The 72,089-nt window shown below is 44.2% G+C and overlaps 1 long non-coding RNA gene across 2 annotated transcripts; it reads right to left on the reverse strand.

The window, feature by feature from the left end:
- Positions 1-15,013: 15,013 nt before the first annotated feature.
- Positions 15,014-36,451, reverse strand: LOC309628189. Of its 2 annotated transcripts, none has more exons than XR_014244226.1 (3): positions 35,805-36,451; positions 33,102-34,360; positions 15,014-32,987 (listed from the first exon to the last, which is right to left on the reverse strand). It is a non-coding gene; the product is annotated as an uncharacterized lncRNA (long non-coding RNA). The 2 variants fall into 2 exon arrangements; XR_014244227.1 differs by lacking the exon at positions 15,014-32,987 and adding an exon at positions 35,457-35,587 and having other exon boundaries at positions 33,255-34,360.
- Between the last annotated feature and the right edge of the window lie 35,638 nt (positions 36,452-72,089).

Below are 72,089 nucleotides of genomic sequence, written 5' to 3' on the forward strand. Positions count from 1 at the left end.
TGCTATGCAGTAGGTCCTTGTTGTCTATTTTATTTTATTTTTTTATTGAAGCATAGTTGATTTACAATGTTGTGTTAGTTTCAGGTGTACAGCAAAGTGATTCAGTTATATATATATATATATATATATATATATATACATATATACGTATATATATATATATTCTTTTTCAGATTCTTTTCCCTTATAGATTATTACAAAATATTGAGTATAGTTCTCTGTGCTATGCAGTAGGTCCTTGTTGTCTATTTTATTTTATTTTTTTATTGAAGTATAGTTGATTTACAATGTTGTGTTGCCTCTACCTTTTTATTGCCATCCCAAACACTGTATTTTGTAATCATTTCCCCCAGCCTTATCTTACAAAGCATTTCTTATAAAAATAGCTACCACATAAACTAATCCCTCTTTCTATGATCACGAACATTATCCCAAGTCTGAGAAAAACCGAGTCATGAGCTGAAACAGCCATCTGCACCTCGGTTATGAATTTCCAGCTACAGGTTGTTTCAATCACGAGACTCTTAGCTCATGGTTAGCTTATAAAGTTCCTCATTAAAGTGGAATGGGAAAATACATTTCTTATTTATTTATAAGCAAACAGCCTTTGATAATGAAGTGAGGCATCTTTACGACGTGCGCTGACACGATCTTTTCTAAATCTGGGCTCACAAGATCAGGCTACGAAGAAATGAGATTGACTGTTTTTACAAACACACCAGAACTTATGTATTCCAAGGGTGTTTCCCTCTTCAAAGCAGTAGGATTAGTCAAATGATCACACCCTTTGAAAGGACGTCATTGAAACTCCTTTTAGGGATGAGAGGCTCTCCTGATTATCTACCGCAGGGGTTCCTACAACTCTTTAATTAATTAATTAATTAATTAATTAATTTTGGCCGCATTGGGTCTTCGTTGCTGCGTGCGGGCTTTTCTCTAGTTGTGGCAAGTGGGGGCTACTCTTCGTTGCGGGCTTATTGCGGTGGCTTCTCTTGTTGCGGAGCACAGGCTCCAGGTGCGCGGGCTTCAGTAATTATGGCATGCAGGCTCAGTAGTTGTGGTGCATGGGCTTAGTTGCTCCATGGCATGTGGGATGTTCCCGGACCAGGGCTCAAACCCGTGTCTCCTGAATTGGCAGGTGGATTCTTAACCACTGCACCACCAGGGAAGCCCCTTACAAATCTTTTGAGGAGGACGAGGGGGCTTGAATTTTGGAATTGGCCAAGTCATTTGAAGCCAAGTTTGATGAGTAAGAGGAAAGACTGAGGCAAGTCACCAGCTCAGCAAGCTTGCTGTGTCTCCACTGCACCCAAACCTTTTCCTCCCCAGTGTTCACTTTCTCATGAAGAGCATCACCACCCCCCAGCCCAAACCTAACTTCGTTAAAGCATTTCTCTAGAATGTGAACATATTTGTGTTTCCTCTCCTTTCAGCACACCCACACCTGACGCACTCCCAGTCTACTCGGCTTTTTCTCTGACATTTACTGCAGAACCTTGCATTGCCATCCTCTCACTGCCCCATCCCAGGGCAGGGGCCACCGCCTCCCGACGAGGTCCCAGGCTCCCGCTCCCTCCACCCCTTTTTACCAGGAGGTTCTGCCATTCTGCAGCTGAGCACCCCCACCAGTTCCCATCACCATCACAAACACGCAGACAAGTTCCCCGGCAGAACTTGTTCCTGGTGGGGCTGGACCTCGTGAGCTTTGTCTCGGTTCCTTGCGTTTGCCAAGGTTTTTTCCTCGTTAGAGCCGTTGCAGATGCTGTTTCCTCAGCCCTGGGACCCTCTGCCCACATTCTCTGTGTGCCTGGCTCCTTTGCATTGGCATTTGTTTCCTAGGACTGCTGTAACAAATGCCTGAAAACTGAGTGACTTCAAACAGCAATTTCTTCTCTTGGAGTTCTGGAAGCAAGAAGTCCAAAATCAAGATGTTGATAGAGTTGCATTCCTTTAGAAACCTGAAGAGGAGGTTCCTTCCTTGTCTGTTGCAGCTTGTGGTGTTGCCAGCATTCCTTGGCTGTTAGCTGCATCACTCCGGCCTCTGCCTCCCTCCGGCCTCTGCCTCCGTCTCTGCATGGCATTTTTCTTTGCGTTTGTCTCTTTTTCTAAGGACACCGGTCATACCATGTGAGGGCTCACCCTACTCCAGTATGACCTCATCTTAACTAACTGTTTCTGCCACAACCCTATTCCAAATAAGGTCACATTCACAGGTACCAGGGGTTAGGCCTTTGATATATCTTGCGGGGGAGTTACGATTCTACCTCTAGTAGCAGCTTTCAGATCTCAGACTAGACAGCCCTTCTTCCAAAGGATCAAGCTCTCCAGGGTGAGTTTTTCATCTTCGGCTCAGCCTTTAGCTGGCTTCCTTGGCAGTGCTTCTCTCATCTTAGATGAACGTGTGTATTCCGTTGTCTCGTCTTTGTGTCCACCTCTCACTTGAATGTAAGTTAAGCTCCTTGAGCGCTGGATCCATGTGCCTGCTCCTTTTCCAGAGCCTAGAACAGTGTAGGCCCAGCATTGATGCTCCGTACATTTTTATTCATTGAACTTCAAAGTGAGTTGCAGGCCAGAGAAAGTAGCTGTGGCCTGAAAATTGGAGGACATATAGTCACAAGACTGTAACCTACATCCAGTTCGTGCTTTATCATTTTCAATGACTTCACAGCTTTTATCTCACATCATCTGCCCAACAACCCAGCAAGATAGGCCAAGGAAGTCTACATCTCCCCATTTTACAGAGAAGAGCACAGAAGTCAAGCTCATAACAAAAGGAGATGCTGTGGTTGAGATAGGACCACAGACTGTTAGAGCTGGAAGGTCTGATCTCCTCGTTTTACTAATGAGAAAACAGGGACTGGAGAATTGAAGTGATTCAATTATAATATCTTAGCTGCTTACTGTTAGAGCTGGAATTAGATTCTGAGTCCCTCAATTTCTTTCTTTCTTTCTTTCTTTCTTTCTTTCTTTCTTTCTTTCTTTCTTTCTTTCTTTCTTTCTTTCTTTCTTTGCTTTCCTCACTGCACAGCATGCAGGATCTTCGTCCCCCAACCAGGGATTGAACCCGAGCCCCCTTCACTGGAAGCACGGAGTCTTAACCACTGGACCTCCAGGGAAGTCCCCCGAGTCCTTCAATTTCTCATCAGATTCCAAGAGGTTAATTCCAAACATGTTTGGGAATGACAGGATCGTTACAGTAAATGTGTATCCTCCCCAAATGATGACGTGGTTGGGTGACACTTCTGGAATACATGGAGCCAGACTGCCTGGGTGGGAATCTCAACTCCACCCCTTCCGGGCTCGGTGAACTTGAGGGATCTCATAAATCAATTCACACCAAGGCATCCATGCTTAACGTGATGTCTATCCCAGTCAAACCTACTTTTTAAAAGAGAATGACCAGAAATCGTTAGCCCCAGGCACAAATCTCTGCTGCCGGTGCCTCACATAATATCTGACATAGAGTCAGTGCCCAATAAATAGGAAATGGATGAACATGGGTGGAACTCAGAGGTGGTTGAACCTGGATGTGGGAGAGGTTCTGGAGCAAGAGGAACCCTCCCGGAATTCCTCAGTTCATTCCACAGTTGTGATGCATCACCTATGACTTAGGGTTTGCGTAGCCCTGAAAACTCACTTCAGGGAGGACAAGTACAAGTTAATGAATCAGGGAAACTTGGCATCATAACACAAATGATAATTATAGGATAATAAGCTCCATTATATCAGTTTTCAGGGAGTTACAGTGGACTATTCCATTGAAGACATTGGCCAATAGATTGCTGTGGCCAAAAGCCCATAAAATACATTAGACAGGATTTTAGAAGCAAAGCTGAAAATATGTCCATACTTTTGTGTACTACCTAGGATGCCATATGCATTTTAACTATTGTATGTCAAGAAAATATCTTGAAGAAGAACCATTAAAATAATCACAAGAAGGAGAGGCTGATGTTGAGGGTAGAATAAAAAGGTTAGTTTTTTGGTTTTTTGTTTTGCTTCATTTTGTTTTGCCTAGTAAGAGGATGGTTCGGGGAAAACTAATTTCTCCATGGATTTTCTATCCGTTAGGCAAATATTTATCAAATGCCTACTTGGTCCAGGCACATCTAGGTGGTAGAATTCAAAATGCACAAGATAGATCAATCCCTGTCCTCATGCAGTCATTAAATATTAACAGAGTTTATTTACCAAACTTGGGGAAATTAGTTGGAAGGATTAGCTCATGAAGCTTGGAAGGAATACATTTAGAACAAATAGAAGAATCCATGCACGGCGCCCAGGACCAGAGAAGTGCCCAATGGATAGTTAGTAATTTTATATAACAAAGAAGTGCTGATATGCTTAATATCCTTTATGTAGGTAATATTAAAACTCCAACAGAAAAAGGTGAAGGACCACAGGCAATTCAGAAAGGAGAGATACAGTGGCCAGTTGAATTAAATGCAAATTAATATATATGCAAAATTAAATGCAAATTAAAATATAACAATGCAGATTTGCTAATAAACCTTCAGAATTAGTAGCTCAGCAGGTAGAAGAGACTAATAGACTTGAAATAGATTCTGATAAATCCACACCAGGTGTCCAACGATTGATTAGTGAGAACCAGGGTATTGGAGGCTGTGAAAATCAACACTTGAAAAATAGCTTGTTGTCAGAGGTCCCCTGCATGTGAGTTTTTTTAGTCTAAGTCCGAAGTTTCACAAATCCATTCCTTGGGACCACCGAGGGGATGTGGAAAAATGCTGAGTTGACTTGTTGGCACCCGGCCCAGCTGGGCTTTCTTATGTAACAATGGCCTGGGCTAGTTAGTATGAGAACTTGTGAAATGAAAGCTCAGAGTGGCCAAAACAAATATGTGGCCAGATTCAAGCCAACTTGGCCAATGTTTCTCTAACATTCTCATCTTATAAACATAGAAAACAGTAATAAAATAGAAGGCTGTGCTTTTGCCACAGATCATGTCCGTGACTGTTGTTTGCCCGTATTTCTGTTACATCACCCTCACTATCAAAAGCTTGAACATTTCATAAAGTCCATGGAAAGCATTCGAAACACTAACCAAAACAAGCAAGTCAGGGATGGGGAAATGCATGCTTTCTGTCCTCTGCTGGGTGTAACCACGGTTTTCTCTTTCATAACTGTTGTTGGATCTTTCTAGCAAACACCTAGAACCCTCTCTTCTCTGGAAGTCAGGTATTGGTGGACCAGGAGATGTATTTGTTTAACATCCTGTGCCTTTATTCCCAGAAGAAAGGGAATGGGAGAGAACACTCTGTCAAATAAACAATTGCCCAAGGTCTTGGGCGAAAGAAAGTGGAACAGGAAGAAGACAGACGACTCGTTGCCCCAGGTAACTGCCTGATAAGGTAAACACGCGTGTACAACGAGTTCCTATCCTCCTGTGATAAATATTTATGTGCTGAGCCCTGTGTTTGAAAGCACTAAACCATTTCTCAGTCTGAACAGTGACCTTTGGATGCAAAACACAGGACTAATTTCGCAGGTGATGTAATTAATTTTTGTGGCTCCAAGCTGTACTGGGAACGAGAAAAACTGTTGTTTTTGTGAGCGTTTAAAAAGTGATTCAGCAGGTGTGTGCAGCTTTCAGGTAACAGCGTCAATTTACAATCTGAGACTTTTCTTAATCGCTCCTGGAATTCAATGATTTTCGGGAGACGTTGGTCTGGGAGTTTATCATAAGCAAACTCACGTTCTCCTGATGTAAGAAGAACTAACTTAGGTTAATGCGTGGATTTGTATTATTTCTCGGAGGTACTGAGGACTTTATTTTTAGGATATCAGTTTATCGTGGCCCCAAATTTCTGTGACCTACATGCATTTCACTTTAACATTCATAAAATGTACAGGCAAACCACTCTCCTATGGTGAGCTAAATTAACCCCACCCCAAACAAAAGTAAAAAGCCAAAGGTAAACAAGGAAAGATATTTGCCACAAATGCCACCACCATCTTTCCAGGTGGTAAAGCTGGAGACCCCGGTCCATCCTTGTCACTTCTGCCTCTCTGACTCCCAGTGTTCAATGGATCTAAAGACCTTATTGTTTCCCCTGCTGGAAATATCTCAAATCCACATACTGCCCCTTCTCCACCTTCTCCAACTTGCTATTTGCACAGGAGCCTCCAAGCACTAACTTACCAAGACCAAACTCAAGGTCCTCCCTGCCAGCGGGGACATTCTGGGGTTCCATTTCTCATTAAGTAGCATCCTCTCCAGATCTACCCTCCAGGACCTGGGACTACATCCTGGGCTCCCCTCCACCCCCAACCCCATCCCCTGACCCACCCTTCACCAGGTCCTGTGGATCGACCTTCCTGAACACCTTGGAGCCATCCATCCACGTCACTCCGTGTTCACTGCCTCCGCTCTTTCTCAGGACATGCTCAGCTACCCTCTGGACCACAGAAATGGCCTCTCAGCACCTCTGGGGTCCACTCTGCTACCCTGGTTCCATCGTCTCCAGCCAAGCCAGGGAACTTTCCCAACCATAAACCTGATGGAACCACTTCCTGGCTGAAAATCATCTGTGACTTCCTTTTGCCCTGGAAAATGAAGAAAAAGTTCCCATCTCCACCTTGGGGGCTCTGCAGCACCTCCCCTCTTTCCAGCCCCATGGTGCCTGCCCAGAGCTCCAGCCACACCGGCTGCACCACAGGGGTTGCCCAGTTGACTCTCCACTTTCTTCCCTCTTAATTCACCTCTAAGAATTTATCAGTATCTGAGATTGGCTTATTTATTAGTCTGCACATCACAGGTCCTCAGTGAATATTTGTGGAATAAATGAATGGATGAACGGATGAACAAATCAAGGAAACCACCAGGGTGATGGAAGGTGAATTCATCCAAGAAAGTGGCAGAACTTAGGAGAAGAAAACCATAAGCTGAGAGCCTATGTCTCAGGTGGCTGTCATTCATAGCTATAAACCCAGAGTCTAGAAAGGGGAAATTGTTTCTGACCAACTGTCACGATGCCTCGCCTTAACCTGGATCTGTCTAGTCTTCAGGCCAGACTCCCACTTCCCTTGATGTCTCATCCTTCACATTTCAGCTCAAACCACCTTCTCTCATGTCCTTGTACACACCAGCTCCTTTGGCTTCAGGGCCTTTGCACATGCTAATATCTTTGCCAGGAACGCTCTCCAACTCCACACACCATCTTTAGCTATTTCCTATTCATCTTTTGAATTGCAGTTACAATGTCACTTCCTGAGAAAAGACTTCCCTGAACCCTAGATTAGATCAGATCCCCTTCGTAGCACTCTGGTCCTTATCCCAATTTGTAACTATGTATTTGGGTAGTTCTTTCACTACTGTCTGTTTACCTTCCTGCCCCACGGGTGCAGGGATTGTGGCCTTTTTTCCCACCTCACCACATAGGCCAACATCCAACACAGGGCCTCATCTAAAGGGGTGCCCAGTGAGTATTCAATGATTTTATGTAACAAAAGAAGTGTTGATATTCTTAATACCCTCTATATACATGATAGTAAAACTCTAATAGAAAAAGTGGGCAAAGGATAGCTGGCAATTCAGTAAGGAGAGATACAAATGGCCAGTTTTATTTGCAATAAAAGAAATGCATATTAAAATATAGCAAAATACCATTTCAATATGCCCATTTGGGAAACTTAAAAAAGTAACAGTAACATCTACAGATTCAATGCAATCTCTATCAAAATCCTAACAATGTTTTTGCAGTAATAGAAAATTCATCTTAAAATTGATATGGTACCTCAATGGACTCAGAATAGCCAAAACAATCTCAAAAAAGAAGAACAAAGTTGGAGGCCTCACACTTCCTCATTTCAAAACTTCCTACAAAGCTACAGGAATCAAAATAGTATGGTACCATCATAAAGACAAGACATATAGACCAATGGAATAGAACAGATGGTTCAGAAATAAACCCTCACATATACAGTCCAGTGATTTTCAATGGGGTGCCAAGGCCAGTCCATGAACGAAAAGACAGTCTTTCCAACGAATGGTACTAGGAAAACTGGGTGTCCACATGGTGATGATGGCTGCACGACAACGTGAATGTACTTCAGGCTACTAAACTGCACACTTAAAAATGGTTAAAGTGGTAACTTTTGTTATGTCTATTTTACCGCAATTTTCTAAAATAAATAACATATTTGTAAAGGTAATAGTAGTTCACAGGACCTAATGCTTACTGGTCAGGTGTTGTATTTGCTTCAGTGACTAGTCCTCAGAACAGCCTGTAAGATCAGTGATATTCTTCCCACTTTTTCTGTGAGGGAAACCAAAGCAACTAGTTCAGGATTGATAACTATGGCTTGCAGGCCAAAGCCAGCCTGCAGACTGCATTTGTAGATACAGTTTTATTGGAGCATAGCTGCTCCCTGTCATTATGTATTGTCTACAGCTGCAGACCTGAGTAGTTGCAGCAGAGAACATATGGTCCCAGAAGCCTCAGGCGGTGTGGGGTGGAGCCCAAGGCGGGCTGCACAGAGAGCCGGGCCAGGGCCAGAGGCTCCAGTTGTATTTCCTGGCCCCACAAAAGCCCAGGGTAGGTCTACGTGCTTTACTTCCTTGACTGTAGTTCATTGATTTATAGCATTTAAATATTTAGACATGAGTGGCAAGGGCCTCCGTTGATCTGGGGCCCCACAGGTCCTCTGCAGCCTGATGGGCAGGGAGGGAGGCTTGGGGGCTTCGAATGGATTTGCCGAGGGCAGTATTCTTCTAGCTGTCAGTTGTGTCCCAATAGTGGGCCATTATACCAATTTAGTGGGCTGCTACCTGCATTTTAAAAACCAAGAGGAGAATTCCCTGGTGGTCCAATGGTTAGGACTCCCTCGCTTTCACTACTGAGGGCGTGGGTCCAATCCCTAGTTGGGGAACTAAGATCCCACATGTCATGGAGCAAGGCCCCCCCAAAATAAATAAATAAATAAAAATAAAAAACAAGATGGAACAGAATAGAAAATACTGGAATCTAACACTTCTTTTTTTTTTTGAAACTTTTTTTAAAAATTTATTTTATTTATTTATGGCTGTGTTGGGTCTTCGTTTCTGTGCGAGGGCTTCCTCTAGTTGTGGCAAGCGGGGGCCACTCTTCATCGTGGTGCGCGGGCCTCTCATTATCGCGGCCTCTCTTGTTGCGGAGCACAGGCTCCAGACGCGCAGGCTCAGTAATTGTGGCTCACGGGCCTAGTTGCTCCGCGGCATGTGGGATCTTCCCAGACCAGGGCTCGAACCCGTGTCCCCTGCATTGGCAGGCAGACTCTCAACCACTGCGCCACCAGGGAAGCCCTAACACTTCTATAAGACTATTTTAGTAAAATACTTGTTTCTGTTCTGTAGTCCAGTCCTGATATCAAATATACCTCCTCCTTTGGTTGCTGGTCAGAGAAGCCTGACAGAGCACGAGGAGGCCTGAATCCGGGCTATGCCCTCCATCCACACCATGACCACCCTCACCTGGACCGCTCTTGACTCACCTGGATGCCCGCAGAAACCTCCTGATCTCCCGGTCTGCTCCCCTCCTCCCACTCCCCTCTGCTTTCCATTCTGCTCCTTTGTCCCTCTCTCCCTTTCTTAGAACCCGCATGGCATCTTCTTTATTCCATGGTCTTGCTTGCCCATTGCCCATCTGCCTTACTCTTCCCACAAGAGGTCAGCTCTAGGAGGGCAGCTATTGTTAGAGCTGGGATCATGTTACAGGCCCCTGTCTGGCACATAGCAGGTGCTCAGTAAGTGCTTGTTGGATGAATACACATGTATCAGAGTGATCTTCTAACTACGAGAGTGCACAATCTGAAATGCATAAAGTCATCCATCAGCCTTGATGTATTAAACTCTCCAGGGTCCTGAAGCCGATGACTTGGCCAAGTCATTTGACCTTTCTGCACTTTTGTTTCCTCCTCTATGAAATAAAAGTTAAACTAGAGAATTCCTGAGTGCCTTCCTAATTCTAAAATTCTACAATTATATCAGAATATAACTACTTACCACCAACTTTCTGTTTCATTCCCCTCCCACTGGGGAAGGAATAAAAAAGGATGCATTTATAGTGTTTAGAGAAAGAGATGAAAGCTTCCAACCCTGCAAAGGAAAAAAAAGTTCTTTTCTCAGTTTAAGGTGTTTTGCCTTTGGCGTTTATGTTTTAATACTATAGCTTTTTAACGTTTTGAAACACAGTTTACAGCCTAGACCTATTCTGAGAGTCCTAACAGAGCTTTCCTAAGCGGGGCTGTTTGGATGACAAAAGAAAATATATATATACTAGAGTAGCCTTAGGCTGTTACTGAAGCTAATTCAAAATCCTACTCCCGTGGAATTTGCAAGAGTGAACGTACAAAGATTTCTTTTAGTGTTTTTAGTCTAGACTCTTTGGAAACATCGGAAAGTATGTGCATAATCATTAACTTTTATTATGGATGTATCAGGCTTTATTGCAGAAATAATGTAATTATTTGCTAGCTCTCCACCAGCTCTCATCCCTGGAGGCAGGAAGGTGTGTGGGGAGTGCTTCTATTTCAGACAGAGATTTTCCTCAGGCATTTTCCAGTTTTTACACCCAGGGAAAGGCCATAAAATTGATATACGGCACCAAATCATTTTTACAGTTGGAAACAAACTCACTCACTTTGGTTATGAAACAACCAAAGCTACTGTATCCTCGTGCGAGGACTAGATTGAAACCACGAGAAATCTCAACACCCCATTTGCTCCCAGGGTTTTCATTTTATTTATTTTTGGGGTGGCGATGTCAGCCAGCAGAGTCAGAGTTTTATTTCCTCTACCTTCGGTGGTCAAGGGCTGCTGACGTGCACTTGAACTCAACTCGTAAGACCCTCCACTTCCTCGCTCCCCTAATCACATTGCCCCAGGGACATTGGAATCCCACTTCTCTCCCCAATATCCAAATCTGTGCAACTGAAAAGGTTGTCTCAGCTGTAGCAGAAGTTTATCAGCAACACCCAAGTTTATTAATAGGCTGTCCCTAACTTTTCTAAAAAGCTAACTCAGCTTGGAAATTAGTGTCGGCTATTACATTGGTTAGAGGTTCACTGCAGCTGCAAAGTGGATATTCAGAGGATGGATATTTGGAAAATGGAACCTTTTATTTTTTTATTTTTACAGACTTATTGAGATGTAACTCACATACCATACACTTCACCTATTTAAAGTGTACAATTCTATGGCTTTTAGTGTATTCACAGAGTTGTGCAACCATCACCACAATCATTTTTAGAAGGTTTTCATCACCCTGAAGAGAAACCTGAATGTTTTAGCCATCTCCTTCCAATCCTCCCCCTCCCCCCGCCCTTGGCAAACGTTCATCTACTTTCTGTCTTTATGGATTTGCCTATTCTGGACATTTCATATAAATTGAATCATACAGTATGTGGTCCTTTGTTTCTGGCCTCTTTCACTTAGCAAACTGTTTTCAAGGTTCATCCACATTGTAACATGTGTCAGTACTTCATTCCTTTTGTTGCCAAATAATATTCCATGGTGTGGGTATACCACATTTGGTTTATCTGTTCATCAGTTGATGAGTCATTGAATTTTAGAACTGGCAGGCACATGGAAGACCCTCTAAGGTACCCCTCAATTTTAAAAAGGAGAAAAGAGACCTAGAAAGAGGAGGTGACTTGTTCAAGGTGGCATAGCCAGATGGGAGACCTGGCATTAGAGCTTTGGTGTTTTCCATCATGAAATAGTTCCAGCCTACTGAAAAGCATAGGAAAAATTATACGAACATGCATGCATTTACCACCCAGCTTTGGAACCATCTTACCATCTTTGCATGTTGTATCATTTAAAGAATAAAATATTATAGACACTATTGAAGCTCATTGTGTACCTTGTCCCTGATCCCTGGTCCTGGTCCCTCTCTCCCCAGTGAGAACTACTTTACTGAATTTAGGGTTTCCACGAGCATTTAAATTCTATTACTACAAGCACATACCCACAAACATGCATATTTTGTACATGTATGCAAATTTTATACACATAGCATCATACTGTATGTACCATTTTGTAGTTTGCTTTTTACAATTTTTTTTGAGATTTAGTCGTGTTGACACATCTAGCTATGGTTTACTATTTTCACTGCTTTATAGTATCTATTTTTAAAATATACCCACATTTATTAATCTATCTTCCCTTGATGTGTGTTTAGATCAGGGGTCAGCAAACTTTTTCTGTAGAGAGTTGGATTATAAATATTTTAGGTTTTAGGGGCCAAATTCCCTGTCATAACTACTTGCCTCTGCTATTGTAGCCAGAAAGCAGCCTTGGACAATATGAAAGCAAATGACCATGGCTGTGTTCTAATAAATCTTTATTTACAAAAACAGGCAACAGACCAGATTTGGTCCATGGTCTGATTTGCTGCAGATTTAGATTATTTCAAGCTTGGTAATACAAATGCAGCTGGATTGAATATTGTTGTGAAATCTTCCTTATGCACATGCAAGAGAGGCTCTCCAGAACATAGAACTGCTCTTTTAAAAGGAATGCACATCTTCCACTTGACTGTGTATTGCCAACTGTTTCTCCAAAGTAGTTGTATATGGAGTTCACGCTTATGAAGTCCAGATTGTTTGTGTCCTTTCCATATCAATTATTGTCGAACCTTTTCATTTCTCCCATCTGATGGGTATAAAATGATACCTCAGTATGGCTTTAATCTGCATTTCTCTATTATTTTGAAGTTGAGCACTTTTTCTTATTTATTGGTCATTTAGGTTTCCACTTTGTGAATGCCCTGTTCATAGCCTTTACCCATGTCTCTTCTGGGTTCTATTTTATCTCGTTACTTGTAGGAGTTCTTTGTAAATCCCAAAGGGTAATCATCTGTTGATTACAGACTACATTTATCTTTTCCCAGTCTGGGGTTTGTATTGCCCATTTCTTTCTGTTGTTGTTTGATGGAAAGGAGTTTCTAATATTAATGAACTATCAATCTTTTAATTTATAGTTTGTACTTTCTGAGTCTTGGTTAAGAAATCCTTTTTTTTTTTTTTAATTTATTTATTTATTTTTGGCTATGCTGGGTCTTAGGTGCTGTGCACGGGCTTTCTCTAGTTGCGGTGAGCGGGGGCTACTCTTCGTTGTGGTGCACCTGCTTCTTATCGCAGTGGCTTCTCTTGTTGCAGAGCACAAGCTCTAGGTGCACGGGCTTCAGTAGTTGTGGCTCACGGGCTTAGTTGCTCTGCGGCATGTGGGATCTTCCCAGACCAGGGCTCAAACCTGTGTCCCCTGCATTGGCAGGCGGATTCTTAACCACTGCGCCACTAGGGAAGCCCAAGAAATCCTTTCTTAATGTAATTATTTTCCTAATCTTCTGTTTCAAATTTTGCTTTTTAAAAATTATTTATTTATTTGGTCATGCCAGGTCTTAGTTGTGGCAGGCGGGCTCCTTAGTTGCAGCTCCCCGGCTCCTTTGTTGTGGCATGTGTGCTCCTTAGTTGCAGCCAGTGGGCTCCTTAGTTGTGGCATGCAAACTCTTAGTTGCAGCATGCATGTTCCCTGACTAAGGATAGAACCTGGGCCCCCTGCATTGGGAGATTGGAGTCTTAACCACTGCACCACCAGGGAAGTCCCAAATTTTGCTTTTTATATTTAAGTCATATGGAATTTACTTTTGTGTTTGGTATGAATTGGGGGTCTAATTTACTTTTTCCATATGCACAATCAGTTGTTCAGCTCCAATAACTGACAATTGATGCAATCAAATATATTTTTTAAATTTTTTTATGCAGCAGGTTCTTATTAGTTATCTATTTTATACATATTAGTATATATATGTCAATCCCAAACTCTTAATTCATCCCACCCCCCACTCCCACCACTTTCCCCCCTGGATGTCCAGACATTTGTTCTCTACATCTGTGTCTCTATTTCTGCCTTGCAAACCGGTTCATCTATACCATTTTTCTAGGTTCCACATATATGCGTTAATACACAATATTTGTTTTTCTCTTTCTGACTTACTTCACTCTGTATGACAGTCTCTAGGTCCATCCACGTCTCTACAAATGTCCCAGTTTCGTTCCCTTTTATGGCTGAGTAATATTCCATTGTATGTATGTACCACATCTTCTTTACCCATTCATCTGTCGATGGGCATTTAGGTTGCTTCCATGACCTGGCTATTGTAAATAGTGCTGCAATGAACATTGGGGTGTATGTGTCATTTTTTTTTTTTTTGACTGCATTGGGTCTTCACTGATGCACACGGACTTTCTCTAGTTGCGGCGAGTGGGGGCTACTCTTCGTTGTGGTGCACGGGCTTCTCACCAAAGTGGCTTCTCTTGTTGCGGAGCATGGGCTCTAGGCATGCGGGCTTCAGTAGTTGTGGCACATGGGCTCAGTAGTTGTGGCTCACGGGGTCTAGAGCATAGGCTCAGTAGTTGTGGTGCACGGACTTAGTTGCTCCAGGGCATGTGGGATCTTCCTGGACCAGGGCTCAAACCCATGTCCCCTGCATTGGCAGGCAGATTCTTAACCACTGAGCCAACAGGGAAGCCCACATGTGTCTTTTTTTTTTTTATTTTTTTTTATTTTATTTTATTTTTTTAAGATTTTTAGAAATTTCATGTAATGTCTGAAACATTTATATTAATATATTTCCATACATATTTCCACCACATGTGTCTTTTTGAATTATGTTTTTCTCTGGGTATATGCCCAGTAGTGGGATTGCTGGGTCATATGGTAATTCTATTTTTAGTTTTTTAAGGAACCTCCATACTGTTCTCCATAGTGGCTGTATCAATTTACATTCCCACCAACAGTGCAAGAGGGTTCCCTTTTCTCCACACCCTCTCCAGCATTTGTCATTTGTAGATTTTCTGATGATGCCCATTCTAACGGGGTGAAGTGATACCTCATTGTAGTTTTGATTTGCATTTCTCTAATAATTAGTGATGTTGAGCATCTTTTCATGTGTCTCTTGGCCATCTGTATGTCTTCTTTGGAGAAATGTCTATTTAGGTCTTCTGCCAATTTTCTGATTGGGTTGTTTGTTTTTTTAATATTGAGCTGCATAAGCTGTTTATATATTTTGGAGATTAATACTTTGTCCATTGATTTGTTTGCAAATATTTTCTCCCATTCTGAGGGTTGTCTTTTTGTCTTGTTTATAGTTTCCTTTGCTGTTCAAAAGCTTTTAAGTTTCATGAGGTCCCATTTGTTTATTTTTGTTTTTATTTCCATTACTCTAGGAGGTGGGCCAAAAAAGATCTTGCTGTGATTTATGTCAAAGAGGGTTCTTCCTATGTTTTCCTCTAAGAGTTTTATAGTGTCTGGTCTTACATTTAGGTCTCTAATCCATTTTGAGTTTATTTTTGTGTATGGTGTTAGCGAGTGTTCTAATTTCATTCTTTTACATGTAGCTGTCCAGTTTTCCCAACACCACTTATTGAAGAGACTGTCTTTTCTCCATTGTATATCCTTGCCTCCTTTGTCATAGATTAGTTGACCATAGGTGCATGGGTTTATCTCTGGGCTTTCACTCCTGTTCCATTGATCTATATTTCTGTTTTTGTACCAGTACCATATTGTCTTGATTACTTTAGCTTTGTAGCATAGTCTGAAGTCAGGGAGTCTGATTCCTCCAGCTCTGTTTTTTTCCCTCAAGATTGCTTTGGCTATTCAGGGTCTTTTGTGTCTCTATACAAATTTTAAGATTTTTTTGTTCTAGTTCTGTAAAAAATGCCATTGGTAATTTGATAGGGATTGAATTGAATCTGTAGATTGCTGTGGATACTATAGTCATTTTCACAATATTGATTCTTCCAATCCAAGAACATGGTATATCTCTCCATCTGTCTGTGTCATCTTTGATTTCTTTCATCAGTGTCTTATAGTTTTCTGAGTACAGGTCTTTTACCTCCTTAGGTAGGTTTATTCCTAGGTATTTTATTCTTTTTTTGCAATGGTGAATGGGATTGTTTCCTTAATTTCTCTTTCTGATCTTTCATTGTTAGTGTATAGGAATGCAAGAGATTTCTGTGCATTAATTTTGTATCCTGCAACTTTACCAAATTCATTGATTAGCTCTAGTAGTTTTCTGGTGGCATCTTTAGGATTATCTATGTATAGTATCATGTCATCTGCAAACCGTGACAGTTTTACTTCTTCTTTTCCACTTTTTATTCCTTTTATTTCTTTTTCTTCTCTGATTGCTGTGGCTAGGACTTCCAAAACTATGTTGAATAATAGTAATGAGTGGACATCCTTGTCCTGTTCCTGATCGTAGTGGAAACGTTTTCAGTTTTTCACCATTGAGAACTATGTTGGCTGTGGGTTTGTCATATATGGCCTTTATTATGTTGAGGTAGATTCCCTCTATGCCCACTTTCTGGAGAGTTTTTATCATAAATGCATGTTGAATTTTGTCAAAAGCTTCTTCTGCATCTATTGAGATGATCATATGGTTTTTATTCTTCCATTTGTTAATATGGTGTATCACATTGATTGATTTGCATATATTGAAGAATCCTTGCATCTCTGGGATAAATCCCACTTGATCATGGTGTATGATCCTTTTAATGTGTTGTTGGATTCTGTTTGCCAGTATTTTGTTGAGGATTTTTGCATCTATATTCATCAGTGATATTGGTCTGTAATTTTCTTTTTTTGTAGTATCTTTGTCTGGTTTTGGTATCAGGGTGATGGTGGCCTCATAGAACGAGTTTAGGAATGTTCCTTCCTCTGCAATTTTTTGGAAGAGTTTGAGAAGGATGGGTGTTAGCTCTTCTCTAAATGTTTGATAGAATTCTCCTGTGAAGCCATCTGGTCCTGGACTTTTGTTTGTTGGAAGATTTTTTTAAAAAATAAATTCGTTTACTTATTTATTTATTTTTGGCTGCATTGGGTCTTTTTTGCTACACGTGGGCTTTCTCTAGTTGCAGTGAGTCGGGGCTACTCTTCGTTGCAGTGGGCGAGTTTCTCATTTCAGTGGCTTCTCTAGTTGCGGAGCATGGGCTCTAGGCATGCGGGCTTCAGTAGTTGTGGCACATGGGTTTAGTTGCTCCGTGGCTTGTGGGATCCTCCTGGACCAGGGCTCGAATATGTGTCCCTTGCATTGGCTGGTGGATTCTTAACCACTGCACCACCAGAAAAGTCCCTGTTGGGAGATTTTTATTCACAGTTTCAACTGCATTACTTGTGATTGGTCTGTTCATATTTTCATTTCTTCCTGGTTCAGTCTTGGAAGGTTATACCTTTCTAAGAATTTGTCCATTTCTTCCAGGTTGTCCATTTTATTGGCATAGAGTTGCTTATAGCAGTCTCTTAGGATGCTTTGTATTTCTGTGGTGTCTGTTGTAACTTCTCCTTTTTCATTTCTAATTTTATTGATTTGAGTCCTCTCCCTCTTTTTCTTGATGAGTCTGGCTAATGGTTTATCAATTTTGTTTATCTTCTCAAAGAACCAGCTTTGAGTTTTATTGATCTTTGCTATTGTTTTCTTTGTTTCTATTTCATTTATTTCTGCTCTGTTCTTTATGATTTCTTTCCTTCTGCTAACTTTGGGTTTTGTTTGTTCTTCTTTCTCTAGTTCCTTTAGGTGTAAGGTTAGATTGTTTATTTGAGATTTTTCTTGTTTCTTGAGGTAGGCTTGTATTACTATAAACTTCCCTCTTAGAACTGCTTTTGCTGCATCCCTTAGGTTTTGGATCATCGTGGTTTTTTTTTTTTTATTAATTTATTTATTTATATTTATTTTTTGGCTGTGTCGGGTCTTCGTTTCTGTGCGAGGGCTTTCTCTAGTTGCGGTGAGCAGGGGCCGCTCCTCATCGCGGTGAGCAGGCCTCTCACTGTCACGTCCTCTCTTGTTGCGGAGCACAGGCTCCAGACGCACAGGCTCAGTGGTTGTGGCTCACGGGCGTAGTCGCTCCACAGCACGTGGGATCCTCCCAGACCAGGGCTCGAACCCGTGTCCCCTGCATTGGCAGGCAGATTCTCAACCACTGCGCGACCAGGGAAGCCCGGATCATCATGTTTTTGTTGTCATTTGTCTCTAGGTATTTTTTTGATTTCCTCTTTGATTTCCTCAGTGGTCTCTTGGTTAGTTAGTAATGTATTATTTAGCCTCCATGCGTTTCTGTTTTTTACATTTTTTCCCCTGTAATTTATTTCTAATCTCATAGCTTTGTGGTCAGAAAAGATGCTTGATATGATTTCCATTTTCTTAAATTTACTGAGGCTTGATTTGTGACCCAAGATGTGATCTATCCTGGAGAATGTTCCATGTGCACTTGAAAAGAAAGTTTAATCTGCTGTTTTTGGATGGAATGTCCTATAAATATCAGTTAAATCTATCTGGTCTATAGTGTCATTTAAAGCTTGTGTTTCCTTATTAATTTTCTCTCTGGATGACCTGTCCATTGGTGTAAGTGAGATGTTAAAGTCCCCCACTATTATTGTGCTACTGTCGATTTCCTCTTTTATAGCTGTTAGCAGTTGCCTTATGTATTGAGGTGCTCCTATGTTGGGTGCATATATATTTATAATTGTTATATCTTCTTCTTGGGTTGATCCCTTAATCATTATGTATTGTCCTCCTTGTCTCTTGTAACATTCTTTATTTTAAAGTCTATTTTATCTGATATGAGTATTGCTACTCCAGCTTTCTTTTTATTTCCATTTGCATGGATTTTTTCCATCCCCTCACTTTCAGTCTGTATGTGTCCCTAGGTCTGAAGTGGGTCTCTTGTAGATGGCATATACATGGGTCTTGTTTTTGTATCCATTCAGCCAGCCTATGTCTTTTGGTTGGAGCATTTAATCCATTCACATCTAAGGTAATTATTGATATGTACGTTCTTATTACCATTTTCTTAATTGTTTTGGGTTTGTTTTTGTAGGTCCTTTTCTTCTCTTGTGTTTCCCACTTAGAAAGTTCCTTTAGCATTTGTTGTAGAGCTGGTTTGGTGGTGCTGAATTTTCCTAACTTTTGCTTGTCTGTACAGCTTTTGATTTCTCCATCGAATCTGAATGAGATCCTTGATGGGTAGAGTAATCTTGGTTGTAGGTTCTTCCCATTCATCACTTTAAATATATAGTGCCACTCCCTTCTGGCTTGTAGTTTCTGCTGAGAAATCAGCTGTTAACCTTATGGGAGTTCCCTTGTGTATTATTTGTCATTTTTCCCTTGTTGCTTTTAATAATGTTTCTTTGTCTTTAATTTTTGTCAATTTGATTACTACATGTCTCAGCATGTTTCTCCTGGGGTTTATCCTGCCTGGGATTATCTGTGCTTCCTGGACTTGGGTGGCTATTTCCTTTCCCATGTTAGGGAAGTTTTCGACTATAATCTCTTCAAATATTTTCTCCGGTCCTTTCTCTCTCTCTTCTCCTTCTGGGACCCCTATAATGTGAATGTTGGTGTGTTTAATGTTGTCCCAGAGGTCTCTTAGACTGTCTTCATTTCTTTTCATTCTTTTTTCTTTATTCTGTTCTGTGGCAGTGATTTCCACCATTCTGTCTTCCAGGTCACTTATCCTTTCTTCTGCCTCAATTATTCTGCTTTTGATTCCTTCTAGTGTATTTTTCATTTCAGTTATTGTATTGTTCATCTCTGTTTGTTTGTTCTTTAATTCTTCTAGGTCTTTGTTAAACATTTCTTGCATCTTCTTGATCTTTGCCTCCATTCTTTTTCCAAGGTCCTGGATCATCTTCAGTATCATTGCTCTAAATTCTTTTTCTGGAAGGTTGCCTATCTCCACTTCATTTAGTTATTTTTCTGGGGTTTTATCTTGTTCCATCATCCTAAGACCTAGTCCTCTGTCTTTTCATATTGTCTATCTGTGAATGTTGTTTTTATTCACAATCAAATATTTTATTGCTAATCTACTGTAGGGGAGGAAGAGTATCTTTTTCCTTCTATCCTTCTGTGTTCTCAACTGGGGCTCTGTAACAAAAGCTTAACAGGAGAAAAGCATACAAAATTTATTTAATACAAGTTTCATGAGACACAGGAGACTTCATAAGGAAAGGAAGACCTGAAGAAACAGTTAAACCTCAGTGTTTTTATACTAGGTTTGATGAACAGTGGAAAGTTGTGGGAAAATATGATAGGGCAAAGGGGTATGAGCTCAGGGTAGTGAACTGAGGGGAACTTAGCAAAGCGTATTCTTTCAGATTCCTCTCAGCATCCTTCCATTTTTGAAGCTGAAGATGCTCCTTTCCTCCAGGCATGGGAGGGCACCTCTCACATGAGGGTCTTATGAACTGCTTCAGGAGAAGGTCAGAGTCCTTCGTGTACCTGTCATTTCTCAAATCCCTTCATTTAAAAATATTCGGTATGCCAAGGTGCTGTATCTTGGAGTAGCATGTCCTGGACCCTGTCACGACAATGCCATCTCTATCACATGAAAAATACCCATATGCCTGTGGGTTTATTTTTGAGTTCTGTCCCTTTAGTCTGCTTGTTTCTTTCTGGGCCAATACCTCACATCTTAATTCCTGTAAATTTATAATAAGTCCTGACATTTAGAAGGGCAAAACCACAAAATTCCCACCTTGCCCTGTTTCTTCAAAATGATCTTAAATAATTTTGGCTGTTTGTTCTTCCATCTAAACTCCAGGATAAGCTTGTCAATTTCTCAAAAAATCCTTTTGGGGCTTCACTGGTATTGTATTGTATTTATATATTAATACGGTATACTAACATCTTTATGAGGTATTGAATATTTCTATCCATGAAGATGGCATATAGCTTTCCTTTTATATTTTTCAATACATACATTTTAAACAATTTTATAAATTGCATAATTTATAAATTTCACATTTTATAATTTTACATTTTATATTATAATTTTCTTTATAAGAGTGTTACACATCTTTTGTTATATTTATTCCTTGATCATATAATTTTTCTTGCTCCTGTAAATGGTAGTTTTAAAATTATATTGTTGCTTGTGAATAGGAATACACTTGGGTTTTATATATTAATCTGATATCCAGCAATCAAGATAAACTCTCTTCATTCCAAACAATGTATTAGCTCCAAAATTCTCTTGGATTTCTATGCAGATGATCAGATTATCTCTGAATTTTGACAATTTTGTTTTTCTTCTTTCCACCTTCCACCTTGCACTTCTTTTTCTGTTCTTAGTGCACAGGTTAGGACCTAGATCCATCATATGGTTGAATGAAGGTGGTAACAGTGGGCATTGCTGACTCATACCTGACATTGTTTTCTCATTTAATCTGTGTAATAATTGCTATAGGTTCTCAACAAATGCCCCCCACTCCCAATCCAATTATGGAAGATCCTTTGTATTTCCAATGAACTGTGAGTCTTTACCTCAGTTTTTTAAAATAGTGTTTATTAATTACTATTTTTATTATAGAAGTAAGATATACCCATAGATACAGAAATTAAATAGGTGAAAAGTAGAAATGCCCATTCTCAGCCCTAGCCCTTTTCTTCAGACACAACCATTGTTAAGATTTTGTCTTTCCTTCCAAAAATATTCCTGTGCCTCTGTGTTTTCACACAAATAGAGTACATTTTACATACTGTTCTACAGTTTGCTTTTTTCAAATAAAATATCTTGGACATTATTCTATATCAGTACACATAGACTGCCTTCATTCTTTGTAATGGCTTCCCAGTATTTGGTTGTATGGATACCCATGATTTATTTAACCAATTTCCTATTGATATACATTTAGGCTGTTTCCTTATTTGTTTATTTGTCTGTTTGCTATTACAAATAATGCCTTAATGAACATCCTTGGACATACATCTTTGTGCCTTTGTGCAGGTACACCTGTAGGATAAGTAGGAAAAGTTCTAGTTGTGAACTCTATTGTCTAATCCCCAAAACCCTTTCCCTGAATCACCCTGCCCTTCACTGAAGGAGACCTAGGAAGACTGTGTTTGCTTCAATCAAGACCCTCCAGGACACATGGCTCTTTGCATCTACTTCCCTCCTGGGCAAGAAGACAAACCAGGGGCATAGAGGGCAGACAGCCAGCCTTCTGGCAGTTTTCCCATGGACCCATTGGTTCCTCTTGGTCTGTTTTAGCCTCTGCAGACTTTGGACCTGATTGTTTATCTAGATTCACAGTGACTTCTGTTCCTTCCTCCTCCATGGACTGCCTACTTGGGTGCCTGGTACCTGTGGGGTCCTCCCCACCTTCAAGGACACCCTGGGTCTTGGACTTGGCTCCATGGTATCTGCTTGCTCTTCCTTTTGCCAAAGGACTCTTAGACTCCCGCTCTGTTCCTCCTGAATCTGCAGTATTTGTTTCCTCCTTCCTATAATAACTGATCTCCTCCTACCCCTCAGCCTCTTCGATCCTAGCCCCATACCTTTAAAGGGGATCAAAATATGCCACCCCAAAACAGATACCCTGGCATAAGGTTTATTTTGGGCTGAAGCCAACTAAGAAAAAACAGCCACAGGAAGGGTTCTCTGTGCCCCCACTATCTGCCTAAAGCAGGGCATAGACTCCCCTTGCCAAGGTGTCCCCCACCCTTCTCCTGTGCTAGGCCAACACTTATCACCAGAGATGAGGACAGTATACGGAAGTGAGTCTGCACAAACAAACCTTCCTAAATAACCTTTATCTACCACTAGTTCCCCCCATAGATTACCTCCCCACAATTTTCTGCCCCTAGAAAGAACAGGGGTTCCTTTGTCTTGACACTTCTCCACAATATAATGTCCTTTGTTAAAATGGTACATAAACCCCCAAGTCTAGCCACTTCTTTGGGTTTTCAATTTTTTTCCTATGAATCTGTCTTTTGTCAGTTTAATTCACATACTCTAGTCGTGGAACCTAAGAGGGTAGAGGACAAGTTTTCCCTTCCCTACATGTTCCATGCCCCACTCTCATCCACAACTCAGTGCTGATTCAACACCTACAAAGTACGCCTAATGTTCCAATATATTCTCTACCCTCCAGCCAGGGCACTCTTTTCAAGTGAAAATCAGATCATGTTACTTTCTTTTTAAAGATTCTTCTATGGTTTCTCAATGCACTGAAATAAAAAGAAGCTCAACCACCACCTCCTTCAGGTCTGCTCTGTCTCAGTTCATGGCTTTGAATTTGCTGCGTTCTCTGCTGGACACACTGCATCCCGCCCCCCATCTCTCTGCAAGCTCAGCTTCGTCCCCAACGTCTCATCTCCCCATTAAAAGCAGGCGTTATTCTTTATCACGGCTCCTCTCTTCTTTCTTTACCGTGAATGCATCACGTCTCCCCCACTAGAATGTAACTGATTTTCTTTGGAGGGATTACTTGTCCTCCATAATATGGTGTCCACCAACCTGCTCCACCTTCCCAGAGGGTGTGGCAAAAGCTCAGCCAATCAGACTCCCCCCACCTCTGGAATTTGACCCTTGACCCTTGTGGCATTAGAATTTACAACAACAAACCAATTGGAGCAGATCTATTTAAAAGGTGGGGCCCTGAAGAGAATACCCTTTAGCTGCTGCTCTTTTGGCGGCCTATCCCTGCCTGCCCACCCCCCTCCATTCTCTACCACCCCTGCCTGTTCAGCTTTTCTTTCCAATTTATGATTTTCCCTCATCCTTCCCCCGACCTCCCTCTCTGATCAATTTAGCTGGCTGGTTTTCTGTTCCTGCCTGACCCTTTCCACCCTCTGAGGTCCCCCTCCTCCAGCCCCTCTCCCACTCCCCATTCATCCAGAGCCCTCTGTAAATATTTGAAGGAATAACAAAGGCTGAGAACTAACGTGTGACACTTTCTAAGGGGGAAAAGTCATAAAGAGGGAATAGGAGTGAGGCCTTTCGAGAAAGGTGCAAACAACATGAACTATTACTTGCATCATATACCTTCGGTTTTGTTTATGCTGCTTCCTTTGGCACAGATGTGGCTTCCAAGAGGCACCTGGGAGGAAAGAATGAAGCATCTGTACAGTAAATGACTCAGTTCTGAAAGGTCCGATCTAACCACCTTCGCCATTGTGGGTTATATCAGCGGCAAATCTATGGAATGTTTTTTTCTTTTGATGAAAGGGGAAGTTTTACTGTTGAGGGTCTGGAACAGTTACACATCAACTCAACTTTCTAATAATTTTCTAAATGCTGGAGACCCTATGTTTCACCTCTTGACTTAATGTGTCAAGAGTTGTTAAATCGGTTGTAAAATGGATTCATTCCTCTTTTCAACGATGGTCTTTTGCTACCCTCCAATGACCAACAGGAAAATGTGGACATGATCACTGACTTGCACTTTCTGGGTAAAAGGTAAATATGCGCATATACAAGGAACTAAGGGTGTCCATCCTCAAACTCCCCGAGGGTGGGGCAGTTCTGCCTGGGGCATTGATCACAGTGTCCCAGTGTCCAGCACACTGCAGGAGCTCACCAAATATGTGTCAAATGACTGATTTAGTGACTTACTTTTTTTTTTTTTAATTAATTAATTAATTTATTTTTGGCTGTGTTGGGTCTTCGTTTCTGTGCGAGGGCTTTCTCTAGTTGCGGCGAGCGGGGGCCACTCTTCATCGCGGTGCGCGGGCCTCTCACTATCGCGGCCTCTCCCGTTGCGGAGCACGGGCTCCAGACGCGCAGGCTCAGTAGTTGTGGCTCACAGGCTTAGTTGCTCCGCGGCATGTGGGATCCTCCCAGACCAGGGCTCGAACCCGTGTCCCCTGCACTGGCAGGCGGATTCTCAACCACTGCGCCACCAGGGAAGCCCCCATGACTTATGTTTTAATAAAAAGACTAACTTTGAAAAAAAGCAAATTGTTCTTTTTCCCCTTGTTTCAGATGTAAGCTAGAACTAGAATAATAAAATGCAGATTGGAAGATCATCTCCAACTGCCCATCTGAAGATGAATTCCCTCTAGATCATTTTGGCCATCTCTGCACAGCTTTGGATTTGGGCAATTTTCCCTTATGTTAAGCCAAAGACCATACTGCAAGTGTAGACAAGATGAGTCTACACCCTTACACGTGGTAGCTTCTCAAATATTTAGAAGCATCCTACCCTTTTCTCCAGGACAATCACCACCACCACAGCTACACCCAGCTCTCACCCTCAGACTCTCATTGTTTCAACTACCCCTGCTGCCCTTGACCAAAGACCCCTCCACCTACTCTCTAAAATAGTGGCGTCCCCAGGGCTGGGTCCTAGGCTCTCTCCTCTAATCACCCTAAAAGTTCTCTTCCTTTCCTCATCCCCGCAACCTTAACTACGGTCAGTAAGCTAATGTTTTCCAGACTTATACAGATGGTCCTGACATCTGGTCCACCCACATCTCCAATCAGCCCTTTGACCTCTCCCCTCGATGTCCCACCACCTCCCAAACTCCACCACTCCCACCTGCCCCTCTCTCAGTGAGCAGCACCCCTGTCCCAGCTGCTCAGACAGAAACCTGGTGGTCCTGCTGCTTCCTTCCTTCTCCCCCACCCCCCACCCCCAATCCAACTCAGCACCAAGGCTTATCGATTCGATCTCCAAAAGAATTCTCAGATGCCTCCCATCTCTGTCTCCACTGCCATCATTCCAGTACAAGACACCAGGCTTTCTCACCTGAGCTATTTCAGGAACCTCCTTTCCTTCCTTGCCTAAAACTTTCTGATGACTTCCCACGGGACACAGAATAAAATCCAAACGTGATCTGCCTTCCCTGCCTCTTCAACACCCTCTGCTGTGTCTCTCCTCTGTGATCACAACTGTCTGCCACTCTGGTCTTATTGTGGCTCCCTGGGCACACCAACTTCTCTCTGCCACAGGACCTTTGCATATGCTGTCTGAGCCTCTTCTCCGCCTGGCATGTTCTTCCCCTCCTCTCAGCACGATTTTCTCCTGCTTCTCCACTAGACACTGCCCGGAGCCCCCAGTTGCTGCCTCATAGCACCTAGAATAATCTGTCATCACATATTTACTTACACACATTTTTGTTATATGTCTGTGTCCTCCCTTCCCCCCTCCCCCAACCCATTCTAAACTCCATGAGGGAGGAATCTGGTTATCTTTCTCCCATGACATTCCCAGCACCTAGGAAAGCTTGTGGCACATATTAGGTGCTTGATAAATATTGGCTGAATGAACATGTGATGATTCAAATGTGCATTTCCAGCCAGTGTCTCTCCCCTGGTGGCTGACGGGGCCAGACATCTCTAATTATTCAAAACTGATCTCATGACCTCTCTCCCCAGTCTGTGTCTCCTTGTATAACCTGGATCTCAGTGAAACAACCTCGCGACCCCAGGGGCCACCATCGCCCACACATCTCAAGAGCCAAACCAAGTCTTATCCATTTGGCTTCTTTAACAACTGGCATTTCTGTCCCAACTCTCCACCCTAACTGCTCTGAAGATTTTGTTTGACTCTCAGGCCTGTTGTCTTTGTAGCTTCTGACCCTGGGACACCCTCCTTCCAGCAACATGCTTGTGCCATGTTGGCAAGTGTTTGGGGAGGTATCTCCATGTGAGGATCCTGGGCCTCTCTCTGCCCCACTTGCCCCTCCTCAAGAGAGGGACGGCTCCCCTGACTAGTGTGTTTGGGAGAAGGGACGAAGCCCCCCTCCATGCCAGCCGAGCTCTGCTCCTTGGTACTGGCGACTTTCTAACTCAGGGGAGAATTGGCAAGTCCACTAGGCCAGGAAACCCAGCAAGGCCTCGCCATGTTCTGATGTCCCCTTTGTTCAGTAATAAAATGACACTGTGGTCCCCATCTCCTGACTCCCCTATTTCTCAATCACACTGAAAAATGGGAACCATCCCAGTGCCTGCCTCCTAGAATAGGGAACATTATTAAGGTAAAAGGTGTGAAGCACTTGGAAGAGTGCCTGGCACAGGAGAAGTTCTGCAGAAATGTTAGCTATCACCACTGTTATTATGATAAACTCAGATGAAGGGAAAGGCGATGATTATCAGCCCTGGGAAACTCCAACAGTCCCCGCCAAACCCCTGGCCCCAGGGACACACACACACAGAGCCGGTGGAGGTGCTCATCCAAAGCAAAGTTTTACAGTCACATGGGAGGGAAAACTGCGTTTCATCAGCAAGCCACCATGTCACGCTGCAAGCCACACCAGGACCCCTCCAAACCAGCACGATGCTGTTGAGAGAGAGCCAGAGCCGGGAGCCAGAAGTCCCTGAGGGAGCTGCTCTCCCCGTCCTTGAAGCTGTGCAATTCACTTAATCTGCAGTGAAGGCAAAAGCTTTAGGCTGTGACTCAAAGCTTTGTCATCTTCTGATTGGTTTCTCCCTCCTCCACCTTCTCCTCCTCCTTTTCCTTCTCCTCCCAACCAGATCCAGACCTGCCAGATCCACTTCCGAATGGTTCTTAAACTCTCCTCCTTCCACTGCCCCGCCCCCTTGACTTCTCCGGACCATTTATTATCAATTCACAATTCCACTCCTTCCAAACCCTCCCCTCCCCCACTCTGCAGCCAGAGGTCCCTTTGATCGTGTCATCCCCCCATCTCCCACTGCTCACAACAAAGTCCAGACCTGTTCCTCACCAGCTCCTTTTCCAGCTCCTTGTCTGGCTTAGCCTCCCCGATGCCCCATCAGGCGTCCTGGGTCTAGACACACAGCCTCCTTTCCATTCCTCGACGGGCTCTGCGGTCTCCAGACTACCACTCTTGTGTTAACCTTTCGGAGGTAGTGGACCAGTCAGATTCTTAGCTACAGATGGCAAAACTGACTGGTTAATTTAACTGACAGAAAGACAACATATTGAAAGGATACAGGATGGAGCAGCAACCAGTAGGAAGGCTTAGAACCGGACTTTAAAGCAGCCAGGGCTACGCACACTCTGTACCAGGTCAACTTCCGGGTCCCGGCGTCCTGCTGTCATGATGGGAGGTGTAACCACAGCGGGAGAAGCAGACCCAGGACCTTTCTAAAATCATGTAACTTGCTGTGGATCTATACTTATCTCAAAGCAAAAAGTTTGAAAGAAAGACAAACCAGGCAGGGATGGGGTAGGGGTTCTGGCCTCAGGGAAGAGAGCCCATGCCACGCCCGCGCATAGGTACTGTGTGCAAACGATGCCGCGGCCTACAGAACCTCCGCTGGCCACATCTCTCAACAGTCCCTGCTTCCACGAGAGCGTGCCATCGGCCGAGCGCAGATCTCAGATACGTGCCCCAGCACCAGAGAGGGGGTCTCATCCCCTCACCTGCCTATACAGGAGCCTCCACCAATGCAGGGGTAGTCAAATAGGTGTTGGGAAGTCAAAGAAAGGGGCAAAGTCCTCTTCGGGGAGAGCCTGTGAGCCCCAGCCTGGATAGTTTGCATATGTCTTGACCACTGCAGCACCATAACACCTGCATTGTCATTCATTCATGCCTGCCTGCCTGCGTGCATTCATTCACTCGACAAATAAGAACGGTGCCTACCTGGAGCCAGCTCTGCAGGGGATACCGCAGATGGCAAAGCAAGCAGGACCCCCTGCCCTCCCAGAGTTCCATCCTGGCTGTCCTCCTCATCTGGCAGTTTTCCTCTTTCTTGGGCTGAAGATATCCCCTTGACATAGATGCAGAAACAATATAGGAGGTGAGGAATTCCACTTCCCTGCGGCTCCCAGACATGTTGCACCTTTGTCAGCTGTATCTCCCAGGAGTCTTGCCCTCATCGTTTTTATATATTTATTTATTTTTTTATTGAAGTAGAGTTGATTTGCAATGTTGTGTTAATTTCTGCTGTACAGCAAAGTGATTCAGTTATACATCTACATACATTTTTAAATATTCTTTTCCCTTACGGTTTATCACAGGATATTGAATATAGTTCCCTGTGCTATACAGTAAGATCTTGTTGTTTATCCATTCTATATGTAATAGTTTGCATCTGCTAACCCCAAACTCTCACTCCATCCCTCTCTCACCCCTTCTCCCTTTGGCAACCACGAGTCTGTTCTCTATGTCTGTGTGTCTGTTTCTGTTTTGTAGATAGGTTCATTTGTGTCATATTTTAGATTCCCCATATAAGTGATATCATGTGGTATTTGTCTTTCTCTTTCTGATTTACTTAGTGTGATCATCTCTAGGTCCATCCATGTTGCTGCAAATGGCTGCCCTCACTGTTTTTAAGTTTCCCTTTCTATTGTGCTCGGATTCCTGAGATTTTTCTTAGAGGTCCATATCAGTCTCTTGTATTTGTCCATCATTATGTAACCTTCCATTTTTAGGTACCTGTCCCTTAAAAATCTCAGCTCTGTTGTGGAATGATGTCTACACTCACGCCGATTTCTCCCTCATTAGTAAGAAAGTCATTTGTAATTACACAGCTAGAGTTTCCAACTTTTCTGATCTCCCCTTTTGAGATGCACGTGTTAGAATCATAAGGCTCCTCAAAGTCTTTTGAAATCTCCCACACTAAAGATCAGAACATACACCTGACTACATTATTCTTCTCGAATATCATGAACCCTAAGGTCACACAGTTGCTTACTTCCAGGTTTCTATCATTTCTGCTTGTCTAACATCCCCTCCATATGGTAGCCATTCCTGGGGGTGGTTGCTTTGAGACATGAAATTGTTAATAAGGCAAGTCAAGAGTTTGTCAGAAGGCACCACAATCCATTTTTACTGCAATCCCCATAGCCCCCTTTCCCTTCTCACCAAGCTCAACCAATACTACTCCTACCCTGTTCTTTCCAGCCTTTGAATATATCCAACTCTTTCCTGCCCCAGGACATTTGCACCTGCTATTTCATCTCCTCTTTGCTTAGCTAGCTTCTTCTCTTCCTATAGGTCTCAGGTTGAATTTCACAGCCTCCAGGAGGCTTCCTCTGATTACCCTTCCCTCTGTAGGTCCCCCTTAGTTACTCTCCATCTTAGCTCTTGTTTCTTCAGAGTTGCAATTATTGTATTTACTAGTCTGTTTATTTGTTGATTTTGGTTTCGGTTTTTGCTTGCTTCCTGCCATTGAGAGGTCAGGTCCAGGAGGGCAGGGACTCTGATATCTGTCTTGTTCACCACTGTGTGAACAAGTGCCTGTCCAGTACCTGGCTAATGGCTGATACTCAACAAACTTTGGTTTGTGAAAGAATCTGATCTACGACTCACAGACTTCAAAAACAAACTTATGGGGCTTCCCTGGTGGTGCAGTGGTTGAGAGTCTGCCTGCCAATGCAGGGGACACGGGTTCGAGCCCTGGTCTGGGAAGATCCCACATGCCGCGGAGCAACTGGGCCCGTGAGCCACAATTACTGAGACTGCGTGTCTGGAGTCTGTGCTCCGCAACAAGAGAGGCCGCGACAGTGAGAGGCCCGCACACCGCGATGAAGAGTGGCCCCCGCTCGCCGCAACTAGAGGAAGCCCTCACACAGAAACGAAGACCCAACACAGCCATAAATAAATAAATAAACCCAAAGTTTAAAAAAAAAAAAAAAAAAGCTAATATTTAAAAAAAAAAACAAAAAAAAAACTTATGGTTACCAAAGGGGAAACATGGGGCAGGGGGAGGGATAAATTAGGAGTTTGGGATTAACATACACACACTACTATATATAAAATAGATCACCAACCAACAAGGACCTACTGTATAGCACAGAGAACTCTACTCAATATTCTGTAATAACCTATATGGGACAAGAATCTGAAAAAGAATGGATATAAGTATATGTATAACTGAATCACTTTGCTGTACATCTGAAACTAACAATGTTTTAAATCAACTATACTCCAATATAAAATAAAAATTAAAATAAAAAAAAAGAAACCGATTTACACAAAGAGGCTTCCTTCAGATGTCACTCCTAGATGCTGCTCTCTGCCCACGGGGAGTTCTGTCTGAACCGGGATGGGATTTCTCCTGGGTCCAGGTGGCCCACAACATGCTATGACAACAGCTACCTTCTGGCCTTCTTTTACCTTCCCTCTCTCTTCACCCTGCATCCCTCAGACTTACAGCCAGGTCTCACCCTTTAGGATGGGGCGCACTCTTGCACAGCCTACTTCTGTGAGATCCTACTTCTGGGCCACGAGTATTATTTCTGCCTGTCCTAACTGTTCCCCAGGTGAATCACTGGGCACTTCCTGCCCTCCAGTTCCTTTTTTTTTTTTTTTAACATCTTTATTGGAGTATAATTACTCTACAATAGTGTGTTAGTTTCTGCTTTAAAACAAAGTGAATCAGCCATACATATACATATATTACCATATCTCCTCCCTCTTGCGTCTCCCTCCCACCCTCCCTATCCCGCCCCTCTAGGTAGTCACAAAGCACCGAGCTGATCTCCCTGTGCTATGTGACTGCTTCCCACTAGCTATCTATTTTACATTTGGTAGTGTATATATGTCCATGCCACTCTCTCACTTCATCCCAGCTTACCCTTCCCCCTCCCCGTGTCCTCAAGTCCATTCTCTATGTCTGCGTCTTTATTCCTGTCCTGCCCTTAGGTTCTTCAGAACCTTTTTTTTTTTTTAGATTCCATACATATGTGTTAGCATACGGTATTTGTTTTTCTCTTTCTGACTTACTTCACTCTGTCTGACAGACTCTAGGTCCATCCACCTCACTACAAATAACTTAATTTCGTTCCTTTTTATGGCCGAGTAATATTCCATTGTATATATGTGCCTCCAGTTCTTTCTACATCACCCCACTGTCCTCCACAGCAACCCAAGTCATTGATGCCTTGGAGTTTTTCTCCCTCCTCCGAAATATTCAGCTCCAAGCTTGCTCGGGATGTAGCCAGTCCTCGGGCAAACACATTCTTGACCCTGCCCCATGTGCTCACTTCTAGCTAAGAGCCTCTTTTTCCTGGTATCTTAAGATGAGCAAGATCCATGAAGTCAAAACCCGAATAAGTAATCACTCATCTCCCTCATCTTCTCTTTCAACTGTTCTCATGTCAGCAGGAGGAAACTGGGGAAACCCTCCTCTGCTTCCTCCAGCGTCGGGCCCAGGACCCCACAGTCTCCTGAAGGTGCCGCCCGGACCAGTGGCCCCTGGGTGGACACTGCAACAGGTGGGCACGTGGACGGGTGGTCGCTCCGGGGAGACAGAACATCTCCAGGTCCAGTCGGTCCGGCCGCTCCCACTGGCTGGGAGTACCCCACCCCCGTGACTCATCTCTCTCGCAGAGACCTTCCTGGGCCCTGCTTCTCCAGAAGACGTGGTTTCTCCCGTCTCAGGGAGCAGCTATAGGCTTTCTTCTCTCTTCGACATCACAGTCGTCTGCTCTCTTTGATCCTGTCCTGGGTTTGAGAGGATCAGAATCTTTGACTGCCTGCTTCTTCTGTTCCTACTGGTTCTGTTTAGAAATGGAAGACTGAGGTCGGGACCATCTCTGCCTGGTTCATCCCTGTAATCCCAGCACCTAGCACAGTCCCCGTTCTTTACAGGCGCTCCAGATCTTTGCGGAATGAATGATTCAGTTATTCCTGGGAACTCTTCTTTCTCTCTAAGAAGCTAAACCTGGTCCTGAACTGGTTTGTCTTCTCTTTGGACCCAGTAACCAGCTTGCGTTTGCTGCTCTACTCAAGACAGGAAGATGCACACTTCTCACTGTCTGTCCCTGGAACTGTCATCATGATGTTTTGGATAGGAATGGAATCCCAAGAAAGATTCTGATCCTGCGTGACTGTGAGATGATGCTTGTCAAGTGCTTGCTTTGGTGCCGGGCACTGTGTACAGGGGCAGGTATGAGGAGTGGATGACGGTGATAGGGAGGAGGAGGAAGAGAAGGAGGATGACAGAGGTGATGGCGATGACGAAGGTGACAATGAGGGCTCTCCCTGGCTTACTGCTAAGCTAAACTGCATTTACTTCTCAGGCTCTGGGTCATCTCCAGCACACGCCCACACTCATTCCAAGGAAGCCATTAGCAACTTCCTTCTCATGACCAATTAGCACAGCCAGTGAGAGCAGCCAGGTGGTGAATTGCCTGGCAAATGGAAGAAGAGCATATTCACATTTGTGTTGTTTTAAATTTCGAATCTCTGCAGTCAGGATCTCTTATCTGCTTTGTCTCCAGACTCAGGAAATGGATATTCTTGGGGTGTCTGGGGAGGACACAAATAAATCTGGAAAGAATTTTCAAATGGTTCCATGTTATGGTGATAAATTGAATGTTTCTTCCTCAAAACTAATTATCCATATCATAAAATCATACAGATCAGATTGAATTATAGGATTACCTATTTTAACTAGTCTAATTAGAGAATACTGTTGGGGAAGAAAAAACTCCTCTTTCCTCTTTCCTCTTAGGTTCTGTAGCTGGGATCTGCAAATTAGACGGACAAAAGCCAGATTAACAGGAGAAAAGGCATACAAATTTTATTTGATGTTAATAATTTTTATGTGTATGGGTTAATATTTTAATTTTAACACACATGGAGGACTTCATAGAAAAGAAATGAAGTGGTTAAACTCAGGGGGCTTGTATACCATTTTAACAAAGGGCAAAAAATTTTTCAGAAGTGAAAAGACAGAGGACAAGGGTTTTGGTTTCTAGGAGTGGTAAATCATGGGAAGGTAAATATATCGGAGAAACTAATGTAAGATAAAGCAGGGTTTTATTTATGCAGACTCATCCTGGTGACATCTCCATCTCCAGTGATAAAGGTTGCTCTTCCCTTCCTGGTATGAGAGAGGGGAGAACATCTTCACCAGAGAAATTTATGACCTGCTTTTAGGCCGATACGGGGATGGCAGATTGCCTTTCCTGTGTCTGCTTTTTCTCAATTGCCTTCAGCTCAAAATAATCCTTATGCCAAAGTGGTGTGTTTTTGGATGACATATTTTGATCCCCTTCAATATTTTAAAAGAAATTTAGTTATATTACCCTCAAAACTATAGAAACCCAAAGTGAGAGAAAATAGAATCTTGCCCCCTGAAGACACTGGCAGATTTATTTAGGGAACAGAGAAGGATCATTTAAATCAACATTAAATTAATAATATACAAATGAGGGCTTCTAAAATCAAGACAAACATGTTTTTCTGTTACATAAATTAGATGTTTTCCCTCTGATCTTTCTTGCTCAGCAAAACTTCCTTTACAACAGGTAGGTAAATTATTACATACTTGCAACTAGTGAGGTTGAAATAAATTATGGTTGATGTGACTGCCATTATTAAAAATCATTTAGGAGGAAAAAATATCTTATTTCTAGGTTTCCTGAGAAGCTCAGTTTTAGAACCCCTGTGAATAGAGGGGACCTTCAGGTGCCTTCATCCCATGACACCTCTGCACAGCCAGTCCTGTCTGTTCTGGACAGAAAGCATCAACTCCAGATCCGGCCACCTTCTGCAGTCCCGTTGTTGATGAATTTTAACGGATGCTGAGACCGGCATCTGTTCATGTCTAGGACCATGAAGAGCAATGCTTATTTAGAATGTTTCCTTCCAAAAGCCCAATGTTTTTGAAATCACATTAAACGTACTCTTCCCATCTCCTGAAGCATAAAAAGAGGAAAATGAAATTAATTTCATCACAGGCATATCTCAGAGATATTGTGGGTTTCATGCTAGACCACTGCAATAAAGTGAAATCCCCATAAAGTAAGTTACACAAGTTTTTTGGCTTCCCAGCGCATATAAAGTGATGTTTACTGTCATCTATTAAGTGTGCAATAGCATGAGGTCTAAAAAAACAATGTGTATACCTTGATTACTTTCTTGTTAAAAAAAATGCTAACCATCATCTGAGACTTCAGGGAGTTATAATCTTTTTGCATAAGTAACATCAAAGATCACTGATCACAGACCATCATAATAAATATAATAATAATGACAAAGTTTGAAATACTGAGAGAACTACCAAAATGTGACACAGAGACAAGAAGTGAGCAAGTGCTGCTAGAAAAATGGTGCTGACAGACGTGCTTGACACAGGGCTGCCACAACCTCCAATTTGGAAAAACCGCAGTACCTGCTAATCACAATAACGTGCAAGACAATAAAAAGTATGCCTGTACATACATAAGCAAATCAGGCCGAAATCACAGAAAACTGGATAGCTAAAAGTAGAGAGTTATACCTACTGCAACATTCAAAAGACTTTTCGTCTTTTGGCTCTTAGGAGCTTCACAATTTTCATAACTTTTCAATAAACAACTCTTTAAACTAATGAAGCATAAAGGAATAAAGTCAAGAGAAGAAATCACTGTTTTCAATAACCCGAAGTTCAAATCAGATTTTAAAACGGGTGTTTGTCTACCTGCAGAATCTCTGCCTCAGACCAGAGGTCTGTTATCCCTGGGCTCCCACCCACAGACCCATTTTCTGGGAAGAGTAAAAGCAAAATCAAACAAAAGAGCACTAGCCTCTGTTCCTTTCTTTTACATTGAACTGCTGGCCTAATGGCGTTTTACAGTCTGGAGCTGAATGAGGATGACCTCAGCCAACTCCGGGCTGTATTAAAATAAATGTAAAATAAATTCAACAGGCCCTGACTCATGAGAGATAATGGAAAGTCTAACTGCTTCAGGCGAATGTAAAAGAACCAAGATGGGGTCTATTCAGCGCTGAATTATGAGCCCCAAAGATTACCCTGAAAGGCGGGCTCCATCAGGCTTGAGCAAGCCAGTCACATAGGGAATCCGAACGTTCAAGGCCAAATCCGGAGTTTTTGTCAAAATTGTCTTCCAGGACTGTAAATCCACACCCTCTCTGGACAACCTCTGGGAAATTTCACTGTGTTAATACATGCGAGGGGGCCCGCGTGTGGTGGCTTTGAAACCCATTCTTTATGTCACACCTCGACTTGTTTCCATTCCTAAAGTGGCTCTTTCCTTGGCTGAGAGCAGGCCCAGCAAATATGAGGGTGGAGAGGGAAAACTCCTCAAGGACCCCACCCCACCCTGCTAGGGGTAACTCCCTACCGCTTAGGAAACTTACCTGTTTCTGTGAAGGGCTCCACGTCACCGCATGGAGCTCCCAAGAGACTAAGAGGATGTGTAAGTCTGAGCTTCAGGGTCAAGAGAAACCTAAGTCATCACTTTCCTCAAAAGTCTGATGCCACTGATCCGATCTCAGAAGGGAACAACCAGTAAGGGAGGACGAGGGCGGTCTGATTTTGCACCTGGAGTGGGGGGTTGAGATTAAAGGGCACTGCGGGAGGGGCTGGATGGCCAAGGTCGCTCTTTGCCTGCACGGGGTCTCCGGCAGCGCCCCTAGCCCGGCACTGAACTTGGGTCTGTCCCTCTTCTCGGCCCCGCGAGGGCTCCCCCAGGTCACAGAACAGACCCAGTTACTGGATCCGTGGTCGCAAAGCCAGGATTCCCTCCCGATCTGCCGCCGCTCAGACTACTTCTAGAGGCTCAAGTTCAGGACTTGAGTAAAAATAAACACGGGCTATAAATAAGCCGGGGAATTTCTTCAAGGCCCAACCGCGACAAGGAGAAGGTGCCACCGCACAAGTGCTCACTTGAAAATTTCTCAACGCGTAAAAATAACTTTGATAAAGGCGCGAAGACGCCTGGCTCAGGGGAAAAGAATGAAGCGGAGCCGAGAGCCCACTTCCTGCGCCGCGACCGCCGGGGCCCCTTTGGCGTGGGGGGCGGGGCGGGGGGGCGGAGGGAGCGGGGGCGGGGGCGGGGCGCGCTGGCGGCGGGGGCGGGGCGGGCGGCGCACGCCCACGGGGCGGGCCCGCGTGACTCACCTCCGGCTGCCCGCGCCTTAAAAGGGCAATCGCTTCCGGCGGCCGACTTGAGGGGGGCCCACCTCACTCCCACGGGGTAAATGGCCCCAATTTCCAAAGGGCCCCCACTTCCACTCCAAGGCTGACCCTGGCTCGATCCCACATTTTTCAGCCCCTCCCCCTCCTTCCCCTCTCCCTCCTCTGAGACCGTAGTTTCAGCCCTAAAATATTCTCGAGCACCTTTTCCTCCTCCCAGATCCCCATCGTTTAAAAATGCCACCCTTCAAATGATCAGCGCCCTCCTTTTCCTTTTCTTCAGGCTCAAACTTCTCCAAAGCTTAGTCTGCGCGGGCTAACCCACCGCTGTCCGGCTAGCGTCTCGCACTCTCCGCAAAGTATTCTTTTTAAAACAAGGGGATTTTATTTCAAACAAAGTTGCCAGAACATTACAAAAAAACTCCCCAAAACCTTCGCCCAGCTTTTCCACTTGGGAACATTTTGCCACTTTCACTTTATCATTCTCTCTCTTTCTATGTGTATGTATTTTTTTTCTAAATCATTTGCAGGTAAATTGCAGACAGCATGTCTCCTTATCTCCAAATAATGCCCAGTGAACCCTGAGCTGCCCAATCCAATGGCCTGGCAGGGTTCATTAGCTTGACCCTTCTGCCTCTGTTCTCTCTGTCTGTCTCTGTCTCTCCCTCCTCTGAGTCTCCCCTTTCCTGGGCTCCTCTCCTCCCTGCCCTCATAGCTGGGTCTCTCCAGGGTCTTGCCTCCTGTCTCATTTTACAGCCTCTCCTGGGAGGAGACCATGGACTCTGACAGCATCAGCTGTCACCCATCCTCAGCGATCACTGAATCTTAGCCTGGGCCCCCTTCTAAACTTCTACCTGAATGTCCACTGCTTTCCAGAAACCACTACCTGATCCCTCGAAGTCCTTCCATTTGTTGTAAAACTGGACGTGCCAAAGAACTGGGTCATGGTCCCTGCAACCCCCCCATGCCCCTCTCTGCAGGACTCTCCAAGGGGAAACCTCCCTCTGAATTCTGCCCCCTCCAGCCTCTTGCCCAGTTCTTGGTCACACGCCCTGGCCTCCTCATTCTGACTTTCTCTCATCCACCTCCTCTGTTCCTGTGACCTGCACCTGGGTCAGACCTCCATCCTCACTTGCCTGTTGGCTGGGCTTCCCGCCTGGGGCCCCTCGCCCACCCTTCATCTCTACGCCGCTATGAGAGCTGCCTTGATGCAATCCAAGGTCTCTCTTGATTGAAATCACTGCCCCCAAGGTTTTCCCATGGGGTTCCAAAAAGCAGACTCTTGGGTCCCTGAAAAGGTATTCAAATGTTGGGGTGGGGGGCGGGGAGCATTTTCTGGGAAAAGGCTTATACGTTTCATCACATTTTTAAAAGAATCTGTGACCTCTCCCCCAAAAGAAAAGAAGCAATGGGCTTTGTGTTAAGGTTCAAATTCCTTATGGGGTCCAAGATCCCAGAAGCCAGTTATGGTGCCTCAGGCCAGCTTTCCCAGATTTGCTGGTCACAAGAGTGGACCCAAGGCACCAGGTAGAAATTCAGACTCCCTGGCCCCATCCCCTGTGGATGCTGATTCAAAAGGTCTGATGGTGGAGTCGGGATGGGGTGGAGGGAGTCCCAGGAATCTGTATTCAACCAGCAGGCGAGTCTAATGGAGAAACACTGGGCTAGAATCAGCCAAGGACTTTCTTGCCTCCGGACCTCTGCATTCAGTGTGGCTCCCTTTTTCTGGAATTTACACTTTACCCCACTCCTCCATTGATAAATTCCTACTTATCCTCTGATGTCCAATTCAATGTTAGTGCCTCGGGTGAAGTCTTCCCCATCATTCTTGTGTTAGGGAGGTGAAGGCAAAGCCGCTGTAGCAAAGAGGCCCCCAAATGCAAAGGCTTAACTGAGAGAGATGCTTCTCTTCCCTCTCCCGTGAGAGCCCGGTCCATGTGGGCTGGCGAGGAGGCCCTTCTCCCGCAGCTCACCCTTCTCATTCCTGTCATGTTGCGGGCCTTGTACGAACTGCTATGGTGGAAGCTACGTCCTCGCCAAGCCTGTCAGGCCAGAAACGGGGAAGGGAAATGGGGGGTCAAGCCTGGTGTTTTAAATCCCTACCAGGACGTTGCGCACCTGACGGGGGCTCACGTCAGCCAGAATTTGGTGACATGGCATGGCTAGCTGCAAGGGAGGCTGGGAAATGTTTCTAGCAGGGTGGTCTTGTGCCTGCCCCCGACAATCACCTGCCCTAGTAGCAATAATTGCCATCTGTCTGCTCTGTGGGAGAACCCAAGCAAAGATGTGTTAGGCACTTACTATGGGGCAGGCATGATATGGCCATTTTCTTACATTATCTTTTAATCTTTTTTTTTTATTGGAGTACAGTTGCTTTACAATATTGTGCTAGTTTCTACTGCACAGCAAAGTGAATCAGCCATACGTATACATATCTCCCCTTTTTTCTGGATTTCTGTTCCATTTAGGTCACCACAGAGTACTGAGTAGAGTTCCCTGTGCTATAGAGTAGGTTCTCATTAGTTATCTATTTTATACATAGTAGTGTGTCTGTGTCGATCCCAATCTCCCAGTTCATCCCTCCCCACCCCACCCCCATTATCTTTTCATCTTCACAGTACTTTACCTGCACTGAGACAGCTAGGAAAGACCTCCTGAGACCTGCTCTACTGAAGTCTTCTCACTTGGGGCACCGGCTTAGGTTATCTTTTTTACATGTCTGCCTGCCCCACTGAGTATGTGCTTAATAAATGTTATGCTAAGTGGTGAATCAGAGTGGGATTAGTAAATAAACTCGTGGAAATTACATAATGCGTCATCTCATTGGCTATTTTTGTTTATCCCCCTTTGTGCCCTGGACGAGCATTAGCTCTTGGTCCCTGCAGGAGGTCAGGAAGAGTCTGGATGCCTACCTCAGGGTTGCTCTCCAGGACCCTTCCCCATCCTAACATGCTGTGTCCCTCCTCCACCTTAACTATGACTTTTTCGTTGGGGATAATTCAGAGCGTGTTCATTCTCCCACTCTATGCTGAGTGCCTCCTGGTCCCGGATCCTCTCCGGATACTGGGGAGGCTAGGAGGAAAGGACACATCCACAAGAAAATAAACAACAGTGACTCAGACAGAGATAAGAGCTGGGAAGAAAATAAAATAGGACAAGATGAGAATTGTGCGCCTGAGGGCAGGGAGGACCTCTCCGAGGAGATGACAATTAAACGGAGACCTGGAAGAGCGAGGGGCAGCCATGGGGGGCTTTCCCAGCAGAGAGAACAAGCTCTGGGTGGAGTATCTGAGGTGCCCCAAAGCAGCCAGAGTGGCCAGAGCAGAGCGGGTGAGGAGAGAGAGACAGGAGAGCCAGGTCAGCGCCAGGTGGCACAAAGATGCACAGACCGGGGGGGTGGGACCTGTTCTAATGGGGGTACAAGTCACGTCCAGCTATGAGCAGGCCAGTGATGTAATTCTATCTAGATTGTTGGACAGTTATCCCAGCTGCTGTGTGGAACGTGGATTTTGTAGAGCCGGAGTGGAGATGGGTCACAGGGGGGGAAGATGTTTGAGTAGTCCCCCAAACACGTGATGGAGGCTTTGGCCAGGGTGACAGCATCGGAGGCAAGAAGTGATGGATCTGCTTTGTAGGTAGCCCATGGGTCTTGCTGAAAATGCTTCTCCCTAGAGATATTCCCTGTCCTCACCTCCTGTGGTGTTAATACTTATTCATTACCTCCTCTGGAATAAAAGGCCCACAGCACAGGGTCTTTATGGTGATCAGTGTGATGACGCCCCTCCCGGGAGCTCTAAGGCTGCATCTCGTCTTTGACTTGGCGGATCACACTCGTGGCTGGGCTAGTCAACTTGGCCTTTTCACTCTTTGGGAGATGATCATGGACATTGGCCCTGTCTCCCTCAGGCTCAAGCCCATTGGAAAGACAGACAATGAACTAATAAAGGTACAAATACACCAAAAATGCCACCTATGAGGAGAGGTGTAACACAGTGCCAGAAGGACATACAAGAGGGACTTTGACTCACCAAGAGCAGAAAAGGGAGGCTTTGAGGAAACACTGCAGGAGCTGACACCGGAAGGAAGGGGTGGGCTGAGGGTGGAGAACATGTGGGCAGAGTCAATAGCTTGTACAAAGGCTCTGGGGCAGGAACCTTTATCAAGCAGAGAGCAAGGAAGGTAGGATGGGTCCAAGCGTGGGTAGGTTTGTTTGCCACAGAAGAGAGAGGCATTCCTTTGTGATGTCTGGGTTGTCTGTGAGGATGAGAAAGCAGGTCAGTGGCTTGGAGAGCAGAGGTGGTTTGATAAAGGTATTTATTTTTTAATTGAACTATAGTTGATTTACAATATTGTGTTAGTTTCAGGTGTACAGCAAAGTGATTCAGATATACCTAGATCTATACATAGATAGATATAAATTCTTTTTCAGATTCTTTTCCATGACAGGTTATTGCAAGATAGTGAATATAGTTCCCTGTGCTATACAGTGGGTCCTTGTTGTTTATCAATTTTATATGTAGTGGTGTGTATCTGTTAATCCTATACTCCTAATTTATACCCCTTCCTTTCCCCCTTCGTAACCATGTCTGTGAGTCTGTTTCTGTGATAAAGACATTTTTAAAACAGCATTTCACAGACTATTCCTGATTTGAAGAAAACCTATGTCACCAAAAATGTATATTTGACCTAGAGATGGTAAGTTTTATTTGATAGTTTATATTGATGATCCAAGTTCTGAAATCTGTCCACTAGCCCCAAAGCAATCATTTAAATCAGTCCAGCATGTATAAGCACCCATGGCCCTGACATCCTTGCTTAGGATTCCTGGATAGTTCCACAGAGGGAGAGGAAGAATGGCCCATTCACTCATTCAATTGTCATTTTATCCTGGTGACAATCCCAAGCAGTTTAAAGTTTGCCAGAAAAGTCTACAGTCAAATCAAAGGAGATCTTCCACGTCTCCTGGTCCAGGGACCACACCTACTACATTTTTCTTTATCAAAAAGAGAAAACAGCCCACTAAGCTAGTGAGAATCAGTTACCCACTAGAATACAGATGACAATCCCCCCCCCCAATTTTTTTTTAAACTATTAACTTGGTGCACCTTGAAGAAAGTAAGCCCAGCCTCCCCTCCACCTCTGCCCTACTTTTTAAAAAGAGTTCACTGGGGAGAAATTGCCCCATTGCAAAACTTGTGAAATGCCTGCCAGTTAGAGAAAACTCTCTATAACCTGAAGCAATATGGGTGTAAAAGCAAAATCAAAATCAGCAGAGGGGCTTCCCTGGTGGCGCAGTGGTTGAGAATCTGCCTGCCAATGCAGGGGACACGGGTTCGAGCCCTGGTCTGGGAAGATCCCACATGCCGCGGAGCGGCTGGGCCCGTGAGCCACAATTACTGAGCCTGCGCGTCTGGAGCCTGTGCTCCGCAACAAGAGAGGCCGCGACAGTGAGAGGCCCGCGCACCGCGATGAAGAGTGGCCCCCGCTTGCCACAACTAGAGAAAGCCCTTGCACAGAAACGAAGACCCAACACAGCCATAAATAAATAAATAAACAAACAAATACTTTAAAAAAAAAAAAATCAGCAGAAAAACTGGAGGGAGGAAGGTGCTTACGTACATCATGCTTTAAAATGCAAATAATTTTTTCTTGATTAAAAGATAACACCTGACTTAACAGAGGAAAAAAAAAATACAGGCAGAGTCAGGGCACAAAAATTAAGATTTTTTTCTACAAACCCTAAAATCATTTTTGTTGGAGAAAAATGCCGGGGGTGGGGTGCATTAGTGCTCAGTTTCAGAAGCGTAGATGTGTTGACACATAATGACATCCCAAACCCTTTAACCCTGGGGATTTATCCCAAGGAAATAATTTGAATGAAAAAAACCGAGTTGTATGCGCACAGATGATTATTGCTTCATTATTTGCAATATTTTAAAGGAGTTAGATTTATTCTGGCAAGAATGGGAGTAGGGTGTCTGGTATGAGTCAAATGGTCTGATGGCATTTAGAATTGATGAAGGTGAGGAGGATGGATGAAGGGGTAGGTGAATCAGTGTAGACAAGAGATGAGGAAGGTTTGACTAAGGCTGCACCCTCAAGGTTAGAGAGGAGAGCTTAGTCAAAGAGATATTTAAAGGATCATTTAACTGTGCAGGGAGAGGGAGGGAGGAATCTAGAATGACAGTTTGGGTGGATGGTGGTGAGCCCAAGAAGGAGAGTGCAAGTGAGTGAGTCTGGGGTCTGTCTCTCTGCCTGTCTGACTGTCTGGGGGCTGGAGTGAAGGGGTGGAAGGAGTAGGCAGTTCTGATGCTAAGTTTGAACCACCTATGGAATAAGGAGGCAATGGAATATGTAGGTCTGGGTTGAGAGAGGAAGGTGGCTGGAGATAAATAACAATAAATATACGTTTTCCGTAAGATGGGGGAGGTCATGCGTGGCTCCCTCCTTTCCTCCTCTTGGTCTTCATCCCCTTGGACCTTTCAGAGGCAGCTGCTACTGCCGACCACCTTCCGGAAGGCGTCTCTTCCATCAGTCCCTGAAGCCACACCTCTTTCATCTCTTCTTCTACCTCTGTTTCTTTCCTTCCTGTTTTAAAAATTATTTAAAAATAAATATTTCTCCCCAAGTAATCCATTTTTCTACTGTAGGGAAGAAAAACTAGAAAATACAGATAATTAAAAAGAAAAATTAACTCAATATTCTGTAATAGCCCACATGGGAAAAGAATCTGAAAAAGAATAGCTATGTGTAGATGTATAACTGAATCACTTTGCTGGACACCTGAAACTAACACAACATTGTAAATCAACTCCACTCCAATCTAAAAGAAAAATTAAAAGAAAAAGAAAAATTAAAGTCACAAAGCATTTTGATGTATATACTTACAATCTTACTCACTCTTCAAGGGCTACCTGCTAACCTCACTGGGTTTCCTCCCCATCACACACACTCAGTGCAGCCTCTTCTGATGAACGTTTATCAAAGGTGGAACTAAATAATTATTTGCAGCACTACTTTTCTAAAAAGCTGAATTGTTTAATGAATGTATTCATATAATGTTATTTTTTACCAAAATAAAACCAATTGGTAGATAATTTTTTAGTGTATTTTCTTCGTGTGTTAATATATCATGGATAATCTTTACACATCCATCTCAATCTATGTGATCCTTTCTGATGCTACCTAGTATTGAATTCAGCTGTATGGCTGAGCCAAAATTTCTCAACCCTTTATTAGGATATTTAAGGTAGGGACTTCCCTGGTGGCACAGTGGTTAAGAATCCTCCTGCCAAAGCAGGGGACGCGGGTTCGAGCCCTGGTCCGGGAATATCCCACGTGCCACAGAGCTACTGAGCCCACGTGCCACAACTACTGAAGCCCGCACGCCTAGAGCCCCTGCTCCGCAACAAAAGAAGCCACCGCAATGAGAAGCCCACACACCACAAGGAAGAGTAGCCCCCGCTCGCGGCAACTAGAGAAAGCCCGCACACAGCAACAAAGACCTAACGCAGCCAGAAGTAAATAAATAATCAAAATAAAATAAATGTTAAAAAGAGGATATTTAAGGTATTTCCAAGTTGTTTCTAATCTACAGCTTTATACATACATCATCTCTACTTGCTTGTTTGATTATCTTCTAAGAATAGAATTGTTAGGTCAATGAATATGCCAAATTTTCAGCTTTTGATGGAGGTTGGAAAATTGTCTTCCAAGAAGTCTATCCAATTACACATCCACCTTTTTGCTTTTATAAAACTTTTTTTTTCCTGTTACGAAAATAGTGCATATTAACTATAGACAGAATGCAGATAAGCAAATACAGGAAATGTGGGGAACCTATGATTCCAGTAGGCTACTTGATAACCCCTGTTAGGTGACTTTGTCCCATATTTGTCTAGGTGGATGCCCTTGGGAGTCAGACTTTGGCTTGAGAGCCAGGTTTACCATTACTGACAGGGTGGCCGCAGGTGATTGCTTAATATCTCCAAGCTTCTGTTTTCTCACCTGTAACTGAAGATGACGATAAGAGGATGGCACAGGTTGTCAGGATGCGTGGCAACGTGTAGCTCAGTGCCTGGCACATTACAAGCTCTCAAGCCGGGCTTCTTTAATTCTGCTTGCACTTTGCTTTCCTACCCCGGTGATAAAAACAAACATCTTCCCTTGTATCAAGTGGATACCTCTGGTCTCATCTTTTACCTGAGCCCCGGGCCTATAGCCCTGATCCCAGACTGTGAATAGCACCCGTGGTATTTTGCTGGTATCAAGTTTTCTTTTGGTCCCTAGTCAGACTAGTTACAAGTTCCTCCTCCCCATCTGCCTGCCCCGTCTTACCCACTGTCATCTGTCCTCAGAGGCACCCAGGCAGGAGTCACCGGAAGACCTCCCTCCCCCTCCCACAGTTAACTGGTTCCAAGCAATTGTGTCATTCCACAACACGGGGCATGGCTGGAGTCAGACGGACCTCAGTGGAAATGGTGGCCCTGCTGTTTACACGCTGCATGCCCGGGAGTAGTTGCCTCTCTTCTCTGAGCCTCTATTTCTTCATCTGTAAGATGGGGGAATAGCAGACCTACCACTTAGGGCTGTAGTTCTGATGGTAAAGGGAGACACTAAGTGCTGAGTGTCTCCAAGGGGCGAGCTTCGATGCGCCCTGTTAACGGTTATTGTTGTGTCTCACGCTCTCTGGCCTTTGTTTATCCGTCAAGCGCAGTCCCACCCCACCTATGGCACAAACACGGCCTCCCACCTTCAGCCTTTCCCAGGCCAAATTTCACTGTGCTGCCCGCATGGTCTTCCCATGGCATGCCTGGAGCTTGTCATCCACTCAAGACTCTCGACGGCTCACGACCGCCTACAAACTAAAACCCGAATTGTCCCTGCACAGTTCTCATGGCCCATGTCTGTTTCCAGCTTGTTCTCTCCTCCACCTGCACCCGCCCACCCACCCTGGTTTCTGCCTCTCCATCTCTGCGTTGACCTCTTGTCTGTCTCCGCTGCGCTTTCCCACCCTTGTTTGTGAGGGTCCCACCACCTGGATGGACACCAGTAACCCAGCAGTTCTCCCAGCCTTGCTCAAACACCCCTCCTGCAGCTGGTCCTCTCAGCCCTCCCCCAGGACATTCAAGGTCTCCCCCCCAGAGCCCCACCCTTGGTGCACCTCCCACTGTCCTCCACTGCGTGACCTGGAGTGTCCATTCCCCACCAGGACTCTGTGCCCTTCAGGAAGCAGATACCCTTCTTGTCATCTCTGTGTCCACCACCTCTGCCCCAGCTCCCCTCCACAAACCCCCAATGTTTGTTTGTTAACCGCGTTGTTAATAAATAACATTCTCCTGGGATTTCAATGTACAAAAGTTTACCCACAGGCCAAAGGCTCACGGAGATCATGTACCTTTCCCGTGACTTATTCTGAGATGACAAGTGCATAGAGTTTTTAAAAACTGCGATACCCATCACCCGAACTGATGCATCATGGATGCCGTGTACGTGTGCCTTGACTGTCACCGTACTGTGTTTTCATGATGACGAGATGAGCACAGAATGTACGACACGTATGTCTTTCTTATCCCTGCAGAGGCAAGAGAACAGTTGCTCATGACACTTGCCCACTCTCCCTCTAGGGCAGGATAACCAGGCTGTACTATAAAGAGAAGGGTGGGGCTCGGATGTGGACTCCTGCCCTTCTTTCCTAAAGGCATGTAAGTTTCAAGTAAGTTTCAAGTAAATCTGTCCGGTCCTGTTGGGAAAGATGATGCAACGATGAGAAAGGAAGTGGGGAGTTGCCTTCCTACTACGAGCTAAGGAATGTCATGTCGCTGAGCGCCCTTCACATTCCCAGAAATATGTCGTGGTTGAGAAGGTGATGACTCAGAGTTCCCTCGGCCACTGAGCCTGAGCAGAGCTAAAGAGGAGAGGTTGGCGGAGAGCGCAGCCCCTGTTTGGTGCCAAGTCGGCGTGTCCCCCACGTCTGGGGGCCGCCCTGGCACTGGGCGTGCGGAGAACAACCACATAAACACAATGCCGTTTTCTCAGAGCTGGAGCGAGGGCTCCACAGGGCACACGTGTCAGTGCTCAGCTGTCCAGACGTGCCAGACCAAACTCCGTGGATTCAGCTGGGGTTCTGATTATTCCTTTTGCGGAAATGGGAGCCTCTGTCCTTAGAACAGGGCCCTGTGACAAAGTTCCTCTCTGATTTTCAGAGACCTTGGAGCTTTATTCTAACTTGGCGATTCCTTCCTGGTCTTCTTGTTTCCTCCCTCCCTCAATCTCCAAATTAAAACTTTTTCTAGTAGAAAGACCTGGAAAATTATTTCAAGGGCAAGAACTTGGCAATTGTCCCTGAACACGAAGCACATGGTTTGCAGGGGTTTTTGATGTTCCAGAGAAGAGCAACCTGTTCCTTCCACCCACCTCTGGGCGCCTGGCCACGGGGCTCACGAGTGGTGAGATGGGATCAGCCTGCCTCACTGGGCAGAGGTTTTCAGAGGGTTCCTCTAACCCCCAGCCCCCCCGCTCCATCCTTAGGCAGGATCCCCTCTGCCAGCCTATGGTAGTCGCTGTTCCAAGGCCCATAGCCCAAGGCGACGCTGAGCAGTGGACACCCCCCCCAGGTGTTATTTACAAAGTCATAGTTACTCACCTGGAAGAAACTCAGATTCCTCAAGGTCACCAGTAAGAACCTCACATCCACCAAAGGCAAGGGGGTGCAACACAGGCTCTGAAGGATCCCTGAGATGCTCACCAAACAAACATCAGTTTGCCACGAGAAGCCCGGAAGGCGGCAGGTGGGCACCGTAGCCCTCCACCTCCTGCAGCTGGTGTACCTCAGCAGCTCCTAAACTCATGATCACTGCAACCGGCTCTGCTCCGTGACCCGCGGGCTTTTGTCCATGTGGCAACTAAGGTGATAAAGAGACAGCCCTGCCTGCACCACCTGCCTCCGTGGTGGGGGTCTGGAGCCCCCCGGACGTGAATACCAGGCAGTGGAGTGGAGGCCAGAGGCTAAGGGTCTGGAGCTGGACAGCGTGGGGCTGGCTCCCAGCTCCCCAGTCACTGAGCTCTCTGTTTAACCTCTCTGGGCATCACTGAACCTCTCTCTCTGGGTCCGAAGACCAGAAATTATAACAGGGTTGTAATCAGGGCAAAATAACTCCCTATTTTTGTAAAGTACCTACAACAGTGCCTGGCACTCCACAATGCTTAATGAATGAATAAACACAAGATTCCTTCCTGGGGAGCGTTTAGCGGCAGGCACGGCCTTTAGATGTGGGGCTCCCCGTCCTAGGGCCTGAGTCTTGCCCCTTGGGGTCGCTGAGGGTTAAATCCCACGGCTCCATAAAATGAGTGTTAACACCAACTGAGCCCAGCAAACAGCAGGGAGGTCTGAATCAAGTGAGACTCAGAAGGGAAGCTCTGTGCCATCAGAAGATGCCACCTTAATTGGCAAAACTCGTCTTTCTCAAATGGAGGATTCAGATGAATAGGGAAGGGGTCCTCGGCAGCCCTGTTTCCGTACCTTGCAGAAGAACGTTTCTTCTAAGGGCGAAATGGGCTTTGAAAAACCGTATTATTCTCCCGCTAACCTGAGACATCTTTCAGACACCAGCTGAGATAGAGTCCACCCCCAAATCTTCCATCTCCGGTGTTAGGCTGGTCGGGAGCTGGAGCCCCACCCCCTGCCCTCCCAGGAAAGGTTGTAGGTAAAGGCCACAGATAAGAAAGGCTCAAGCTTGCATCCCTGCACGACCTGGGCCTCTGTCACCCCAGGGCCACTGCAGACGTCCCAGCCTGCTCACCTCTGGCCAGACTCTGCTTCCTGGGTACGTGGCGGTGCAGACACACGGGATCCTGTGCTCAGAGGAGACCCACGCTTGGGGTTTCATGCTCTGCAATCTCAGTCTTGAACTTAATCATTTTATCCCTGACCTTATGGTTCGTAAGTGAAGTTCAGTGGGATGACAGAGCGTGTGTTTGGGGCTTGGAGCCGTACGCACGATCGTGCGGTCCACTTGCCGTGGGTCCTTGGCTGCCTGCGGCCCTATTCCCTGGTGTCCTGGGGGACACGGGTCCCCTTCTCTGCCCCTGTCCGGTGACCACTGATGATACCCTCTGCCCCCAGAGGGGCCTGGCCCCAGGCAAGAGGAGTCACAGGGTTCCCAGGCACCTGGTGGGTGGCGGTCTGTACGCCCAGAGAGGTCTGTGCTGACCCTCGACCCGAGGAGGTACCCCATCAAATAGCAAATGAAAAACACCACGAGAGGTCAAGAGAGACTCCATGGGAAAAAGGACAAAGCTTTTCTCTGGCTTTTTGAGCAAGGAGTCCTGCATTGTCACTCTGCCCCGGGACCCCACAAAGGATGCAGCGGCCCCGCCTCAGGCTGTAAATCCCTGCCTCCAGTGTCATCTCACCTCGGCTAGAAGGGTTGGCCTGGCCGATGCATTCCGGTTCCCGTATTTTAGAGTTTTGTGTGTTTTGTGTGGTACAAGGCGGGGGGCTCCCTCCCATGCAGAGCCGCGTGGGGTGCTGGGACGAGCTGGCTCACTTGTCCCACTTGCCAGGGTCTTTGTAGGCCTGTGGGCTCGGCCACCACAGCCAGAGGCCCAGTGTCGCCTGCTCCAAGCCTGACTTCCCACCTGTGAAAAGAGATGAGGCAACGCCATCTTCAAGATCTTTCTAGATCTAAAGGCATCTCATGGTTCCAAGCACACGACAAGGCCCATTTCCTGCTCTGAAAACCCAGAGTGGGAGGTAGAGAATCCTCTGGTTTCCTGGCAACAAGAAATTTTTACAATTATTGGCAACAGAAAACCATGTTTTCCGTCGGGATGCGTGAACGGGATCCATGTTGGAAGTGCTGTTCTAAGATCCAGACGTAGTGCATGAGAAACCGCACAGCATCTAGGATCCTGGGCTTGGTGGACGGTGAAAGGAGAGGTTAGTAAACATCCCTTCTGCTGTTGGGCAGGGTAGAATAAGGAAGGCCATGTACAAAATTACTGGAATCCTCTCTGTGACGATGTGCCATAATTTTCACTCTTTAAAAATTTTGTATTATTGAGACAGAAAGAGACCCACAGACATAGAAAACAAACTTGTGGTTACTAAAGGGGAAAGGGCAGGGAGGGATATATTAGGAGTTTGGGATTAACAGGTACACACTACCATATGTAAAATAGATAACCAACAAAGACCTACTGTAGAGCACAGGGAACTATATTCACTATCTTGTAATAACCTGTAAGGGAAAAGAATCTGAAAAAATTATATATATATATACATACAACTGAATCACTTTGCTGTACACCTGAAGCTAACACAACATTGTAAATCAACTATACTTTAATAAAAAAAATAAAATTAAAAAAATGTTTGTATTATTGGGAAATGGATTAAAAACATGAGGCTTAATTTAGCATCGTATCCTAAATCAGCCAACATGGTGTGGAGCCCAGGGCCCACCATGGGCTACTGATAGAGAGTCGTGTGAGGTTTGTGCCCATGAGGTTGAGCCTTCATGGTTAACATTCTCCAAAAGACCACGGAAATATGCTTAGAAAAGATATAAGAAAGTTCCAGATTGGTGGCTGAAGTCTCCCCTTCTAGATCATCACGTAAGTTCAAAGTAACCCAGAAAATACCCACCGTGCTCCTTGTCCTGGATACTGTCAAATTTCCCAGCAAGGAGATCTTCAGAACACTGCAATCCTACTGCATCCAGGCAGTGGATTTCCTGGGCTGCTTAGTTCCTCCAAACAGATGTGGAGAACCCACACCTAACAGCCAAGTCCCTTTTTTCTGCCCAAATCTGTGACAGTTTTCCACCCAGAAGGGACTCAAATTTGAAATTCCCTAAAATTACTTTTACTTTTCCCTCGAGTGGGACATAGATTCTAAGAAACAGTATTATCACCTCATTAAATGTGTTGGTAAGTTTTAAAATTTGGGAAAGTTAGCAAACACAGGGGGACCTGCAGTGTTTGCTTGTGAGATTTCTCTCTCGTAGCAAGTATTTCCTACGCTCAAGGCTGCATTGATTTGTATTGTTGGGAAAAGGTTTGGGTGAAATCGCAGTGCCAACCTTTCTATCTGGTGTCCTTCCTTGATGAATTGTCCTTCATGGTAAGCATGCGGCAGCTCTTTGCCCGGTTCCACGCCAGAGCCCAGTGTTCTAAAACTCATTGTCTTTTGGGATAGTCAATGGTTGGGATTTCAGAAATCCTGTTATTTTGGATTGTCGGGCTGGCCCAGGAAAAGGACCAGACACGTGGGAAAGAATGTAAGGGGGAGATAGTTATCAGAAAAATTAACAAAGGCTTTAAAGATTTTGTCATAACAACAGATGCTTAAAATGGTTAAAAACACTCATACTGTTATTCCTTCTGGCCCAAACTATTTCCTAAGATAGTGAAATTAGCAATGAAGGAAATTCCTCCTTTATTCTGCATGAAGGTTTGGCCGCAGGTCTGAGATGTCTTGAAAGGCAGAGAGAAGACAGAGCTTTTAACTTCAGATCTCGGAAATCTTTTCCAATTGTACAGCAGGTGCAGCAGTTTGGGGCAAATATTTGAGGGAAAGCAAGAAGAAACTCTATTCTCTTCAAATATGTGATCGGTAAAGATCCCAAAGCTTGCAAGCTAGCAAGGATCTAGCCAATTCCAGGACCAAAGTTTCTCTGCCTATTGACACATTCTGGAAAAATGACTAAACCTTCCTGTACCTCCGTTGTCCCAAGTGCAAAATCAGAAAAATTATCTTAACCCCCTTTACAATACTGCAGGGAAAACACAAGCATGGATAATGCTTGAGAAGTATTCACTTGTAGTCAATTGTCTCATAAATGCTTAAGATTGCCAGGCCCCCGGGAAGCCTGCACGGTGTAAAGTAACAGCCAATTCACCTGATCAGAATCTGTTGTCAGGGCGTTAGGAAACGTCCCACTGGGGGACCGTAGTGAAATCAGAGCAGAAGGAAATGAGGGGGTGCTTCGCGCAGGAGCCTGAATTTTCAATAGCATGGGGCTGAATTGCGAGGCTAGTTACTTCTGTTCTCTTTCTTGGCCCACTGCAGAAAGCATTTTTACTTTATATCACATACACATTTTCCTCCTTCCCTTGGTCATGAATCAGAACATTTTACAGCTAGAAGGAGTTTTAGGGATATTCTAGTTATTTCTCATTTTACAAGCAGCAGGCCCTGGAGCGAAGAGGCACCGAGTTTTCTGACTCTTAAGTGTTGTTCGAAGGCACCATTCAGCTCAACCCAGCTACAGCTCGTTCAGCAGCCCAGCTCCCTACACCCGCGACAGGTCACACTCACACCGAAGAGTCTTCTCCCTCAGACTTTATGGACCTGTGTCCTTTTGGAGAAGCCACCCTTAGGGGCCGAGTGCCAAGGGCTGCTCTCAGGACGGGACCCTCAGTCGGTAGAGGGAAAAGGTGAAGACGACCATCGTCCACAGAGGCTGCTACATTCTCGGCCACTTCCTGAGTGAGCACGCTGTGATCTTCACCACAGATCTTATGAAACAGGCATCTTATTCCCACCCGAGGAAGATGCGGGTTAGAAGTGTAAGCAACTACCCACGGGGGTGGGAATCGGGCTTCATGCCCAGATTCCAAGGCTGGCCTTCTTGCCACTCCCCCTGAGGCTTTATCAGAGAGATCATGTCCTGGGCAGATGACCAAGGCAAGGACTCGGCCTGGGGGTGGGGAATGTCTGGGATGGATTCCTGAAACCAGAGGATAAACTTGAAGCAACGTGGCAAGAAGCTAGCTCACAGACTTGGGGGTCCAGGAGGGCATTGCTAACTGGACGGCCGGACTGGGAGGCCTGGGCCCTGGAGACCACCTGTCACTTACCCACTGTCCTGAGCAAACCCAGCCCCTGCTACTTGTGGAGTCTGGAATGCGGCAGCCCTTCGGACTTCTAACCGGACGTTGCATGCTGAGTCAACTGCCATCTCAGCTCCTTTTAGCAGACAACAGCTGGTCACCCAGCTGGGGCCTGGGACCCTCCCCACCAGGACACCTGAGGAACAGATCCAGGTCACGGTTCACAGAGTTACAAGCGGGAGTGGTGATGGGGTCAGACGGCCTGGCTCTTGATCCCACCTCCCTCACTTAGCAGCTGCGTCAGCTTGGGCAGGTCACGAAGCCTCTGTGTGCCTCAGTTTCCCCATCTGTACAATGGGGGGGACTCGTAGGGCCGTTTGCTGCTGACACGAGGAAGTCCACACAAACGCGCTGAGAGCAGCGCCGGGCACGTCGTAGGTGCTCAGAAAGGGGTGGCTGTCTTTGATTTCTGTCACAGCAGAGGGAGCGCTCTCCTGAAGGGACTTCTTCGGGACCTCATCCAGGCTGAGGGCATGCTGCCTTCTGAGTCAGGCTGTTCTGTTTTTGGACGGCTCTGACTAAGAAAACTCTTCCTTGCTTTCAGCCAAGTCCACCTCCCCGCAACTCCCACGCACTGGTCCCAGCTTTGCCAGAAGGCAAATGTCAAAAAAATATTCTTGAAAGAGGGGACATCGAATGTAAATAAGAATGATAGAATTGGGTTGAGGAATTACAGTCTGCCTCGCTGCAGCTGTTCCCACCGCTAAGCCCACATGAGGTTGGGGGGTGGGAGTCAAAGACCCTTCAGTTCAGTGGGAAAACGGCTAAAGCTCTGAGCTCTCCTCTGCTTCCTTTAGAAACACATTAATCAACTTCTCCCTCCATTCTTTGCAGACCATAGCATGCTGCTGACTGCCGTGAGACCAAGTCACAAGTCACTCCCCCCAGGAGCAAAGGTGACGGTCACCAGGCTGCAGAGCCTTGACCTCACCTCCCTTCATACGTGCCGTCCACCCCGTAATCATTGTGTATCCAGGGAGCATGCCCGCCAGGGCAGCGCACGCGCCTGGCCTCCTGTTTACAGAGCCTCGCTGGTGTCAGGTATATAAAATCACGACCCGTGAGTCCCTTCCCTGCCTTCCTTGGCAGGTACTGTGACATAGGAAGAATGCACACATGTTTTTTTCAGACAGATTAGACAGTTTGGCTCTCCCATGACGCTTGTTAAAAAGGATTTGAAATAGAGTTTCAGTGTTGCAAGGTGAAAAAGTTCTCTGAGCTCTGTTGCGCGTGGTGCAAATATGCTTAACACTACTGAACTGTCGACTTAAAAATGATTATGATGGTAAATCTCAGGGTAGAGCTTTTTCCCACAATAATAAGTCTTTAAGGATGAAATAGGTAGATGAAATAATACGACGAAGTGGCTTGGAAATGATGCGAGAGGGTGCAAAAGTTCATCGAGCTGTAGACGTATGATTTGTGCACTTTTCTTTAACATTAGACTTCGTTAAAAAGTTTATATATAAAAAATAATCATATGGGACTTCCCTGGTGGCGCAGTGGTTGGGAATCTGCCTGCCAGTGCAGGGGACATGGGTTCGATCCCTGGTCCGGGAAGATCCCACATGCCGTGGAGCAGCTAAGCCCGTGGGCCACAACTACTGAGCCCGCGTGCCACAACTACTGAAGCCCATGTGCCACAACTACTGAAGCCCGCGCGCCTAGAGCCCCTGCTCCACAACAAGAGAAGCCACCGCAACGAGAAGCCCGCACACTGCAACAAAGAGTAGCCCCCGCTCACTGCAACTAGAGAAAGCCCACGCGCAGCAACGAAGACCCAATGCAGCCAAAAATAAAATAAAATAAATAAATTTATTAAAAAAAAAATTACAGAGGAGGAGGAAGTAAAGGGGGCTACAGCTGAAACAACATTATCCTTGAGCTGGGTGAGTACTAGTCTATTCTTGTGTACGTTTGCAATTTTTCATCATAAAAGAATTCTTTTATACATTTCAAGTATAAATCAGTTAAAACTTGGGGCGCCCTTGTTGACTCCTCTCAGGGGCTCTGGGGCGGGGCAGGAGTGAATCTGGTACCAAAGCTGCCACATTCTGCTCTATGGGGCAAGGTAGGCAGCAATCTCAGTCACTCTCAGGGCACTTCTGTTCCTCCCAGCGCTCATCCAAGAATCCGAGACAACATGAAGGGGCCCCTTCTCCCCGCCGTCTCTGGCTGAATATTACTGTCATCTCCCAGGCCCTGCGGACCCCGGCTCTTGCGAGCTCTCCAAGGACTTGGCCCCAGAGATCCTTCAGTCCCCCTCAAGGTCAAGTGCAGCCCCACCCTTCCCAACAGAAGTGCTGTGTGCAGCTAGGGCCCCTCTGTCCTCCCAGTTCCCTCCCGGGGCACACAGAAGCTTTCTGTCAAATTGTCCTCTGTCACCTCGAGTGAGCCCTGCTCCCCCATCAGGGGACAATCCAATTAATCTCCCTCCAAGGGTCTGAATTTAAAAAGCCTTTTAGGGCTTCCCTGGTGGTGCAGTGGTTGGGAGTCCGCCTGCCAATGCAGGGGACACGGGTTCGAGTCCTGGTCCGGGAAGATCCCACATGCTGCGGAGCAACTGGGCCCATGCACCACAACTACTGAGCCTGCGCTCTAGAGCCCGCGAGCCACAACTACTGAGTCCGTGTGCCACAACTACTGAGCCTGCACTCTGGAGCCCGTGCTCTGCAGCGAGAGAGGCCACCACGGAGAGAGGCCCGCGTGCCGCAGCGAGGAGTGGCCCCTGCTCGCCGCAACTAGAGAAAGCCCGCGCATAGCAACAAAGACCCAATGCAGCCATAAATAAATAAATAAAAATAAATAAATTTTAAATAAATAAATAAATAAAAATAAAAAGCCTTTTAGCTCCCCATCTCCAGTGGGTGCTGAAAGGAGCTAAGACATCTCAAAATCAAAAAGGGATACTGGAAGGAAATAGGCTGCATTTCCCCGTGCCTCCGCCAGGGCGGGATCAAAACAAACACCCGCCAAACGAAGAAGACGTGGGTGTGGGCTTTTCCTCACCCTCACCCACATCAGATCAGCTACAACTGTCAAGTCTCAGAAGTCCACGTGATGATTCCATCTCCGGGGCCCCAGTGACATTCACGATTACCCAGAGTGTAACTTCTAGGCGGGACGGTCTGTGGAATCCAGCAACACCCCGTGAAGTCAGGCCTGGGGCGGGGGCGGCCCCATCCACGCGCCCACTCCTCTGTCATCAGGTGAGAGGTGAGGGCTGGTGACTGGCAAGCGAGGGCTCAAGGGAAAAATCTGGGTGTGATTCAGACACAGCTTGCCTTTTCCTTGTTTTACATGTTAACTAGTGCCGACCACCTCCTCCCTCCAGGTCAGGCCTTCATCCCTTGACAACAGATGGGTAAACAAAACACCTGGAGTCCCCAAGGGCCCCCTGACCTCCCCTCCCCCCCCCCTCCCAGGATCACCCCCTGGAGACGACCCCCTCCCCTCGGGGGCTCTGAGCACAGCAGCCTCTGGTTCACCTCCTGCTTCTCGGGCCCATCTTCCCTGTGCTTTCACTTGGCTGCGTTTCTCCTCCCTCCCTCCTGCACGTGGACATGTCTAAAGGTTCTGGCCTTGGACCTCCCTCCCCCCTCCCTCCTAGGTCATGACCACTCCTAGTTTACCGAGGGCATGAACTCCCTCCTGAATCAACAAGGGGCGCTGACTCAGCGCGTGGGAGGCCGTCCTGGGCACCCGGACCCTCTCTCCACCCCGAAGCCTGGGCTGCACCACCTCCCTGGGCACCTCGCCCCTCAGCACCAGGGACCCCTGCTATTCACCGAGCTCCTCCTCCCCACACCCCCTCCGCCTGCTCCCAAGTCACAGAAAGCCCTTGGGAGACACAGAGCCTAACGTCCCATCAGGTCAATCCTAGTCACCTCTAACTTTCTTTCTAGCAAAATCCTCCCAGCTCCTACGATGGGGGGGGGGGGGGGGCGGGGCTTTTTATTCGGCCCCAGTACCCATCCCCATCATCTCAGAAAACTCAGATAGGACAGGGCAGTTGAACCCACACAGCGGGGTCTCCCAGTCATGCTCCAGTAACCCCAGTGAATTGCTGCTTCTTCCTTTTTGCTCCCAGTTTGAGGGGAAGATCTTTCTCACTTCCCCTCCCTACAGACTCTGCCCTCACCTTCCCAGACCCTTGGCTGAATCGTAGGTCTCCCATCTATTACCCATCTCTGCTTACCTGCAAAGTGGGGATAATCCTACCTGCGCATTAGCTAGTTAGTGCTCAGTTCACGAAGCTGTGATGATGATAAGGACGGATCTGTCCCTAATAATCTGTGGTTCAATCCAGAAGGTGCTGCCTTGGACACACAGCCCTGCTGCACCAGTCCCGCTACGGGGCCTGCACCCGAACACCTTTATACACACAAAGCCCGCTTAAAGTGCATGCCATCTCCTCGTGTTTAATTGATTCTTCTGCCATTGATGCCCACGCACCTCCCAATGGTGACATTTGCAGAACTTAGGGGCTTGATGAAGTGATGGGTCCGGCTTCACGTGCTCTCTTGGCGTCCTCCTCTATTCCCCCCCGTCCTGCCACCACCTCTGCCTAAACCCAGTCGTGCAACAAATATGTTATTGGGTACCTGCTTTGTGCCGGGCGCTCTCCTAAACAGTGACAAGGATGGTGATGATGAAGGCGGCGGAGGAGAACGGCTCCTATTTCCCGAGCACTTAGTGTGTGCCAGGCACCGTCACATATTTGGACTCACTTAATTCTCATAATGTACCCGTCTGTTCCCCAGAAACCCCAGTGAAATGGGTGCGGTCATCATGCTTGTTTCACAAATGGACGAGCTGGGGCTAAGCTGCCTGAGGTCGCGCAGTCCCAGGAGGCCACCCAAGGAGACCAGCCCGCCCGCCCCCTAGGCTGCGTCCCTTAGCGGAGGGGAGAGACAATAAAGGAGGATGTGGACCAAGAGATAACCTGATGAAGCCAGGGGGCAAAGTGCCGTGGGAAGGGCTCAGGACCCGCTTCAGGAGACGCATCCGAGGGTGACTCTTCACCAAGACCTGGGAGATAAGAGGCCCAGGTGCACAAGGTGTGGGCGGACGAGAAGGGATGACTAACGCTCCCCAGACCCGGGAGAGGAGCTACAGGGAAAATATTGGGACAGCTGATGGAATTCGAAAATGGAGTGTGGATTGCATCCTGGCTTTCTCTTTATGTTAAATGTCCTGATTTTGGTCACTGTGGTGTGGTGGTGTACAAGGATGTAGAGGCGCAGTGCCTCCTCCTTACTCTCAAACGGTTCAGAAAAAATACGCATCTAGGGGCGCGTGTGGGTTTGTGTGCGTGTGTGTTTATGTGTGTGTGGAGGGAGAGAGAGAATGGCACAGCCTACGGAGCAAAGTGTAAACAATGAGTGAACCTGGGCAAAGGGTATACAGGATTTCCTTGTACTATCCCTGCAGATTTTCAGGAAATTTTAAATTATTCCAAAATAGAAAGTTACTGGAAATAATGCACTGAAATAGCAGTACACAAATAGCAAGATCTTATAAAAACCAAATAACACCCATGAAATATGTAAGAGGGGGAGGGAGAGGGATGCAAGTGGGAAAGGGAGAGGTAAAAGAATAAAAAAAAAAAAATTGGGAAGGGGACAGACAAGAAAGAAAGAAAGAGGAGGACAGAGAAGAGGGGGAGGGGAGGAAATCCGGGGGTTCCTTTACACTCTCGCTCCTTGACTGCGGCCCTCCGTTCTCCGGACTTCAACTTTGCATCTCCAGGACGATGACTCCTAAATCCTTATCTCCAGCTTGGTCAACTGGCCAGTCCTGTATTTACAATTGCTTGGCCCAGGACACCTTGTAGATACCCCCAACTGCAAATCTGTCCTCCTCCCACGAAGCCAACCCTATTTCGCCCAAGGCCATTGGCTCCGGGCTCCAGCTCCTCTCTCACCTTCCTCCTTTGGTCCAAGTTGTCACCATGTCTTATTCTTTCTTCCTTTCCTGTTCCTCTTCTCCTTCGGTGGCTCTAGCTCCCATAACCTCTCTGAGGATTACTGCAGGGGCCTCCTGTCTGGGCTCACTGCCCCCAGGCTGTGGGCCTTCTATTCAGCGACATTTGCAGCCCTGCTTTCCTGTAACTCAAGAATGCTCTCTTGGGTCTGATTTTGTTTTTTTTTTTTTAACATCTTTATTGGAGTATAATTGCTTTACAATGGTGTGTTGGTTTCTGCTTTATAACAAAGTGAAGGGTCTGATGTTTTTCATGGATATTTGTTTTAGCTTCCAGCTTTATCACATTTCCTTGAAAGCAAGCACTAATCCCGTCTCATGGCTGTATGCACAACAGCAGGAACATACTAATAGATACCTAATCAATTAATTGGTTTTTCCTTATTTCTAGGTTGTTCAGTTATGACAAAAGAAATTTTCGTGCTCATGTCACATGTTTGGAGTGACAATAGGTGAGATTAAAAGGACAAGATCAGGACCCTAGGGCTGTTTGGGGTCCCTCGTTGGGTGCACCCCAATGTCAGCCTTTATGATCACTTACGAGGCTCTGCTGAAAGGCCCATTCTGGGTGGCTTTGTATTTTCATGTTTCTCATAGAAAGGATTTTTAAAAGTATGACATTGCTTTTTTTTTTGTTTTTGTTTTTGTTAGAGAAAATGCATTTATTTATAATGTATCCAGAGTCTTAAAATCATCTAAATAATGTATACAGAAACTTAGTCCCTCTCCAGTGATGGAGAGTACATTCTCTGTCTGATTGTGGATAATTACAGTCCCAAAAGTCAGCAGCAAAGAACTTTATCATGTAAACAACATCTCAATTTCTATGCAAAGGGTTGTATGTTAAGAAAACACTTAATATGGGACATAAAGCCACCTAAAACTAACATTTTTCTGAATAATGACTAAGGATGATGGTATTTTTCTGAGTTGTGACATAAAACATTAAGTGTTGGGATTTGAAAATATTAGAAATAAAAGAGAAATCACCAAAAAAACTTGAAAAATCTTAATCTGTCTTCTGGTCTACTAATTGAAAGCATAACATATAAAACAATTAATGGTAACATCCACTCAGTATATACTGAGTAGTTATTCTGTGCCAAGCACTGCTTACAATGTATAAGTGAATCTAGCACTCAAGGATCCTGTTGCATTCTCTTTGCCTTGACTGGTTTATATTCTTCTTTCCTGTATTACCTTATTTTGTTTATGTTTACTATTATTATCAGTTGCTTTTCCCAGTACTTACACAGTGTTTATTATTTTAGTATGACATTGTTTTTAGAATATATATTTATTTCTGTAAATGTTCCAAAGCTCAACACAGATTCAAACATACTCCCTAATCATTTGCTACTTCCTCGTTCTCTCTTTTCCCAGCCCAAGACATATGTTTTTGATATCACAGCAAACAGCAATTGATTCTATTTCTAGTTGCTTCAAAAACAACTCTCATGGCCTGGTCATTGTCCAAACAAGGCAAGGGCTGGGTTCATCAGCCTCCTTATGTCACTGTCGTAAGGAAGGTCCTCGTAGCTAAACGTCTCCCAGCCCCCAGTCCCACATCTTTATTTCCTTCTCTTGATATTTCATCATTTCAGCTCATAAAAGAGAAAGTGATGTCATGTGTAATAAATGCCAAAGTAGCTTTTTCAAGAAGCGACACCAAACATGGGCAGAATGCCAAAGCCCTATTTGCTCAGGCAGACATTCAGACATCTGTCATCATTTAAGTTTTCATCTGAGATGCTAATTTATACACAGGTTTCAGCGAGGTTTTGATCTATCTAAATTTCAAAGCACTGGGATTTGAGCCCACACAAGATGTATGTGCGAGAATCTCTGTATCATTGTTCTGGTACAGCGAACAAGTACCAGAACACGTCTATCCTCCTAGAGACACAATAATATTATCAAGGACCACTTACTGTGGGTGTTTTTGTTTTTTTTTTTCTACTATAATGTAAACTTCCTGTTGCATTTTGAACCAATTTCCTCTCATCCAGTTCCCGGGGGAGATGGTAAACAGTTCATCATCAGTCTCTGAGCAATGTGTGAGCCTTTCTCTAGGAACATAGCATGACCGATCTTTGTTATATGGACCATCTGCTTTGAGTTGTTTGTCCAGGTGCGATGCCTTTTTCTCCTTAATTCCCAAGTTCTTCTCTGTTCCCTTTTGAAATGAAGACACATGCTGGCTATTCATGGATCCAGAGGAAAGAAAATTGTCTTGGCCACAGAAGGCTGGACTGAGGATCATCAGACATTACGCTCAAAACTCCTGGCTTAGTGAGCCCTTCACAGACTCAACCATCACAGAGGAGGAAGAACTCTCAGGAATTCTTTGATCCAGCCTTATCCTGCACGGGCTTCAGTGGAAACCAAAATCATCCACAGTTATGGTCTTTAAAGAACACGGATGAGAGGCATGTCCAGAGTTATCCACACATTTGACTCTCTCCTCCTCCTGATTTTTTGCTGAAACAACTCAGCAAATGTAACTGGGACAATTCCAGGCCACTGTGAACCCTCACTTAGCCGCAGAAGCCTCTGGGATGGAAGCTGCGTGAGAAAGGCCACGGCAGGGAGCCGGGCAGGGGCTCAGCCGGGCGGATGTCACCATGGCTGTGGGAAGCAGGGCGAGGTCCCAGGTGGCTTCAGGCTTCCTGGAGAGATTGTTTCCATCCGCACACCACCTCCCTCCCCATCTTCTCCCTGGACTACCAAAGAAAAATTTAAAGACAGCATTAAAATAAATTTAAAATACTCCCTTCCCCTGCTTTCTAAATAAATGTGACCACAAGAACGGCTTTCAAACTTTGTTAGTGACTCTCATCACCTGAGGCCCCCGCGGGAGCTGGATTCTGTTCTAGGTCTGGGACGTGATACCTGCTCCTGTAAGCCCCGTCCGGGACGGGGAGGGCCGCCACGTAAGAGGTTGCAAGGGACATGCTTGTCCTAAAAAATGACACGTAGTTTATCTGAGTTCACACTTAATTGGGTGTCCTGTATTTTTATTTGCAAAATCTGGCAACCCTGAGTGAGGAAGGTAGGCATGATTAGGGAGAGAAAAGGGATCTCACACAGGAAGGGCCCCCTGCCCAACAAAAACTGGGAACATTTAGTAAAATTTGGGGGGGGGGGGGTCCCTGGGAGTGGAATCTCCCTTCCCATGACTAAGTCTTTGTGTGTGTGTGTGTGCGTGTGTGTTTAACTTTCCCATCTCAACTTTGAGTACAAATAACCTGACATGGTAAGGATGCTCTGCTGGTCATCTTGCCCTTGCCCCTTAGGCCTCCTCCCCATCCTTCCCCATCCTGCTCTCAGATCCTCTGACCTCTGGCTTCGCCTGGGTTTGGTCAGTGGGGGGCTCCAGCAGCAGACAGTGACCAAAGGCCACAGCTCCTGCCAGGTGACCTCCCCATATGGCCCCCCTTTCTCAGGGTGCCCCTGGTCCCTACATCTCACCCCTGTCTCAGTTCCTCGCCCCAGTAAATATCCCAGGACTTTGTAAATACATTTGCTAAAATTACCCAATTTGAGTGAGCCACTTGTTTCCTGCAGAGATCTGAACTAATACCGCGATCAGTTCTTCCCCAAGTTAAACTATAAATGTAACACAAGTCAACTCAAATAAATGATTATTAAATTTGTTTGGGACAGTTGTATGAAGAATAGCCAAAACTTTTTTTTTTTTTTTGGAAAAGTGGTATTGAAGGGCAATTTGCTCTAAAAGTTTTTAAACCTATTATTAAGCTATAGTCACTAAAATAACAAGTGACAAGTAAATTTAGACCAGAGAAAAGTTAATTTAGAAACAGACCCAAGTCAATGTGGGATTGAGTCTATGACAAAAGATGGCATATTAAATCATCTTAAAAAGATTATTTAACAGTTTGGGGACAACTGACTTATGATTTGGGGAAAAAAAAAAAAGCTAGATCCCTACCTCATATCTTACACAAAAATAAATTTTTAAATGGGTTAAAACGTTAATGTTGAAAAAATACATTAAAGTATTTGATGAAAGCATAAGTAAATATTGTTGTACTGTAGGGACGAGGGAGAACATTCTGTACCAGAGCAAGAAACCATAATTTTCAAAATCCTGAGATTTTAATGCATAATATTTATATTTCTGAATGCAAAAATACCATAATCAAGGTTAAAAGACTGATGACAAACATATTTTCTGCAAAAAAACAAAAACAAAAACACCACAGGTTAAATTACATAAAGAGGTCTTACAAATCAACAAAAAAAGATAAATTCTCCAACAGAAAAATAGACTATGAGTAGACAATTTTTTTTTATGACTGATGGACTACAAAAGATATTTGAATTAAAATGAGATTTTTTTATACTATTATATTTTTTTAAATTTAATATAGGAACCACTATGGATAAAGATATGTGTGGGGGATATGTTGGTGGAATCTTTCTGGAAAGATATTTGCCAATACCTATCAAAGATCTTAGAAAGGTCAGTGTTTTAACCTAAGGAGCCATAAAAGGACAAATGTACAAAGACACACACAGAAGTGTAAGGTTAGCCAGTGCAGGGCTGTGTATAATAGCAAAAAGTGAAAGCAAGTACAATGTCCAACAAGAGGGGCTAATTAAGTCAGCGGTCCCCAACCTTTTTGGCACCAGGGACTGGTTTCTTGGAAGACAATTTTTCCACGCCCGGGGGCGGGGGTGGAGTTGGGGGGGTGGGTTCAGGCAGTAATGTGAGCGATGGGGAACGGCAGGTGAAGCTTCACTCGCTTGCCCACTACTCACCTCCTGCTGTGCGGCCCGGTTCCTAACAGGCCGTAGACTGGGGCTTGGGGACCCCTGAATTAAGTCATTGGACTACGTTTCAATGGCATACCATGCAGGTATTTAAAATTATTTTATTTATTGACTTGGAGTGATATCTACCATTAAATGTTACTTTAAAAAGTAATAAAAATGCCTATTAAATGATCTCGTCTCTTTTCTCTTCCTCCTCTTCCTTCTTACAAACCTACTTATGTACCACTTCTCACCCACTAGGATGGCTGTGATCAAAAATAATAAGCGTTGGTGAGGTGAGGACGTGCAGAAATTGGAATCCTCAGACTCTGCTGGTGGGAGTGTAAAATGGTGCAGTTGCTTTGAAAAATGGGTTGGAATTTCCTCAAAAGATGAAACATAGAGTCACCATCTGACCCAGCAAATCCATTCCTAGGTATACACCCAAGAAAAATAAAAATGTGTGTCCACACAAAAACTTGTATACAAATTTCACAGAGGCATTATTCGTAAGATCCAAAAAGTGAAAATAACCCAAATGTCCATCAACTGATGAATGGATAAATAAAATATAGTCTATCCAGATACAATGGAATATTATTTACTATAAAAAGAATGAAGTACTGATACATGCTACAATGTGGATGAAACTTGAAAGCATTATGCTTCATGAAAGAGGCCAGGCACAGAAGCCAGCCACACATTGTCTAATTCCGTTTACATGAAATGTCCAGAACAGGCAAATCCATAGAAATAGAAAGTAGATTAGTGGTTGCCTAGGGCTAGGCTGGGAGTGGTTTGGAGTGAAATGTTGTGTGACTGTTAATGGGTACAGGGTTTCTTTGGGGGATGATAAAAATGGTCTAAAATTGATTGTGGTGATGGTTGCACCACTCGCTGAATATACTAGAAACCACTGAATTGTATACTTTTAATGGGTGAATTAAATGGCATGTGAATTATATCTCAATCAAGCTGTTTAACAATCTATTTATGTGTATTGAGGCATAGAAAAAATTGGAAGGTATTTTGAATCAAAATGTTATAAGGGTTGTCTCTAAGTGGGGTATTATCTGAAATTTCCAATTGCGTACCTTCTAGGATCTTTTGAAGTATGCAAAGAGTGTGCACTTCTGTAATCAGAGAAACAAAACAAGTCTCTTGTCTGTTCCAAGACTTAGACCTAGGGACTCTGACAGGTGGGGACCCTACCCCACATTGTCTCAGACATAGTAAAGAGCACCTGAGCCCTGTGTTAACTGGGCTTCTGTCCATGAAATATTTGAAACAATTTTGTAATTTTGCTTTTGAAATTATTATGCTCCAAACAACTCATTTATGATTAGCTGTGACTTCCTCAGCAATCATCATGCAAACTTGGACATTTGTGCAAGAGGGAAGATAGGTAGTCTACAGATAGCTTTTTAATGTGACAAGATGTTTACGAATTATAAACCAACAAGGCTGACATCGTGTTACATTTCAGAGACATTTAAACATTACTCTCTTTCAGGGTTTTTTCTCCTATATTTAGTAGTCAGTACAGTTTTTCAGGCCCCCAATATTTCAATATGCTTGAGATAAGCACAGAGGCCCGAGCCCCGGGCCTGGGCAGGATTCTCCCCATCTTGTCATCAGGGTTTATGTCCACTTGCCCATTTGCCCCCAGCGCCTAATACAGTGCCTGACAAATAATCTGACCTCACTAACTATCTTTGGATTGATAAGTTTACGGAGGCTTCACATCTTTCAAATCTTCCTTAAGAAGTGTGATTTTATTTAAAAGTCTTTCCTCTTTTTCAGACAGCCATAGACATGGAGAACATATATTTGCATCCTTCCATTAAAAACCCTTCACATTCCTGAAAAAGTAATCAAGATGCCTCTTGATCAACTGTTTTATTGATGAAACAATTCCAGCATATTTAACTCATCACTATAAAACTTATTTTTATGATAAATTCTACACCTTGTTTAGGGTCTATCCTGTCTAGGGTCTGACATGTCATGTCAGCTCTTGCTGGGTATAACATTTCATAAATGTTTGACGGATGCAAAACACAGAGAAGGATTTACCCTCCAAATCATACCAGTGCAGTGGTTGCTGTTTTTGTTTTTAATTTGATTGAAGTATAGTTGATTTACAAGGTTCAGAGAGAACAAACTTGTTTTTAATGCCAACTGTCACTCAGCTTGAGGTCACCCCTGATCCCATGCTCTTTATCTTCCTTTCTCGGATCTAGTTAAGTTCTTCCCTATCCCATATTTGAATGACTACTTTTTCTTCTATAACTACTGTCTTGTAATTCTCTGCTGGATTTTATCATTTTAAAGATAACACTTAATTTCATTCCTATTGTATAGAACTTTGGCTACTAGAGGTTCAGTGAATGCAGAGTTGGGCCAAATATTTAATTTCAACTATTAAGGCCAATGTTTGACCTAAGATAAATAATTATAAAATAAACTTCTACGATATAATAGAATATCTGAAATTTTATTTTAAATATTCAAGACTTAGAATTTTTAAAATTAGATTGTTAAATTTTAAAAGTTTAACATTCTACTATGGAAAAATATTCTCAGCTCTGTGAGCTTTATCTCTCCTGTAGGCACAGTTAAAATATTAAATAGGTGTGCATTTTCATCTAACAATGGAAGAGTAAACTTTTCTCTAACATCTTCTCCACTCATTCACACTTTTTATATTCTGTACTATGTCCGGATAGATGATCAATTATCATTAATATATTATACATGAGTTTGGAGACTTTTTCTCTTTGTGAAACTTTGATGTTCTGCTTTTAATTTATCCTACAAAACATGAAAACTTTCCAAATGAGGCTTTTCTCAAAAGACCCATCACCTAAATGGATTAAACTATACATTAAATAGAGCCCTTGAATGTTTTGCTTAATGTTACGAATGCAAGTCACTAAGTAATTCCACAACCATTAGAATTATGATATAATCAAACCTCTTTTACTCTGCCTTATACAATTATTTACATTTCTATAAACCTTTGTTGGCACAATGTTCTTTTTAAAGTTATCCAGAACACACTCTCACTATTCTTATTAAATGTCAACCTATTTTGCTATTTATGAATCTTTTTGAATATTCTTAAAAAATTTTTTTTAATTTTTATACAATTTTTAAAGTTACTTTCCATTTACATTTATTACAAAATATTGGCTCTATTCCCCATGTTATACAATACATCCTTGAGCCCATCTTACACCTAATAGTTTGTACCTCCCACTCTCCCACCTTTTTATTGCTCCTCCCCCCTCCCCACTGGTAACCACTAGTTTGTTCTCTATATCTGTGAGTTTGCTTCTTTTATGTTATAGTTACTACTTTGTTGATTTTTTAGATTCCACATATAAGTGATGTCATACAGTATTTGTCTTTCTCTCTGACTTATTTCACTTAGCATAATACCCTCCAGGTCCATCCATGTTGCTGCAAATGGCAAAATTCCATTCTTTTTTATGGCTGAGTAGTGTTTCATTGTATATATATATACCACAGCTTCTCTATCCATTCATCTGTTGATGGACACATAGGTTGTTTCCATGTCTTGGTAATTGTAAATAATGCTGCTATGAACATTAGGGTGCAAGTATCTTTTCAAATTAGTGTTTTTGGTTTTCTTCGAATATATACCCAGGAGTGGAATTACTGGCTTTAATATTTTTTTTAATAAGTTTTTTTTTTTTACATCTGTCATTTGTACCATTTAAAATTTTTTTTAATTAAAAAAATTTTTTTAATTAATTAATTAATTTATTTATTTTTGGCTGCATTGGGGCTTCATCACTGTGTGCGGGCTTTCTCTAGCTGCGGCGAGCAGCAGTACTTTTAATTGCAGTGCATGGGCCTCTCATTGCAATGACTTCTCTTGCTGCAGAGCACAGGATCTAGGCACGTGGGCTTCAGTAGTTGCGGCATGTGGGCTCAGTAGTTGTGGCTTGCGGGCTCTAAAGCACAGGTTCAGTAGTTGTGGCTCACGGGCTTTGTTGTCACAGCCTGTGGGATCTTCCCGGACGAGGGCTTGAACCCGTGTCCCCTGTACTGGCAAGTGGATTCTTAACCACTGCGCCACCAGGGAAGTCCTGTGTTGAATATTCTTAATTGTTTTTACACATAAAATGAACATCTCTCAAAATCACTATTACTGTAGCATTTTCTTGCAATAATATTATGCATTTATTCTTCAGCTGACTGGCAGAATTTTGGAATAAAGATCACGTAGGAGATATTTTCTCCAAGGAGCACCTAAAATACTTAATTATATTTTGAAAGGGAATTTATCAACACTAAGGCAATATCCCGATTATCTTCTTATTTATAATCCTGACATTAAGCTGATTAGTTATGATGGCAGCCCTTGCAATCACACACACAAGGTCCAGGATGCCAGAAACAGTGTTGCAGTGGGCATTTGGCTCCCCTTCCAAAACCAAAGTCAAAGGAAGACTTTGGCCAAATACTGAGGCCAAAGCTAAATTTTGGTGCAACCCTATATAGTCAAAGAGCATGAACTATGGGGCCAGATGACCTGGGTTTGAATCCTGGTTCTGCCACATACAGGTTGGGTGACCTTGAGCAAGTTACTCTCTGTGCCTCAGTCTCCTCATCCATAAAAAGGGGATAATAAAATACCTGCCTCATTGGGTTATGGTGAGAACTCTATAATACATGCCAAGTGGTTACAAGCATGCCCATCTTATCGTAAGTATAAGTATATGTGTTCACTGCTGCTGTTATTATTATTATTATCAATTATTAATTGGTACCAATGAACCTTAACTTATGATCTATTGCTTTTCATGAACTCTATTCTCAAAATGACAGAAAGGAGAGAAATCAGACAACAAGAAACAGAGACTTTCTGGTTGTTTAGAAAATTTAAGTCTATAAATAACACAGTTAATCATAATTCCATATCATTCTTTATGCTAGATAAAGTTCTTTTACTTATCTGAGCAAATGTTTAAAACTTTTAATTATGGAAATTGTCAAACATACACAAAGGCAGCAAGATTAGTCTGAGGAAACATATGTGCCCAGACCCGCCTTCCACAAGGAGCACCAGGCTGTCTTGTTTAACTGAGTTCATCCAATCCAAAGCCCTACATCCCTAGCGCCACTGGTCACGTGACAGTCAGGGCAGCAGGGAGTCAGCTGTTCCACAAAATCACACTTCCTAAGGAGTGACAGCTTTTAATTTATCTGAGAAATGGAAGGAAGGGGTAGGAATCTAGCCTCTAGTACAAATGTTTACCCTCAAGAATCATTTTTCACATTTTCAATTCAAAACACATTCCAACTCTTGTAATAGAAGAGGCACAAATCACTTCAGTTGTTTTAGGTCTTGGCTGTGCTCCCAAGCATCAAATACTTTTGCTCCCAACAGATCAAATAAAAGTTCAAAAACCTCTGATGTCAATAGACCAAGTACAGACTGTTAATGGTGGCCTTGTCTTGCTGCACCAATGCATTCATCTGCCAGGACACCCACATCCTCAGGGGCAGAGAACCTGACCTAACAGTGCCCTTAGGCTTTGTTGTCTCATGGCCATCATAGAAAATGCAATGTTTTAGGCACACTGGGGAAACAGATGGGGAAGCTCATAGCCAGGTGCCTGGACCAATAGGTCTCTCAACCATTTGAAGTCTGTATACTCTGCGTACAGGTTGGGAAGCTCTGGACCACAGCAAGTGCTTTACAGACACTGACTCATTTAATCCTTACAAATACCCTCTAAAGAAGGCACCACCAATCACTATTCAGGGTTGAAGAAACTGAGGCACCGGGAAGTAAAGCAACTTGCCCAAGATCACAGAGTCAGAAAGTGGCCATCATCATCGGGACAAGATTCTATGCACCAGCATCCTCTCTAGTAAACCTTTTCTGATTATCCCATGTTTCCACCTTAGTCAAATCATGGCATGCATGAAAAACACAAACAAATGTGTAGTGTAGTTTCTGTGTGCATTCTCACACTTGCTCTGTGTCATCTTCCTTGTGAGATTCCATACTAGATTCCAAGCTGCTGGAGAGCATGAACAACAACGACAAAAAGCTGAGCAGAGTGATACTCAAATACCTTCTGGGCAAATGACAATCACATCAAAACTATTTAACACCCACGGACACTAAAACTATCTGATGATGATAAAAATGCGGAAAAAAAGGAGCAAGACAAAATCTGTGACAGATTATTAATACCCTGTTTCATTAGCATCTGATGGGTCAAAAGAGCCCAGAAAAGAGAGGCTTTCTAAGTTCCTTATTTATACAAGATGCCGACTTTGTTTTTACTTTCTTGTGCTTTTCTATTCTTACACGTTGGGAACTTCTTATTCCTTCTGGCACCTTTTCAGACCTGTGTTTTGATCTCTGTGAATTCCTGAGAATACAATCATATTACCTAAGTCACACTTTAACTGCCCTCAGGCAAATATGCAAACAAAAAGCTTCAGAAAACTCAGTAATTACCTGAAATTGATGCCAGTGTAGACTGACATCATGACCAACACAGAACAGGCTGCTGAAATGAGGCAGTTATTGTTTTGCTCAAATCTTTCTTTTGGTTGAGATGAATCACCTAAGTCAGGAAGCAAAGTGATTTTAATAAGTAATAATCACAGTGACACATCTTATTTGTAATATTTACAAAATGCTCTTGACATCATCAAGGCCGTGCCCTTGGAAAGAGGAAGGAGAAACAGAGAGAGTGAGAACATTCTCTGAGCACCCACTCTATGCCAGGCGATCCCATCCACAGAGGCAGAATCTCAGGGAGGCGGATGTGATGATTCCTTTTTTTTCTTTTTTTTTGGCCACACCATGCGGTACACAGGATCTTAGTTCCCTGCCCAGGGGTCGAACCCCTGCTCCCTGCAGTGGAATTGCAGAGTCTTAACCGCTGGACCTCCAGGGAAGTCCCAGCAGGTGTGATGATTCTTGATTTCCAGATGAAGAAAGAGACTCAGAGAGATTGAGGAATGTACCCTCAATCACACGGCTAGAAAGGGGCCGAGAAAAGATTAGCAGCCAGTTTTACCCAGCACTGAAACCCATGCTTTCTCCTCAACACTCTGTTACCTCTCAGATTTCCCTGAGAAACACTTTGAGAAATTATGTGGATTCATTAATTTCCCGAAGATTTGGTTCCATCCCTATACCTAATCAGAAAGTAACATTTTCTCAAGATGCAAAACTTAATAAAAACCCTGTTGAGGAAGAGTCAAAGGCAATCAACATGTCTAAGATGTCAGATCAATTGCATTGATGACTGGCAAAGATATATGACTTTGGGATACTCATTCTCCACTGCACCTGCATTAAGATGGTGGAAATTTATATGTCACAATAGTCATAATCCTACCAAATATAAAGGGATTAAACCCATAAGTTAAAAGTCAAACATTATCATACTGGGAGAAGTCCTGTTTGGGAGACAACTAAAGCAAACGGACATGGAAAGTCTGAGAGTAAAATGATGGAAAAAGGTATACCAGGAAAATAGTAACCAAAGAAGAATTGTCATACCTTCATCAATATCACAAAAAAATGAACTCTAAGACAAAAAGTGTTACTAAATCATGGAAAAATTTTCAACTTACCAGGAAGACATAAGAATTCTAAATGGATATGCACCTAATAAAAATCACACCGTATAAAAAAGAAATGATAGAAGTACAGGGAGAAATTGACAGATCCACCCACATTTCTCTCTCAATTACTGATAAGTCAAGCAGCAAAAAATAATAAATATATTTGGACTATTTGATTAACCACCTTGATCTAATGAACATATGTAAAATCCTGAATACAACCATTAGAGAATACCCATTTTTCTTAAGCACACATGAAACAGATACAAAAATTAATCAGATACTAGGTCATAAAGCACATCTCAACAAATGTCAAAAAATAAATATCATATCCATCACATTCTTTGAACACAATGTAATTAAGTAGAGTCAATAACAAAAAGATAAGGTGTTTTAAATTCTGGAATTTAAAAAACAGAATTCTAAATGATTCATGACAAAAATGAAATTAGAATGAAAATTTAGAAATACTTGGAACAATAATAAAAAGAAAAACACATAGAACTTGTGTATTATAGTGAAAACTGCACTCAGAGGGAATTGCATGGTCTTAAATACTTATATTTGCAAAGAATAAGGGCTGAAAATTAATGAGCTAACTCCAACTAAAAATGTTAGGTAAAAAATCACTACATATATCTAAAGAAAGAGAAAGGAGAAGATAATAAAGAAAAGAGCAGGCATCAATGAATGGGGGGGGGGGAAATATCATATAGTAGAAAGAATCAACAAAGCCTAAGGCTGGTCCTTTGGAAACACTAATAAAATAGGCCAGTCTCTGGTGATATTGATCAAGAAAAAAAGAAAAGGCAGAAATATTTAATCACAAACACAGCCGAATGCATTTAACTACAAATACAGCAGAGAGGAAAAACATAAATGAATACAATAAACAGTTTTATGCTGATATATTTGACGATTAGATGAAATAGATTTCTAGAAAAATGTTATTTATTAAATCATGACTAAAGAAGAAATAGAAAGCTTGAATAGTCCTATCATTATTTTTAAAAATTGAAACAGTATTAAAATTCCTTCCACAGCAAAACACCAGGCTCAGAATTTTACAGGTGAGTTCTTCAAAATTTCAGGGGACCTGTCATTCCAACCTAACAAAAATTCTTTTAGCACACAGAAAGAAAGAGAACATGCTCTCCAGCTCATTCTATGAGTTCACTATAATCTTAATTTTAAAAATCAGGCAAGGTCAGTAAGAG

This window comes from Balaenoptera borealis, assembly GCF_965194805.1.
Source record: "Balaenoptera borealis genome assembly, chromosome: 1".
In the NCBI taxonomy this organism is placed as follows: domain Eukaryota; kingdom Metazoa; phylum Chordata; class Mammalia; order Artiodactyla; family Balaenopteridae; genus Balaenoptera; species Balaenoptera borealis.